Genomic DNA, 72,089 nt, shown 5'->3' with positions numbered 1-72,089 from the left:
AACATCTTTGTTTTCAGATGGAACCCACGAGGCAGGTCGTGCGCCACACGACGGCCATTGGTGCCTCAGGATCACCTGCTGTGTTAGTTGAGATGATGACCTATCTGAGTTATCGCTGGCACCCTGAGTACACCGTCTATGAGGAGTATCAGGACTTCAACCAGGAGCAGTACCGTGCCATCGTCCACCTCTACTCTCGGGAGTATGACTCCACTATCGTGCTGCACATTGCTCATGGTGTTGGAGTGACCATCGACATGGCGGTCCATGATGCTGCTTATGCTGCTCTGACACGTCTTCGCGGAGAGTATCAGGAGTTGGATACCTCCCCCTTCAGGCACAATGCTATCGCATCCGATGTTGGTGCGGAGGGATACTACACTGCTGCCTACTCCACTGTCACCCGAGAGCCATTCTACCATCAGAACCTAGTTCTGCATGCTGATGGGCTGGATAGAGCTAACCGAGCTCTTCGCCACGAGTTGTACACCACCCGTCAGCACCTGTATCATGCCCTGACGCTGTTGCACCCCTCTGTCCGCTCTGGTGATCTGTCACGTTCTGCGATCTACCCTGCCCGGACCGTGATGCCCCAGGGCGTCGGCTGGCCAGATGTGGGAGGCTACTCTCCTGCATTGGGCCCTCTCCTACCACCTGCGCATCGGGTTCCGCACCAGAGTATCCGCGGACCCCAGGCTGCTCGCGTGGAGATCTTCCCTTCGCGACACTACCAGCTGTCAGGCTACACCTACCTCCACAGTTCCACCTGGGACTGATGAAGGCTTGCTTATTAGGGTTAGATGCATTCATCGCGAGCCTGCGTGCCGCCTATGATGTCTTAGCCTGTGTACCGAACTTTGTGTAACGAACCCTATGCATGATCTCTTTTATAAGATATGCCGACTACTATGTAGTATCTATCGTGTTGCTTTCGTTGTGCATGTTTCATCATGAATGATTCTCGTCTTTGCAAATTTCTCAATGCTGAACTGCCCCTGTTATATATTAGCAGGATGGTTAGACCAGGTGGTCGTGGTCGTGGTGGCAACGCCCCACCACCGCCTGAGTACATGACTGGTATGATCCAACAGCTTGAGATGAATCGCCAGTTCATGGAGAATATGATGGCTCAGTTTCCTCGCCCCAATATGAACCAGCAGCCAACCCCAGTAACTCTGCAGGATTTCATGCGCCTGAATCCAACTGTGTACCGCAGCTCAACTCAGCCTCTGGATGCTGATGACTGGCTCCGTGACATCACCTATGAGATGGAGTCTGCTGATGTAGCCCCTGCCAGCTATGTCACCTTTGCTTCCTTCTTCCTGAAGGGACCCGCGGCTCAATGGTGGGACAGCCACAGGCGTACTCTACCAGCTGGAACAATCATCACCTAGCCAGACTTCCAAGCTGCCTTTCGAGGTCGCTTCATTCCTCAGGGAGTCATGGACCGGAAGAAGCGTGAGTTCCGCAACCTCACCCAAGGCAACAAGACTGTTGAAGCTTATCAGCGGGAGTTCTGGACTTGTCCCGCTATGCTGAAGAAGACATTGCAACTGATGCACGCAGACAGGAGAAGTTCCGTGATGGCCTTCAAGCTGACATCAAGCTCGCACTTCTAGTGCATGACTTTGCTGATTTCGCCACTCTGGTGAACAAGGCCATCAATGTCGAAACTGGTCTGCAGGAATACCAGAGCTCTCACAGGCGCAACCGTGACATGGGCTCATCTTCGGGCCCGTCTTCGCAAAAGCGCAAGATATGGATTCCCAACAGCATGTACCAGCCGAATGCACCTGCCCCAAGGCAGACCTATGCTGCACCTCGTCTGCCTGCTCCTCCAACTAGGCAGCCAAGACTTCCAGCTCCACCACTACAAGCTCCTGTTCCCACTCCTAATAATGGTTTGTGCTACAAGTGTGGTCAACCAGGTCACCTTGCCAGGAACTGCTATCAGAATCAGAATCAACTGTCCCTTCCCGCAACTGGCCGTGGAAGCAACCAGCCCCGCAACAACAGTGCCAAGTCTTATGGTCGTGTTCATGCCAACCACGTTGACCTCAACGAAGCTCAAGACCAGCCTGCTACTGTGATGGGTACACTCCTCGTAAATTCAGTACCAGCATCCGTTTTATTCGATTCAGGAGCATCGCATTCATTCATGTCAGAAGATTTTGCATACAAGCATGACGTTAAATGTGAGGAGATGAACACTTCGGTATTGGTAAAAAACCCCGTGGGACAATGTCAAACCTCACTGGTTGGCATCGATGTCCTTGTGGAAATTGAAGGGCTGGAATTCTATGCCTCTCCCATTATCCTGAAGTCGTCTAACATCGACCTCATTCTGGGAATGGATTGGTTGAAAGCGCATACTGCTTCTATAGTTTGCACCACTAAGGTCGTCCATCTGCTACACCCTTCTGATGAAATAATAGCTTACCAAGCTCATCTAGTTCAGAACGCCGAGGCACGACTTTATGTCTTGAATGCGTTGAATGCTGCGCCACTCGAGGGCATTGAAAACATTCCCGTCGTTCATGAATTCCAAGACGTCTTCCCAGAAGAACTTCCAGGGATTCCCCCTGCTAGAGCTGTCGAGTTCATCATCGACTTGAAACCCGGCACCACCCCTATAGCTAAACGACCCTATAAGATGCCGCCGCATGAACTGATTGAGCTTAAGGAGGAAATCGACAAACCTCTTGTCAAAGGTTTCATTCGCCCAAGTTGCTCTCCTTGGGGAGCACCTTCTCTTTTTGTTAGGAAGAAGGATGGGACAAACCGATTGGTCCAAGACTACCGTCCTATAAACCAAGCTACCATTCAGAATAAATACCCTCTTCCTCGGATCAGTGATCTTTATGATCAACTGGTTGGCTCATCAGTGTTCTCCAAACTCGACTTGAGGTTGGGTTACCACCAGATCCGTGTTTGTGAGGAGGACATCCCAAAAACCGCCTTCGTGACTCGGTATGGATCATACGAGTACACCGTCATGTCATTCGGCTTAACGAATGCTCCAGCCACCTTCTCTCGTCTGATGAACTATATATTCATGGATTACCTCGACAAGTTCGTCGTGGTTTATTTGGACGATATCCTTGTATTTTCCAAGAACGAAGAAGAACATGCTGCATATCTTCGTCTTGTGCTGGAAAAACTTCGAGAGCATCAACTGTATGCTAAGTATTCCAAGTGTGAATTCTGGCTCCCCGAAGTAACCTATCTTGGGCATGTCATCTCCAAGAATGGTATTGCCGTCAACCCTAAACGAGTTCAGGCTATTCTCGATTGGACTCCTCCGAAGAATGTGAAGCAAGTCCGAAGTTTTCTCGGCCTCGCCAGCTATTGTCGTCGATTCGTCGAGAACTTCTCCAAGATTGCCAGGCCTCTGACTAATTTGTTGCATAAGGGTGTCAAGTTTGACTGGACAGACAAGTGTCAGGAAAGTTTCCAGGCGCTCAAAGACAAGTTGACTTCTGCCCCCGTGCTTGCACCACCTGATACTAAGAAGGACTTCGTCATTTACTGCGACGCTTCCCGCCAAGGATTAGGCTGTGTCCTAATGCAGGAGCGCAGAGTGATTGCTTATGCCTCTTGTCAACTGCGCCCTCACGAAGAAAACTACCCAGTTCACGACCTCGAGCTGGCTGCTGTCATTCATGCACTGAAGCAGTGGCGACATTACCTTCTCGGTAATCATTGTGAGATCTTCACTGACCATCAAAGTCTGAAGTATCTGTTTACTCCGCCAGATCTGAACCTCCGTCAGCAGAGATGGATGGAGACTGTTGTAGACTTTGACGTGGGTATATCCTACACCCCCGGCAAGGCTAATGTAATGGCTGATGCCTTGAGCCGCAAGTCTTACTGTAACCACCTCCAGGTTCATAAAGTTCAGCCCTCGCTTGTCGAAGAATTTAGAAAGCTGAATCTCCATATTGTTCCTCCTGGAGCACTCGCTCCCCCTCCCCCGGAGTTCCGCAAGATGAATCTTCTTGTTGTTACTAAGGGTTCTCTAAATACCCTGGCTGTCGTACCAGATCTCGTAGCTGGTATAAAGACTATTCAAGGTTATGACTCTGAAGTCCATAAGATTAAACGCCATCTAGCAGAAGGAAAGCCCTCATTCTTCACTGTCGCCGATGATGGCGCCTTGTATTTCAAAGGCCGCCTAGTGGTACCATGTTCGAAGAAAAACCTGGATAAGACTAAAAGGGTTATGCAAGAAGCTCATGATACGCCTCTGTCCATCCATCCTGGTAGTACAAAGATGTACCAGGATATTCGTCAAAGATTCTGGTGGTCTAATATGAAGCAGGACATTGCTCGTTATGTTGCTGAGTGTGACGTTTATCGCCGAATCAAAGCAGAGCATCAAAGGCCTGCTGGAACTCTGCAACCTATCTCTATTCCTGAATGGAAATGGGACCATGTTGAAATGGACTTCGTCACTGGATTTCCAAAATCGCAGAAAGGTAATGATGCTATTCTTGTTGTCATTGACCGGCTTTCCAAAGTTGCCCATTTTCTGGCGGTCAAAGAGACAATCACTGCTAGTCAGCTTGCTACTCTCTACATGGCCAGAATTGTTTCACTTCACGGAATTCCACTGGTTATCAGTTCAGACCGTGGCAGCTTATTCACTTCAAGGTTTTGGGCGAGTTTCCAAGAAGCTATGGGAACTCATCTGTCGTTCAGTACTGCGTTTCATCCTCAGTCGCAAGGACAGGTTGAACGTGTCAACCAAGTTCTCGAAGACATGCTTCCAGCTTGTGTAATCTCATTCGGCAAGAAATGGGAGGAATCTCTTCCATATGCCGAGTTCTCTTATAATAATAGCTATCAAGCTAGTCTGAAGATGTACCCCTTCGAAGTGCTATATGGACTAAAGTGTCGAACCCCTCTGAACTGGTCAGAAACTGGGGAACATCCACTCTTTGGCCCGGATATTATCCAACAGGCCGAAGAACAAGTTCGCATTATTCGCGAGAATCTCAAGACTGCTCAGTCACGTCAGAAAAATCAGTATGACCGTCATCACCAAGACATGGTCTATCAACCTGGCGAAAAGGCTTATCTTCGAGTTACACCAATGAAGGGTGCACACCGCTTCGGGATCAAAGTAAAGCTAGCTCCCCGCTATATTGGTCCTTTCAATATTCTCGAAAGGCGTGGAAAGGTGGCATATCAACTGGAGCTTCCGCCGAACCTTTCTCAGGTTCACGATGTGTTCCACGTGTCGCAGCTTCGACGCTGCTTCAAGGACCCAATCCGAGCAGTGGATCATGAAGTGCTTGAATTGCAACAAGACCTCTCCTATAAAGAGCATCCGGTCCGCATTCTCGACCAAGCTGAACGCCGCACACGTCTGAAGGCGATCAAGTTCCTCAAGGTCCAGTGGTCGAATCACTCTGAAGACGAAGCCACCTGGGAACGCGAGGATCGTCTTCATGATGAATACCCCGCACTGTTTCCTTCTACCTCCTAAATCTCGGGACGAGATTTCTTGTGGTGGAGGAGATTTGTAACGCCCGGATAATCTTGCTACAGTAATCCCACGCTAATCATGCCATGTCATCCCGATTACGGTTGCTAAACGCCCGTTAGTTCAAACCGCGTCAAATTCAAATTTAAAATTAAAATTAATGTCGGCAATAAAAGTTTTCAAAAATTGAAACAAAAATGTTCGGTGGTTGCCAAAAACTACAAAGGTAATTATGGTGCAGCAAACACATTTTTTATAAAATGTCTAATTAATTTAAAAGGTTTAAAAACAGAAGTGCAAATAGATAAAAACAAAACAGAAAAAAAAGAGAAACCCAACCGGCCCAGCCGGCCACCCCACCAGGCCGGCCCACCTCCCCTCCTACTAACCCCACCCCGACCGAAACCCTAACTCCCCTCCCGCACGATCCCCACCCCACTCTCTCGTCCCTCTCGCCCCCGATCTGGATCGGGGCTCAACCCCGACCGCGCCTCGCCGAAGTCGCCGTTGCCGCCCGTGGATTCCGCGGCCCGCTGCCCGCTGCCAAGCTTCGTCGCCGGATCCTTGGCCTCCTCGTCTCCTCCTCACGCTGCCTCGACCACGCCTCCTCGCCGGACGCCATCGCCGTTGCCATCTCCAACGACGTCGCCGCCGCCGAAGCTCCTCCCCGGAGCACTCCCTCGTCGGTCTGCCTTGTCTACGTCGACGCCATCGTCTCCGACCACCACCCCGACCCCCGTTGCCACGAACCCTGCTCCCCGCCATGAGACCCCCTCCTCTCCTTGCTACCCCACTCGGCGCGCCTGTCTCCGTCGCCACGCGCACGTCTGCCCGAGCCCTCCCTGCGGTCACCCCGCGCTGGTCGTGCCCAGCTCGCGCGCGCCCGCCCCCACGGCCACTCGCGCCGCCCGGTGCTCGTGCTTGCGGTGAGCACGCGCACACCCGTCGCTGCCCGCACACGCGCTCGCCTTTCCCCTGGCCTCGGCCCGCGCGCCTAACCTCGCCCGTCGCGCCCCTGCATCGCCTCTTCGGGCCGAGGCCGCCCCCGTCCTGCTCCGGTCCGGGCTCGCGCTGACCACCCCTCCCCGCGGGCAAGTCCGGCGCCCTGTCGGCCATCGCTGGTGCGCCAGGGCTCGCCCCGTTGGGCGCTTGGCGCTAGCGCCCGTAACCCGCCCGCGGCACCCTGTGCCTGCTAAGGCCAGGGGCTAATGACATGTGGGGCCCATGGCCCAAAACGTTTAATTTAATAAAAAAATTAATTAAAAATAATTAAAAAGTAATAATTAAATAAATAAGATAATTAATTAATTACTTAACTTAATTAATTAACTTAATTAATTCTGTTTAGCTAACCTAAACCTAATTAGGCTAATTAATTCTGATAAGGAGATAACAGTCAATGACCGACGGGCCCCACCCACCAGTTGACTGGTCAACGGTCAGAGTTGACCGCTGACATCATGCTGACGTCATAATTGTATTTCCTAAATTAATTAATTCTGTTAGTCCTAAAAATGATTTAAATCTTTAATAATTAATATAAAATAAACCGTAGCTCGGATGAAAAAACTTTGTACATGAAAGTTGCTCAGAACGACGAGACGAACCCGGATACGCAGCCCGTTCGTCCGCCACGCATCCCTAACCTATCCAACACGCAACTTTCCCCCTCCGTTTCATCTGTCCGAAAACGCGAAACACCGGGGATACTTTCCCGGATGTCATCCACCTTCACCGGTATCACCTACTACCGCGTTAGGGCACCTCTAACGCCGTTACTTGTCATGTCATGCATCACTATGCATATGCTTGCATTATATTTATTGTTTCTTCCCCCTCTTCTCTTGCTAGAAACCAAGACCGACGCCGCCGCTACCCAGTACGACTACGGTGTTGACGACCCCTCTCTCTTGCCAGAGCAACCAGGCAAGCCCCCCCCCCTTTGATCACCAGATATCGCCTACTCTTCTCTATACTGCTTGCATTAGAATAGTGTAGCATGTTACTGCTTTCCATTAATCCTATTCTGATGCATAGCCTGTCCTTGCTACTACTGTTGTTACCATTACCTGCTATCCTACTGCTTAGTATAGGATGCTAGTGTTCCATCAGTGGCCCTACACTCTAGTCCGTCTGCCATGCTATACTACTGGGCCGTGATCACTTCGGGAGGTGATCACGGGCATATGCTATATACTTTACACAGTTACATTACCTATGATACTGTTCGGAGATGGGGGCTGAAGGGGCAGGTGGCTCCATCCCGGTAGAGGTGGGCCTGGGTTCCCGACGGCCCCCGACTGTTACTTTGTGGCGGAGCGACAGGGCAGGTTAAGACCACCTAGGAGAGAGGTGGGCCTGGCCCTAGTCGGCGTTCGCAGATACTTAACACGTTTAACGAGATCTTGGTATTTGATCTGAGTCTGGCCACTAGCTTATACGCACTAACCATCTACGCGGGGACAGTTATGGGCACTCGACGTCGTGGTATCAGCCGAAGCACTTCGTGACGCCAGCGACTGAGCGGCGCGCGCCGGGTTGGACCGCGTAACGTGACTTCCTTTGTAATGGAGGTTGCTAGGTCTGCTCTCCGGCCGCATACGCAACGTGCACGTGTGCTATGGGCGATGGGCCCAGACCCCTGTGCGCTTAGGTTTAGACCGGCGTGCTGGCCTCTCTGTTGTGCCTAGGTAGGGCTGCGACGTGTTGATCTTTCGAGGCCGGGCATGACCCAGGAAAGTGTGTCCGGCCAAATGGGATCGAGCGTGTTGGGTTATGTGGTGCACCCCTGCAGGGAAGTTAATCTATTTGAATAGCCGTGATCTTCGGTAACAGGACGACTTGGAGTTGTACCTTGACCTTATGACAACTAGAACCGGATACTTAATAAAACACACCCTTCCAAGTGCCAGATACAACCGGTGATCGCTCTCTCACAGGGCGACGAGGGGAGGATCATCGGTTAGGATTATGCTATGCGATGCTACTTGGAGGACTTCAGTCTACTCTCTTCTACATGATGCAAGACGGAGGCTGCCAGAAGCATAGTCTTCGAAAGGACTAGCTATCCCCCTCTTATTCCGGCTTTCTGCAGTTCAGTCCACATATAACAGCCTTATTCCAGTTGATACCAATGCATACATATGTAGTATAGCTCCTTGCTTGCGAGTACTTTGGATGAGTACTCACGGTTGCTTTCTCCCTCTTTTCCCCCTATCCCTTCTACCTGATTGTCGCAACCAGATGTTGGAGTCCAGGAGCCAGACGCCACCTTCGACGACGACTCCTACTACACCGGAGGTGCCTACTACTACGTGATGCCCGCTGACGACGACCAGGAGTAGTTAGGAGGATCCCAGGCAGGAGGCCTGCGCCTCTTTCGATCTGTATCCCTGTTTGTGCTAGCCTTCTTAAGGCAAACTTGTTTAACTTATGTCTGTACTCAGATATTGTTGCTTTCGCTGACTCGTCTATGATCGAGCTCTTGTATTCGAGCCCTCGAGGCCCCTGGCTTGTAATATGATGCTTGTATGACTTATTTTATTTGTAGAGTTGTGTTGTGATATCTTCCCGTGAGTCCCTGATCTTGATCATACACGTTTGCGTGTATGATTAGTGTACGATTGAATCGGGGGCATCACACTACTCCAGCCTGAGCATGCTTAACTTCTGCGTTCTATTCGACTAGTCTAGCAGATGGGAAGCAGCCCCTTGCTAATAGGAATTGCATCCTTGCCTTTAAGGCGTTTCACGCTGGTCACCCTATGGGACCTACTCCCTCCTATCACGCACATTTGTGCTTTTAGAAACTGTGTGCGATATTTACATGGCCGGTGTGTAGCCACCTAGCCTTCAATGAGCACTGACATTGGTAGTGGTAAAATGATGGGAGAAGAGGCGGGAAGCCGATGAGAGGAGTGGTGGGAAACGGTAGCCAGTTTAGAAAACTTAGTAGAGAAGGAAGTGTGAGCTAGCACAACACATGCGCACTGTCTTACCCATGTACTCCATGTGCTATCGAAAGGGCTGAGGATTGCCGTTCGATCTGGGAGCATCCAATGGTGCAGACGTATGATCCGTGGGGTTTGGGTTCTGGCCAATCAGAATGCATGACTAAAATCACGCGTGCACACGGCTTGGTAGGCACACGCCTTTCATGAGTGAATCGTGTTCTATTTGAAAACATTTCATGAGAAGAATCTCGGTTTTTAAATCATCATAAATCTAAAACTCGCCTGAAAATCGTGAAACTTGGCATGGTGTCACGAGATGGCACATATACGTCAAGGAACTTTTTTCGTCCATTTTGGCGCAAGTTTTATTACAAGCCTCTTACAAACTGGAGCTTCTCTCAAAGAAACCTCGTGGTTCCGATAGGGAATGATGACCCACAAGTGTAGGGGATCTATCGTAGCTTTTCGATAAGTAAGAGTGTCGAACCCAACGAGGAGCAGAAGGAAATGATAAGCAGTTTTTAGTAAGGTATTCTCTGCAAGCATTGAAATTATCGTTAAGAGATAGTTTTGTGATAAGGTAATTTGTAACGAGTAGCAAGTAATAAAAGTAAATAAGGTGCAGCAAGATGGCCCAATCCTTTTTGTAGCAAAGGACAAGCCTGGACAAACTCTTATATGATGTAAAGCGCTCCCGAGGACACATGGGAATTTTCGTCAAGCTAGTTTTCATCATGATCATATGATTCGCGTTCGGTACTTTGATAATCTGTTATGTGGGTGGACCGGTGCTTGGGTACTGTCCTTACTTGAAAAAGCATCCCACTTATGATTAACCCCTATTACAAGCATCCGCAACTACAACAGAAGTATTAAGGTAAACCTAACCATAGCATGAAACATATGGATCCAAATAAGCCCCTTACGAAGCAATGCATAAACTAGGGTTTAAGCTTCTGTCACTCTAGCAACCCATCATCTACTTATTACTTCCCAATGCCTCCCTCTAGGCCCAAACAATGGTGAAGTGTCATGTAGTCGACGTTCACATGACACCACTAGAGGGATGACAACATACATCTCATCAAAATATCGAACGAATACCAAATTCACATGACTACTAATAGCAAGACTTCTCCCATGTCCTCAGGTACAAACGTAACACTCACAAAGCATATTCATGTTCATAATCAGAGGGGTGTTAATATGCATAATGGATCTGAACATATGATCTTCCACCAAGTAAACCAACTAGCATCAACGACAAGGAGTAATCAACACTACTAGCAACCCACAGGTATCAATCTGAGGTTTGGATACAAAGATTGGATACAAGAGATGAACTAGGGTTTGAGAGGAGATGGTGTTGGTGAAGATGTTGATGGAGATTGACCCCCTCCCGATGAGAGGATCGTTGGTGACGACGATGGTGATGATTTCCCCCTCCCGAAGGGAAGTTTCATCGGCAGAACAGCTCCGCCAGAGCCCTAAGCTTAGACCCCGCTTGTCCTCAAGCGAAAGCCAAAATCGAAAAATATGTCCACATGTTTAGAGATAGAGGTGTCGATAAAAATAAAATACGTACAGGAGGGCATCATGATCATTCTTAGAACATCAACATATATATATTGTCATAGGATCTCTTATGCTAAAGTAACAATTCAACCACAATTTCAAGTATGAATCATAAACTTCATTGAGAACCAACAAACTCTAATCTCAGTCATTGAGGCAATTCCAATTTATCATAACATAGAAAAGAGTCAATATAAGAGCTTTTCAGCAAGTCCACATACTCAACCATCTTTTAGTCTTTCACAATTGCTAACACTTCACGCAATATTTATGGGTATGAAGTTTTAATCGTACACAGAGAAACATAGGGGCTTATCGTTTTGCCTCCCAACGTTTTACCTCAAGGGTAATGTCAACAATAATAGTTCATGAAGACTCACATCCAATTAGCTATATATATCAGGATCATTCCAACACATTGTGCTTGCCAAAGGATAAAATGTAAAAAGGAAAGGTGAAGATCACCATGACTCTTATATAAGGTAGAAGATAAAAGTAAAAGATAGGCCCTTCGCAGAGGGAAGCAGAGGTTGTCATGTGCTTTTATGGTTGGATGCACGAAATCTTAGTGCAAAATAACGTCACTTTATATTTCCACTTGCGATATGGACCTTTATTATGCAATTTGTCGCTTTTATTTCTTCCATATCACAAGATCGTATAAATCTTATTTTCTCCGCACTAATAATTCATACATATTTAGAGAGCAATTTTTATTGCTTGCACCGATGACAACTTACTTGAAGGATCTTACTCAATCCATAGGTAGATATGGTGGACTCTCATGGAAAAACTGGGTTTAGGGATATTTAGAAGCACAAGTAGTATCTCTACTTGGTGCGAAGAAATTGCCTAGCATGAGAGGGAAAGGCAAGCTCAACATGTTGGATGATCCGTGGCAATATAATTTATCTCAGATGTAAGAAAACATAACCCATTATGTTGTCTTCCTTGTCCAACATCAACTCTTAGCATGTCATACTTTAATGAGTACTCACAATCATAAAAGATGTCCAAGATAGTATATTTATATGTGAACCTCTCTTTCTTTATTACTTCCTATTAATTGCAACGATGACCAAAACTATGTTTGTCAACTCCCAACAACTTTTATTCATCATACTCTTTATATGTGAGCTCATTACTCCCCATAAGATCCATATGATCTCTTTGTTTCTTTTTATTTCTTCTCTTTTATTTTATTTAACTCCCTCAAGATCATAGCAAAATAATCAAGCCCTTGACTCCACACTAATCTTTATTATATAGCTCACGGACTTGATTACATAGAGAGATCATAAAGCAAAACTCACAACTAGATCATACTAAAACTTTATTCTACTAGATCAAGATATTACCAAAAGGATCGAACTAAGGAAAACGACAAAGCTAAAAGTGATGGTGATACGATACCGGGGCACTCCCCCAAGCTTGGCAGTTGCCAAGGGGAGTTCCCATACCAGATACTCAGTTCTTCTTTGTTGGTGAAGAAGGTGATGGTTTTGTTGATGGCGTAGGCTTGTTCCTTAATTTGCGCTTGCGGGCAGAATTTTGGTCCCTTAGGTCATTGATCTCCTGCTCCAGGCTCAGTATCTTTTTGCATAATTCCTGCTTGTTTTCCTGCAAGAGGTGAAAAGGGATAAACTCGATCTTAGGTTTCTTTACTCTATCCGGGAGGCTTGACTTTTTGAACTCCACATGCATGTCCCCAGGTTGAGGTAGTGGGACTTCATCTTCTTCTGAGCTCGTCTCTCCTTTCCCTTGGGTTCATAGTCCTCTTCTTCTTCCGTAGTCCAACCATAATGCTCCACATCCCCAAAGACCTTAGGATCTCCAAGGTAATCAGCCACATAGCTTTCTCCTTCCGAATCCTGGGACAACATGTTGCTCTAATCTGCAGCAGGACAGCTTGAAACAAAGACGGGAGATATTTGTGTGGTACGGTGGTCAAAACCTTCGGGAGATTATATAATGATTTTTTACCGACTAAAAGAAGTATCGTGCAAGAAAACGGAGTACGGAAAGCGCACGAGGTGCCCACGAGGCAAGGGGCGCGCCCAGGGGGTAGGGCGCGCCTCCCACCCTCGTGGAAGCCTCGTGTCCTTCCCGGACTGCTTCTTATTTTCCTATTTTTCTAAATATTCCAAAACGGAGAAAAATTGCCATTAAAACTGTTTTGGACTCGGTTTACTTACCGTACCATGTACCTATTCCTTTTCGGAGTCTGAAACGTTCCGGAAAGTGTCACTTATGTATTCCTCTGGGGTTATGGTTTCAGTAATATTAGTTTCAACATTTATAGGATTACCTGAGATATAATGTTTAATTCTTTGACCGTTCACCACCTTCGGATTTGTGCCTTCGAAGTTGTTGATTTTTATGGCACCGGAACAATAGACCTCCTCGATAACGTAAGGAACTTCCCATTTAGATAGAAGTTTGCCTGCAAAAAAATCTTAAACGAGAGTTGTATAGCAATACATAATCACCTACGTTGAACTCATGCTTTTGTATCCTTTTATCATGCCATATTTTAACTTTTTCTTTAAATAGCTTGGCATTTTCATAAGCTTGGGTTCTCCATTCATCAAGTGAGCTAATGTCAAATAACCTCTTCTCACCGGCAAGTTTGAAGTCATACTTGAGCTCTTTAATGGCCCAATATGCCTTATGTTCTAGTTCAAGAGGTAAGTGACATGCTTTACCATAAACCATTTTATACGGAGACATACCCATAGGATTTTTATATGCAGTTCTATAGGCCCATAATGCATCATCAAGTTTCTTGGACCAATTCTTTCTAGATCTATTAACAGTCTTTTGAAAAATTCATTTGAGCTCTCTGTTACTCAATTCTACTTGACCGCTAGTCTGTGGGTGATAAGGAGATGCAATTCTATGATTAACGTCATACTTAGCAAGCATTTTACGAAAGGCACCATGAATAAAATGTGAACCACCATCGGTCATTAAATATCTATGGACTCCAAACCTTGGGAAAATAACTTCTTTAAGCATCTTAATAGAGGTGTTATGACCAGCACTACTAGTTGGAATAGCTTCTACCCACTTAGTAATGTAATCAACAGCAACTAAAATATGTGTATACCCATTAGAGGAAGGAAAAGGTCCCATATAATCAAAGCCCCAAACATCAAATTGTTCAATAACAAGTGAATAATTCATAGGCATTTCTTGACGTCTACTAATATTACACAATTCTTTGGCATTCATCACAAGACAAGATAAACTTACGGGCATCCTTGAAGAGAGTAGGCCAATAAAAACCGGATTGCAATACCTTATGTGCAGTTCTATCTCCAGCATGGTGTCCTCCATAAGCCTCGGAGTGACATTTGCGTAGGATTTGTTCTTGTTCATGCTCAGGTACACAACGTCTAATAATACCATCTACTCCTTCTTTATAAAGATGTGGGTCATCCCAAAAGTAATGTCTCAAATCATAGAAGAACTTTTTCTTTTGCTGGTATGTGAAACTAGGTGGTATGAATTTAGCAACAATATAATTAGCATAATCAGCATACCATGGAGCAGTTCGAGAAGCATTTATGACATTTAATTGTTCATCAGTAAAGCTATCATCAATAGGTAGTGGGTCATCAAGAACATTCACTAACTAGACAAATTGTCTGCAACGGGGTTCTCAGCTCCCTTTCTATCAATGATATGCAAATCAAATTCTTATAGCAAGAGAACCCATCTAATAAGTCTAGGTTTAGCATCTTTCTTTTCCATAAGGTATTTAATAGCAGCATGATCAGTGTGAATAGTTACTTTAGAATCAACAATATAAGGTCTGAACTTATCACAAGCAAAAACAACTGCTAAAAATTCTTTTTTAGTAGTAGCATAATTTCTCTGGGCATTGTCTAGAGTTTTACTAGCATATTGAATAACATTTAATTTCTTATCAACTCTTTGCCCTAGAACAGCACCTATAGCATAATCACTAGCATCACACATACTTTCAAAGGGTAAATTCCAATCAGGTGGCTGAACAATAGGTGCAGAAATCAATGCTTTCTTAAGTATTTCAAATGATTCTACACAATCATCATCAAAGACAAAAGGAATATCTTTTTGTAACAGATTAGTCAGAGGCCGAGAATTTTTTGAGAAGTCCTTAATGAACCTCCTATAAAAACCAGCGTGACCGAGGAAGCTTCTTATACCTTTGATGTCCTTGGGACACGACATCTTTTCAATAGCATCAACTTTAGCTTTATCAACTTCAATGTCTCTTTCAGAAATTTTATGCCCCAAGACAATACCTTCATTAACCATAAAGTGACATTTCTCCCAATTCAGAACAAGATTAGTTTCTTCACATCTTTGCAAAACTCGCTCAAGGTTGCTTAAGCAATCATCAAAAGAGGATCCATAAATGGAGAAATCATCCATGAAAACCTCAGATATCTTTTCACAAAAGTCAGAGAATATAGCCATCATGCATCTTTGAAAGGTAGCAGGTGCATTACATAAACCAAAAGGCATACGTCTATAAGCAAAAGTACCGAAAGGGCAAGTAAAAGTGGTCTTTGATTGATCATCAGCTGAGACAGGTATTTGAGAGAAACCAGAGTAACCATCTAGAAAACAAAAATGTGTATGTTTGGATAATCTTTCTAGCATTTGATCAATAAAAGGTAAGGGGTAATGATCTTTTTAGTAGCCTTATTTAATTTGCGGAAATCAATTACCATCCTATAACCTGTAATAATTCTTTGCGGAATCAATTCATCTTTGTCATTAGGAACAACAGTAATACCTCCCTTCTTAGGGACACAATGGACAGGACTTACCCACTTACTATCAGCAACGGGAAAAAGTATACCTGCCTCAAGGAGCTTTAATATTTCCTTTCTTACCACTTCTTTCATCTTAGGATTCACCCATCGTTGATGATCAATAACTGGTTTGGCGTCTTCCTCCAAATTTATTTTGTGTTGACATAGAGTGGGACTAATGCCCTTAAGATCATCAAGAGTATATCTAATAGCAGCACGGTGCTTCTTCAGAGTTTTCAATAATTTCTCTTCCTCCTTCTCTGAAAGGTTAGCACTAATAATAACAGGATATATTTTCTTTTCATCAAGATAAGCATATTTAAGAGTATCAGGTAATAGTTTAAGCTCAAACACGGGATCACCCTTGGGTGGAGAAGGATCCCCTAGGATTTAAACAGGAAAGTTGTGTTTCAGAATAGGTCCCTGTTTAAAGAATACTTCATCTAGTTCCCTTCTTTCATTCATGAACATATAATTTTCATGGTCTAGCAAATATTGTTCTAATGGATCAGTAGGAGGCATGGCAATAGAAGCAAGACCAATAATTTCATCTTTACTAGGCAATTCTTTATCATGGGGTTGTCTACGAAATTTAGAAAAATAAACTCATGATACATATCCCCTAAACCAACAGAAATAATATCCTTATTGCAGTCTATCTTAGAATTAACAGTGTTCAAGAAGGGTCTACCAAATATAATGGGACAAAAGCTATCGTGTGGGGAACCCAGAACAAGAAAATCAGCAGGATATTTAACCTTCCCACACAAGACTTCAACGTCTCTAACAATCCCAATTGGTGAAATAGTATCTCTATTAGCAAGCTTAATGGTAACATCAATACCTTCTATTTCAGCTGGTGCAATATCATGCATAATCTCTTTGTATAAGGAAATAGGTATTGCACTAGCACTAGCACCCATATCACATAAGCCATGATAACAATGATCTCCTATTTTAATAGAAATAACAGGCATGCCTACGACAGGTGTATGTTTATCTTTAGCACCAGGTTTAGCAATTCTACCAGTCTCATCACAAAAGTAAATAACCTGCCCATCAATATTATTGGCCAAGAGATATTTAACCATATTAACATTAGGTTCAAATTTAACTTGCTCAGGGGTTTAGGTGTCTTAATATTGCTTTTGTTGACCACATTTGAAGCTTTAGCATGATTCTTTATTCTAACAGGGAAAGGTGGTTCCTCAACATAAGCAGAAGGAACAATAGGATCATTATAAGTGATAGTCTTTTCTTCAACTTTAATAGGTGCAACTACTTTTACTTCAATGGGAGGATTATATTTAAACAACTTCTCCTTGGGGAGATCAACATGAGTAGCAAAGGATTCACAGAAAGAAGCTACTATCTCAGAGTCAATTCCATATTTAGTGATAAATTTACGGAAAACATCGGTTTCAATAAAAGATTTAACACAATCAAACTTAGGTGTTATACCTGACTCTTTACCTTCGTCGAGATCCCAATCTTCAGAGTTGTGTTTAATTCTCTCCAATAAATTCCATTTGTATTCAATAGTCTTCATCATAAAGGAACCAGTACAAGAAGTATCGAGCATGGAGCGATTGTTGTCAGAAAGCCGAGCATAAAATTTTTGAATAATTATTTCTCTTAAGAGCTCATTATTGGGGCATGAATATAACATTGACTTAAGCCTCCCCCAAGCTTGAGCAATGCTTTCTCCTTCGCCAGTTCAAAAATTATATATATAATTACGATCATGATGAACAAGATGCATAGGATAAAACTTCTGATGGAATTCCAATTTCAACCGTTTGTAGTCCCATGATCCCATATCATCACATAACCTATACCATGTCAATGCATCTCCCTTCAAAGATAAAGGGAAGACCTTATTCTTGATAACATCATCGGGCACACCTGCAAGCTTAAATAATCCACAAACTTCATCCACATAGATTAAGTGTAAGTTGGGATGCAATGTTCCATCTCCTGCAAAAGGATTAGCTAGCAGTTTCTCTATCATACCCTAAGGAATTTCAAAGTAAACATTTTCATTTTCAGTAGGTTGAGTAGGTTGAGGAGCAACTATTTTCTCTACCGGTCGAGGTGAAGATACCCCGAACAAGCCCCTCAAAGGATTACTTTCCATAGTAACAAGTGACAGTAAATTTCAACACACTATATAATTTTTTCCTTCCCAAATTCCACCTACCAAAGGCGCTTCACTCCCCGGAAACGGCACTAGAAAAGAGTCTTGATGACCCACAAGTGTAGGGGATCTATCGTAGCTTTTCGATAAGTAAGAGTGTTGAACCCAACGAGGAGCAGAAGGAAATGATAAGCAGTTTTCAGTAAGGTATTCTCTGCAAGCACTGAAATTATCGGTAACAGATAGTTTTGTGATAAGGTAATTTGTAATGAGTAGCAAGTAATAAAAGTAAATAAGGTGCAGCAAGATGGCCCAATCCTTTTCATAGCAAAGGACAAGCCTGGAAAAACTCTTATATGATGTAAAGCGCTCCCGAGGACACATGGGAATTATCGTCAAGCTAGTTTTCATCACGATCATATGATTCACGTTCGGTACTTTGATAATCTGATATGTGGGTGGACCGGTGCTTGGGTACTATCCTTACTTGGACAAGCATCCCACTTATGATTAACCCCTATTGCAAGCATCCTCAACTACAAGAGAAGTATTAAGGTAAACCTAACCATAGCATGAAACATATGGATCCAAATCAGCCCCTTACGAAGCAATGCATAAACTAGGGTTTAAGCTTCTGTCACTCTAGCAACCCATCATCTACTTATTACTTCCCAATGCCTCCCTCTAGGCCCAAACAATGGTGAAGTGTCATGTATTCGCCGTTCACATGACACCACTAGAGGTATGAGAACATACATCTCATCAAAATATCAAACGAATACCAAATTCACATGACTACTAATAGCAAGACTTCTCCCATGTCCTCAGGAACAAACGTAACTACTCACAAAGCATATTCATGTTCATAATCAGAGGGGTATTAATATGCATAATGGATCTGAACATATGATGTTCCACCAAGTAAACCAACTAGCATCAACTACAAGGAGTAATCAACACTGCTATCAACCCACAGGTACCAATCTGAGGTTTGGATACAAAGATTGGATACAAGAGATGAACTAGGGTTTGAGAGGAGATGGTGCTAGTGAAGATGTTGATGGAGATTTACCCCCTCCCAATGAGAGGATCGTTGGTGACGATGATGGTGATGATTTCCCCCTCACGGAGGGAAGATTCCCCGGCAGAACAGCTCTGCCAGAGCCCTAGATTGGTTCCGCCAAGGTTCTGCCTCGTGGCGGCGGAGTCTCGTCCTGAAAGCTTGCTTATGATTTTTTTTCCTCGACGAAAGACTCCATATAGCAGAAGATGGGCATCGGAGGGCCACCAGTGGGCCCACAAGGCAGGGGGCGCGCCCAGGGGGGTAGGGCGCGCCCCCCACCCTCGTGGATGGTGGGTGGACCCCCTCTGGTACTTCTTGCGCTCAGTATTTTTTATATATTCTGGAAATAACTTCTGTGAAGTTTCAGGACTTTTAGAGTTGTGCAGAATAGGTCGCTAATATTTGCTCCTTTTCCAGCCCAAAATCCCAGCTGCCGGCATTCTCCCTCTTCATGTAAACCTTGTAAGATAAGAGAGAATAGGCATAAGTATTGTGACATAATGTGTAATAACAGCCCATAATGCAATAAATATTGATATAAAAGCATGATGCAAAATGGACGTATCAGGGAAACGTGTCCCCCTTGTGGGTGAAACGATAATTACTGCCTATTTTCGCCTTGTATTTTCTTCTACGGGCAACATGGAATGACAGGATATCCGTGCTGAAATTTAAACTTATTCAGGGTTCGTTTGGACTTTTTATACACTAATTGAGTTTCCTAGGCATTTAATGTTCATAATTCAAATCTGAACTTCAAATACATGCTCCAGTTCACCAAAATGGCTAGAACAATTATACATGTGTCTTTGGGTGCATGTTTAGGTCCCATGCCAGGAATGGGAATGAATTACAACCGCACCGGCGTCCTGGCTCGTCCTCAAACATTTGGAATCCCGGTTTTTATATCCCCGTTAATCCTAAACTCACTAGAAAGTCATGAAAGTTGGCATTGTGTCACGTCATGGCACATATATGTCGTGGTAAAAACATTGTCGAATCTGGGCCAAGCTTTATTACAAACCTCTTACGAATCAGAGCTTCTCTTAAAGAAGCCTCGTGGTTCCGATAGGGAAACATTTTCCCCTTGTGGGCGATACGTAATCACTGCCTCTTTTCGCCTTGTATTTTCTTCTATGGGCAACATGAAACGACATGATATATGTGCTGAAATTTAAACTTATTCAGAGTTCGTTTGGCGTTTTTATACACTAATTGAGTTTCCTAGGCATTTAATGTCCATAATTCAAATCTGAACTTCAAATACATGCTCTAGATCACCAGAATGGCTAGAAAAATTATGCATGTGTCCTTGGGTGCATGTTTAGGTCCCATGCCAGGAATGGGAATGAATTACAACCATATCGGCGTCCTGCCTCGTCCTCAAACATTTGGAATCTCGGTTTTTAAATCCCCGTAAATCCTAAACTCACCAGAAATTCATGAAAGTTGGCATGGTGTCACGTCATGGCACAAATATGTCGTGGTAAAAACATTATCCAATTTGGACCAAGATTTATTACAAACCTCTTACAAACCGGAGCTTCTCTCAAAGAAGCCTCATGGTTCTGATAGGGAAACGTGTTCCCCTTGTGGTGAAACATAATCACTGCCTCTTTCGCCTTGTATTTTCTTCTATATGTAACATGGAACAACAAGATATCAATGCTGAAATTTAAACTTATTCAGGGTTCATTTGGCCTTTTTATACACCAACTGAGTTTCCTAGGCATTTAATGTCCATAATTCAAATCTGAACTACAAATACATGCCCCAGTTCACCAAAATGGCTAGAAAAATTATACATGTGTCCTTGGGTGCATGTTTAGGACCCATGCTAGGAATCGGAATGAATTACAACTATACCGGCATCCTGGCTCATCCTCAAACATTTGGAATCTCAGTTTTTAAATCCCCATAAATCCCAAACTCACCAAAAAGTCATCAAAGGTGGCATGGTGTCACATCATGGCACATATATGTCGTGGTAAAAACATTGCCAATTTGGGCCAAGCTTTATTACAAACCTCTTACAAACCGGAGCCTGTCGCAAGAACCCTCGAGGTTTTGACAGGGAAACGTGTCCCCTTGTGGCGAAACGATAATCGCTCCCTCTTCTAGCCTTCAATTTTCTTCTCCACGCAACACAGAAAAATGGGAGATTCATGCTGAACTTTGAAATTATTTAGGGTTTGTTTGACCTTTTTTATTTATTAATTGAGTTTTCTAGGCATTTAATGTCCATAATTCAAATCCGAATTACAAATACATGCTCAAGTGCACCAAAATGGCTAGAAAAAATGTCCATGTGTCCTTGGGGTGCATGTTTAGGTCCCATGGAACGAATGGGAATGAGTTCAACCGTCTCGCCGTCCTGGCTTGGCCACAAACATTGTGAATCTTAGTTTTTAAATCTCTATAAATCCAAAACTCACCAGGAAATCATGAAACTTGGCATGGTGTCACTACGTGGTACATATAATTGTCCAATTTGAGCGAAGCTATATTACAAGCCTCTTACAAACCCAAACTTCTCACAACCCTCGTGGTTCCGGTAGGGAAACATGCCCCCTCATAGTCCATAATTCAAATTTGAACTACAAGCACATGCTCCAGTGAAGCAAAATGGTTGGGAAATCGTACATGTGTCATTGGGTGCATGTTTAGGTCTCATTTAAGGAATGGGAATGAATTACAAACTTCTTGTCATCTTGGAACATTGAGAATCTTGGTTTTTAAATCCTAGTAAATTGAAACTCACCGAAAAAACATGAAACTTTGCATGGTTTCATGACATGGCACATATATGTCATGGTAAAAAATCGTCCAGTTTGAGACAAGGTGCACACATTAATAGCCAACGAAGTCCTTTTTGAAACAAATAGCTGGCACATTAATATCACAAACGGTTGTATTATATGAACCGTGTCAAAATTTAACCATACTCGATGGCATGCGTGCAGCTGTTTGATTAGACGGGACGAGTGTAAGAAGTTCGTTGTGCAGGCTCGACGAGATGCGTGCGAGCAGTCCACCATGCAGGCTCGACAGGACGCATGCATCCTGTCCACCTCGCAGGCTCGATAGGACTCGTGCGAGTAGCAAGGCCGCCCATGCTCATTGGGAAGCAAGCTCTTTGACTTGCATCCACCAGCCGTCGCCCGCCTTGCTCACAACTTCTCCATTAATGGGTTAACTAAAGCACCTGGATGGAGGGTGTTTGCTTGTGATCCCATGGCAACATTTGCTTTCTTCGTGTTTTCAACTCGTATTCCAGCCTAATTTAAATTGCCACATAGGCAACGGATAATTCGGCGACAAATAAAATGGCAACGGATAATACAACGACAAATTTACAATGGCGCGGATAATAATTCTCTTACATATTTCGGATAATTTAAAATGCCACATGCGGCAAAGCCCGGAAGACACAGGGGCAAGAGAAGAAGGAAATCGCAGACAAAGATTTGGGTCGCTACTGTCTCTACTCGTCGATGGATCCCGGGCGATGACATCCTCCAGCTCCTTCTTCAATTCCTCACGACTTTGCTTGAAAGCAGCCACGGATTCCTCCACCTCCTTCTCGTGCTCGATCCGGAGCTTCCTCAAGTCACCCATCAGTTCCTCGACGACCGCTGTCAGGGTCATCCCGAGGCACTTCTCTGCTCATGCAGCATCTTAAAGCTGGCGGCCTCCTCCTCCTCGGCGAGCGCCTTGAGGAGCTTCGCATTGTCACCCATGAGTTGCTCGACAAGGCTGGTCGCCTTGTCAACCGAGGCATCGCTGATCTCGAGCAGCTTCATCAAGCCGTCGACCAGCTCCTACTGCTTAATGAGGCCATCGAGAATGTCGTCGTCTGTAACATCCCAAATTTTCAATTTGGAATGTTATACAATAGGGCATCATGCATATCATATTTTATTTTGCTTTTGGTTTTGATCCTAGAAAATCCTAAGCAACTCAAGGATCCACGGAGAGAGTTGGGGATTTCGTTATTTACATATTTGAGTTTTCTCAAATTATGTAAACAGGATCATTTGATTTTATTTATTTTATCATCAATTATTTCTATTAAAAAAATATGAGAGCGGGAATAAAATGACTTTCCCAAAATATAGAAATAGTGAGGATTTAATAAAAAAATCAAATAAGATTTATTTCGGAATTTTTCGGTATTTTTATTTGAATTTAGGAAAAATGCGCGTTTTTCAAAGTTGTAGTTTGGGCCCAGATAAATGTTCACTTTTATCGGGCTTGATTTTAGGAACCCGGCAAAATTTATTTCGTGATTTTTGGAGTCCGTTTAGTATTTCTTTTTATTTTTCTTCCGAGCGGAATTTAAAAAAAACGCGAACCGACTACGGGCCGTATTCGGCCTGGACTCCGCCGGCTAAGGCTATAAAAGCCGCCGCCCCGGGGCCCGAAAGCCCCGCCGTCGCCGCCACCTAAACCCTAACCCTAGCCCCAGCCCCGCCACCGCCGCCGCCGCCGCCCGCCGGAGCGCGCGCCTTTCGAGGTTCGCCGCTGCCTCGTTTTCCATGCAGTTTTTTTAAAAAAAAATTCTGTTCGTCGTTTGTCTTTTTCGTCGGATTTTTCCGCGGTTATTCTCTGATCGCGATTTATCCGATTTTCGTTTTAGTATAACTTTTCGCTCGTTTATCGGAATCAGGCGATTCAAGCGCCTGGAGTTTCGTCTCGAAACCCTCTTTCCGAATAATCAACTTAAACATGTTTTTATTACTGTAAAATTTGCCCTAGATCCAGATTACTAGAACGAAGTTGTTTTCTTTCGCCGTTTGATTTCTTTTGCTTCGTTCGATTTGATTTTTTTGCCAACCAGGGTTCTTAAGTTGAACTTTCTGGTTAGATCTTCTATTTGAGTTTTACCTGTGCATTAGATGAGTACTTATTGTATGCTTGTTGTTTGTCTGCGATAGAATACCCGGAGTGTGCCGCCTGTTACGTTGAATCTCTAGGTTACGCGGATCATCAGCAAGGCAAGTAACACTTTGATCATATCTTTTTCTACAACCCAGTTTTATTGCATTAGATCAATCCTCACACATTGCATGATTAGGATCTAATTAAATTGTGGGATGGGATGTAGATGAGGTAGTACCTATTACCTGTTTATTATCAAACCTTTGGGAGTTACTTCTACGTTTGCTTATTATGCCAAGCTATGCTAGTAGACGTGGATTGGGTGAGTGATATCCATGACAGATGTGAGATTGTTAATTAATGGTTTATCTAAGGTGGCAACCTAAGACACATCTGGGTGGATTGAGGCACCTGGGGTTTCCAGGACTTGCCTGTTTTTATTGGACCGCCACCCAGGCTCAAAGGGATCATGAGATTTTTCATACTAGAAACTTCCGTGTGCAGCCACAAGCCATTATGGGCTCTGGCATAGTTGACTAAGTTGTGCGAACTCTTACAGTGGTAGACTAGCAGATGTAGGGGATATAGGTGGTACGGTCTACCCGATCGTAAGGTGCTAGCGCTTCTGAAAGACTATGTCTCGGTCATCCGTCTTCTCAAACACCATGTAGTGCGAGAAACCAAACGGAGGCGATCGAGTCTTGTGGGGAAAAGTGCGCAAACCTCTGCAGAGTGTAATAAACTAATCATGATTAGCCGTGTCCCCGGTTATGGACGTTTTGAGTATCTAGTACCTGGATTTTCATGTGAATCTCAACATGTTACTCTAAATTAATTGTGATGGGTTTTAATGATGTTACTTAATTGGGATTGAGGATGCTGTCAACCATTCTCAATGTTTAACAACCACCATGATAGTAATTAATTTTATTCCTTTGAAGTAGGGAAAATTGGCTTTACGGAAAAACTATAACCATAGAGCTTTCCACCAGCCAAATATGCATATAGTATAGCTGTTGCATTCCATTACTTTCTATGTGTTACCTTGCCAGCATATTCCATGTGCTGACCCGTTTTCGGTCTGCAACGTTAATGTTGCAGACTTTTCAGACGACGATTAAGGAGTTTTTAGGTCGTGGTTCTATACTCAGTGATGCCGTTGGAGTTGATGGACTCACTTATCTTCCAAGCCTTCCGCTGTTAACGTTATTAGATGGCCTTAAGCCATAATTATTGTAATAAGTTCTCTTTTGAGACACTCGATGTAATAAGTGTGTGATTGCTACTCTGCTATAAATCCTCCGAGTACTGTGTGGTGTCAGCATTACTGATCCAGGGATGACACCGGAGCACAGAGATCAGACTGTTTGAGGTCTGGTCGCTACAGAGATGGTATCAGAGCACACGCTGACTGTAGGACACGACCACTAAGCTAAAGACCTAGATCAATCTCTTCTCTTCTGACCTCTCATCTCTTCTACTCTTTAGGATGGCGGATGCAAGGAACAAGTTCACTCAACCAGATGAAGATACACCCTTTGGACGCCACTTGAAGGAAGTCACTAGATACCTGAACATAGGAATACCAAGCTTCACGGGAACCTACAACACCACTTTACCTAAAGAAGAGGGCTGGATGATACAAGTTCAAGTTCCAGGAAGGACGTTCATGCCAGTCACTGAGCCCATAGAGTTTTCTTTTGATGCACCAACTTGGAGTCTAGGAAAGAGCATGGCAGCTCACATCGCCATGGGACGCATTGGAGAGGTCTACCGCAAGGATCTCAAGGATACTATCTACCAGATTTGTGGACGCCGAGATGAACACTGGGAGATGATCAGCACCAGGAAAGATAGATCAATTGCAGCTTTTATTCAGGAGTTAAACCAACACATTCGACGCCAGGAGAATCAGATGTGCGCCGACATGATAGATCTGAAGAAGGCTAGGACTAGAATTAAGGAATTAGAGGAAGAACTTAAGGCTACACGCGAAGATTATGAAGAAGAAATTGAAGTATTGGTGGATAGGAATGCCGACCTAACAAAGAAGATTGGCATATTTATGGGAGGCCCGACACCAGTAGATGAAGACGAGGAACCCAAGGAGATTAGCCCGGAGGACTACATCATCATTGACGGCACTGACTCGGAGCAAGATAGTAGCGATGATGACTATGTGGATGAAGCAGGAGCGGACATCATGGAGTCTACAACCGTAGAATATTTCTAGTAGACCACCTCATCAGTAGTAGTAGTCCACCATGTAAATATAGTAGTCCGAGCACTTTTGCGATAGTTAGATCGATTGTATGCCTTTGTTTGTTTGATTGAAGTGAATTGTGTGCTTTTGCCTCATGTGCATATGGGTAGTGTTTTCCCTTTAGACCCCCTCTATTCTTATATCTCATCTTTTCTAAACCCTCAGATGCCTCCGAGACGTGACCCCGAATTTGCCTTTCCACCGGAGCTCACCCAGTTGATCCAGCAGCAGAACACTTTGATGCAGTTGCTAGTTCAGAATCAGAATCAGGGGAACAACAATAACAACCCACCACCACCACCACCTGTGGACCACTTAGCCCGTTTTCTTAGGCTGAATCCGCCGGTGTTTTCCAGTAGCACCAAGCCGATAGTAGCAGATGATTGGCTCCGCAAGATAGCTAGGGAGTTGACCACAGCAGGATGCACAGATGTGGAGAAGGTTAAGTTTGCCGCACATCAGTTAGAAGGACCCGCGACATCTTGGTGGGAGAATTTCACAGCCACCTTCCCAGTCGACACTGTCACATGGGACCAGTTTCAGCTGGCTTTTCGTACCGCCCATGTTTCAGCAGGAACAATGGCCATGAAGAAGCGTGAGTCTCGTAACTTGCGCCAAGGAGGACGGACAGTTGGCCAGTATGTGGAGGAGTTTAGTAAGCTAGCACGTTATGCCCCAGATGACGTTGCTACAGATGCAGCTAAGCAGGAGAAATTCCTGGAAGGATTGAATGATGAGTTGAGTATGCAGTTGATGGTAGCCACCTTCAACAACTACCAGGAGTTGGTAGATCGTGCTCTTATGATTTAAGGGAAGCAGCAGCAAATTGAGAACCACAAGAGGAAGTATGGACAAGGAAAGTATAATTCAGGAGCTCAGCAGAAGCCACGTTTTACCCCTAGACCGGGAGGACATTTTCAGCATACCCATGGAGTAGGTAGCTCGCACAATCACAATGGCACCAAGAATGGTAATGGGAATGGGGGAAGCAATGGACAGAACCGAAGCACCCCATCAACCCCAGCCAAGAAGGATTTGAGCCACGTCACTTGCTATAAGTGTTCGAAGCCAGGACATTTTGCAAATGAATGTCCTGAAGGCCAAAATGGTAATGGAAGTTCTGGAAAGAAGCCGAACCCTTTCAACAGGGGACAGGTGAACCACGTTAGCGTGGAGGAGGTTGAAGCTCAGCCCGATGCAGTAATAGGTAAGTTTTTGGTTAAGTCATTTACTGCACTCGTTCTTTTTGATACTGGTGCATCGCATTCATACATCTCAAGGGGATTTGTGGATAAGTATAACCTACCAACCCAAGCCCTTAGGTCACCCATGTTAGTAACCTCGCCAGGAGCAGAGTATGTGGCAAGTCTATGGTGTGATCGGTTACCATTAAGGATTGGTAACTATGTTTTTCCCTCAGACCTAATAGTATTGGAATCTCAAGGATTGGATGTGATATTAGGCATGGATTGGTTATCAAAGTATAAAGGGAATATTGAGTGTGCTAGTAAGTCAATTTTTCTTACCACACCAGAAGGGAGAAGGATCAAGTATGTATCCCGGCATGTACCAAAAAGGACACAAGTGAATTGCCTAACAGGAGTTGTGCAGGAGGAAGTACCAGTGGTAAAGGATTTTCCTGATGTATTTCCCGAAGAGTTGCCAGGCATGCCACCGGATAGAGACATTGAGTTTTTGATTGAGCTTTTACCAGGCACTGGGCCAATATCAAAGAGACCATATAGGATGCCAGCAAAAGATTTGGTGGAAATTAAGAAGCAGATTAAGGAGTTACTGGATAAGGGATATATTCGCCCAAGTTCTTCGCCTTGGGGATCACCAGTACTTCTAGTGGAAAAGAAGGATGGATCGTTAAGGATGGTTGTTGATTATCGAGTATTGAACGAAGTAACGATCAAGAACAAGTACCCACTACCAATGATCAACGATCTGTTTGATCGATTGCAAGGAGCTAAAGTACTTTCCAAGATCGATTTGCGATCAGGATACCACCAGTTGAAGATTCGAGAACAGGATATACCTAAGACAGCATTCACCACAAGATATGGACTATATGAGTATACCGCTATGTCATTTGGACTGACTGATGCGTCTGCCTATTTTATGAACATGATGAACAAAGTGTTTATGGAGTTTTTGGATAAGTTCGTCGTAGTGTTCATTGATGATATCCTGGTTTATTCGAAGAATGAAGAGGAGCATAAGGAGCATTTGCATTTGGTACTTGGAAAGCTTAGAAAACACCAATTATACGCCAAGTTCAGCAAATGTGAATTTTGGTTGAAGGAAGTAGGATTCCTCGGACACGTTATATCTGGAGAAGGTATAGCAGTAGATCCCGCTAAAGTTGAAACCGTGACCAAGTGGGAAGCCCCAACTACCGTTGGAGAGATCCGGAGTTTTCTTGGACTCGCAGGATACTACCGGAGATTTATTGAGAATTTCTCAAGGATTGCGAAGCCTATGACAGAGTTGTTGAAGAAGGATACTAAGTTCAAATGGACTGATGAGTGTGAGGCAAGTTTCCAGGAGTTGAAGAAACGTTTGGTGACCTCACCAGTATTGATTTTGCCAGATCAAACCAAGGATTTTGAGGTGTATTGCGACGCTTCACATCGAGGACTTGGAGCAGTGCTTATGCAGGAAGGGAGAGTTGTTTCGTATGCTTCACGACAACTGAAGCCTCACGAATTGAATTATGCTACGCATGATTTGGAGTTAGCAGCCGTAGTGCATGCACTGAAGACATGGAGACATTTCCTCATTGGAAATCATTGTGAGGTGTACACGGATCATAAGAGTTTGAAGTACATTTTCACGCAGAAGGAGTTGAACCTCCGACAAAGGAGATGGTTGGATCTTATCAAGGATTATGATATGAAATTGCATTACCATCCCGGAAAAAGCTAATGTAGTAGCGGATGCATTGAGCCGCAAGAGCCATGTCAATACACTAATGACGGGAGAAATACCCAAGGAGTTAGCAGAAAATTTTCATGAACTATGTTTGGAAATAGTTCCGAGAGGCTATGTAGCAGCACTAGAGATTCAGTCAACTTTGATGGATAGAATCAGAGAAGCTCAGAAAACTAACAAAGAGATTGCCACTATAAAGGAGAAACTGAGCAAAGGAAAAGCTAAAGGATTTCGTGAGGATGAGCACGACACCCTATGGTTTGAAGATCGTATTTATGTGCCCAATAACCCGGAAATCAGGAAGTTGATTCTGCAAGAGGCACATGATTCACCATATTCGATTCTCCCAGGAAATACCAAGATGTATTTGGATTTGAAGGATATTTTCTGGTGGACCAGAACGAAAAAGGATATTGCGGAGTATGTAGCAGTTTGTGATGTATGTCAAAGAGTAAAGGCAGAGCATCAGAAGCCAGCAGGATTGTTGCAACCATTGCCGATACCCGAATGGAAGTGGGATAAGTTAGGCATGGATTTTATCACGGGATTACCAAGGACTCGTTCAGGCTATGACTCGATTTGGGTTGTAGTCGATCGATTGACGAAAGTAGCTCATTTCATCCCAGTAAAGACCACTTACACCAGTGCTAAGTTGGCAAAGATATACATGACCAGGATCGTATGTTTGCGTGGAGTTCCGAGGAGCATCGTATCGGATAGAGGAACCCAGTTTACCTCAAAGTTCTGGAAGCAGTTGCGTGAGACTTTGGGTACTAGGCTAGAATTTAGTACAGCTTTTCATCCACAGACAGATGGACAGACTGAGAGAGTCAATCAGATTTTGGAGGATATGCTGAGAGCTTGTGCGCTAGATTATGGATCTACTTGGGATGATAATTTGCCATATGCAGAGTTTTCTTACAATAATAGCTATCAGACCAGTTTGAAGATGGCCCCTTTCGAAGCTTTGTACGGAAGGAGGTGCAGGACACCGTTGTCATGGGACGAAGTTGGAGATCGCTAGTTGGTTGGACCAGATCTGATCAAAGAGTCTGAACAGAAGGTGAAGTTGATTCGCGATAGGCTCAAGGTAGCCCAGTCCAGGCAGAAGAGCTACGCAGATTCTAAACGCAAGGAAACAGTTTACGAAGTCGGAGATAGAGCTTATCTTCGAGTATCCCCACTTCGAGGGATCAAGCGCTTTGGAGTTAAGGGGAAGTTAGCGCCACGATTTGTAGGACCATATCGAGTTTTGGAGCGTATGGAAGAAGTAGCCTACAAGTTGGATTTGCCAGAAGGATTGGCCGGAGTGCATGATGTGTTCCATATTTCTCAGTTGAAAAAGTGTCACGCGGAGATGGCTGACATACCTTTGAGAGACACAGTGCCATTAGAAGCAATTCAGTTGGATAACAATTTGACCTATGAGGAGAAACCAGTCAAGATCCTCGAGTTTGCCAGCCGAGTTACTCGCAGCAAGGTTATCAAGTTTTGCAAAGTTCAGTGGAGCCACCACACGGAAGATTTGCTCAAAGACCACCCTCACCTATTTTCTAGCCAACCCGAATCTCGAGGGCGAGATTCATCTTAAGGGGGGTAGGTTTGTAACATCCCAAATTTTCAATTTGGAATGTTATACAATAGGGCATCATGCATATCATATTTTATTTTGCTTTTGGTTTTGATCCTAGAAAATCCTAAGCAACTCAAGGACCCACGGAGAGAGTTGGGGATTTCGTTATTTACATATTTGAGTTTTCTCAAATTATGTAAACAGGATCATTTGATTTTATTTATTTTATCATCAATTATTTCTATTACAAAAATATGAGAGAGTGAATAAAATGACTTTCCCAAAATATAGAAATATTGAGGATTTAATAAAAAATCAAATAAGATTTATTTCGGAATTTTTCGGTATTTTTATTTGAATTTAGGAAAAATGCGCGTTTTTCAAAGTTGTAGTTTGGCCCCAGATAAATGTTCACTTTATCGGGCTTGATTTTAGGAACCCGGCAAAATTTATTTCGTGATTTTTGGAGTCCGTTTAGTATTTCTTTTTATTTTTCTTCCGAGCAGAATTTAAAAAAAAACGCGAACCGACTACGGGCCGTATTCGGCCTGGACTCCGCCGGCTAAGGCTATAAAAGCCGCCGCCCCGAGGCCTGAAAGCCCAGCCGCCGCCGCCACCTAAACCCTAACCCTAGCCCCAGCCCCGCCGCCGCCGCCGCCGCCCGCCGCCGCCTATCGTGGTTCCGACTCTGACAGTGATGTAGGGGGGTGAGTATGGAGAGGCTAGATCCTAGCTATGGGGAAGTTGTTACATGCGAGGTTTACGAGTTCAGGCCCTTCTCGGAGGAAGTAATAGCCCTACGTCTCGGAGCCCGGAGGCGGTCGACTGGATTAAGCGTGTATGGATTACAGGGGTGCGAACCCTTCATACTGAGGAGGGGGGTGGCTTATATAGAGTTCGCCGGGCCCCTCCTGCCCTCAGTAATGCAGGATTTAAGGTACATTTAATATTGGGCATTACTGGTAACGCCTCTAATAAAGTGCTATAATGACCATGAAGACTACTTAACAGCTGACCGTTTGCCTACGGAGTGACTGTAGGTCTCCTGGCAGTCGAGTGATTAGCTTCATGGTCGAGTGGCAGCTTCTTGGTCGAGTGGTAGCTTCTTGGTCGAGTGTCTTGAACCTGTCGAGTGGGGTACCTTCAAGTCGATTGATAGACGATTTCTTCTAGGGATGTCCTTGGGTAGGGCTCTTTGGACGGGTCCGTGTCCCTACCCTAGGTACATAGCTTCATCATTAGCCCCCGAATGGATCGAGGTTAGAGTGGGGAAAGAGTTGGGGATCCTTTTCGACTGGTTCTTCGGGGCTGTATGAGTGCCTCGTTTAGGGTCAGTTGTCACGGATGACGTCATCAACCTCTTTCAGTCGCCTTGATCCATTCCAGGCCTTTCGTCGAGTGAATATCTTTGCTTGTGACATGCCGAGTGTTGGTGCGAGCGGGATACTCTGTTTTTGGCAAGCGGTTCTGCGGCCTGCGGATCTCACGGGATTCGAATTTTGGGAAGCGCGCGGGACGGGAGCAGCCGCAGTAATCGGAAGAGATAAAGAGGAAACTCCTCGATCCTCGCGTCACCTTTTTCGCCACGTACTGCGCGCGGGTCTGCTGCGGGATTTGACTGGACTGCCTGGGCCTACCAGTCAGCCGCTCGGGAGCGGCCCCTTATAAGTTGCCGGCTCCGGGTTTCCAAGCCGTGCGCTTCTCTTCTTCTTCCTTCTTCCTCTCTCCTTTCGCCAGCCCTCCCGCGACCTTCGGCCGTACCCTAGCGCCGTTAGCCCGTGTGAGACCTCGCCGGCGACGATGGTGAAGGGCAAGACCATTGCTTTGGAGCGCGCGAAGAAGGTGGCGGCGGCGGGGAAAGGAAAGAGGTCTGCACGAGGCGGATCTTCCTCCCGGACCGCCCTACCCAAGGGTTGGATTCAGGGCGACTGGATGCCATCGGTGCTCCGGCAGGAAGATCTCGACGATATGGTCGAGGGAGGAGCCATTCCCCACGAGGCTGCGCGTCTCCCGGGGGGAGATCGAACCTCAACCCCGCGACGGTGAGTGCGTGCTCCTCGCCACCCACATCGACCGAGGGTTTTCTCTGCCTCCCCATCCATTCTTTCGGAGCTTCTTGAATTTCTTCGGAGCGCACCTCCATCACTTTACCCCCAACTCCATAGTCTATCTTGCCGCGTTCATTTCCATGTGCGAGGCCTTCCTGGGTTGCCGTCCGCATTGGGGGCTTTTCAAGCATATTTTTACTGGCCTCTCTCAGTCGGTTAAAAAGGCCAAGTCGAGTGATGAGAAGACGCAAGTGATCCAGCTGTGCGGGGGCCTGGCGATCCAGACGAGGGGGAAGAGCTGTTTCCCCTCTATCACCTTCCCGGAGTCGGTCCGCGGCTGGCAGTCGACCTGGTTCTACTACCAGGACCAGGCGACCCCCGGACAGTCGACTGGTCTTCCTCCTTTTTCCCTCGACCGAGCCGAGAAGCCTGTCTCTCTGAAAGTCACGCCGGAGGAAAGGGCCCAAGTCAAGGTATTGGCGGGTCGAGTGGTTGAACTCGTCCGTGAGGGGGTGACTGGGATGGACCTGTTAGAGGTCTTTCTCCAGAGGCGCATCCAACCGCTCCAGGCGCGAGACCACCCGATGTGGCTGTATTCTGGCCTTGATGACACCACTCGGATCCACCCGGAGGAGGTCACCGACGAGATGCTGGAGGGGTGGTTGTCAAGCATCACGGGGAACAAAGACAATCCCCGAGGAGCCAGAAGGGTAATTCCACTCGACAACTCATATGAAGTGGATCAGGTATGTCTTTGTGTCGGATATCTGGCCTTCTGTATTGGTCTTCTTTGGGTAAGTCGATTGACTTTGTCCTGTCTGTTGTCTTCCAGGCGACCACTGAGATGTACTCGACGCCCAACGGGGCACAAGGGTCGACTGAGGAAGGTGAGGGGAGTGGAGGCGAGAGCGGGGACGACCAGGGCGAGTGGGAGTCCGACGGTGAGGGAGAGGAAGGCGACGACATCTTCTCCAGCGAAGAGGAGGAGGAGGCTGAACCCTCCCGCCCGGAGGGGCGATCCAAGCTCACCCATGATCCAGCGCAGGAACGTGGCAAGGCGACTGCTCCTGTTGGGCAGTCGTCGAAATGCCCTCGGACTTCTTCTCCTCCGCCGACCGGGAAGGCTCCCAAGCACCCACGAGCGACGCCATCCAAGCCGCCCAAGGCCTTGCCCAAGATGAAGATAGCTGTTCGCACCATTTCCGGGTAACAATAACACTTGCTTTCCTTTGTCGACTGTGGACGGATCCTTGGTCGATTCACTGGGCCAACTGACTAACTTTCGAGATTTGCAGTGGTGCAACTACTGAGGTCTCCGCCAGGAATGAAGGCCAAGAGATGGAGGACGCTGTCACCTCCAACCCTGGTACGATCACTGACGTCCTGCTTTCATGTCGACTGAAACCTTATTGTGACTCCGGTCGATTGAATGTTTTCCTTGCAGCTCCTCCTCGTGTTACTGACCTCCCGGACGACGACGATAACGAACCACTGAGGGTGAAGAGGAAGAAGAAGGTGTTGGCTGGCAAGACTCCGCAATCCACTCCGGTGCCTGACGCCGTAGTTCGGGACGATGGCGAACCCACTCGGGCTTCCGTGACTTTCGCTGTTCCTCTGACGAGTGTGCGGCCTTCAGCGTCGACTGCGGATCCGTCTTCGCTTTTTGCTGCGTACCCCGTCCCTGAGGACCAAGCGGCTGCTGCGAAGGAGGCTGTACGCCAGGCTGGAATCATGATGGAATAGGTGATAGTGGCTCGGGAGGCTTGCCAGGCGGCTTATGACGCAAGCTCGGCTCTTCAGAGCAATGTCCAGGTCAGTCGACTTCAACACTTGGTCTGTTTCAATATGTCTTGGACGAGTGGGGGCACGCTAAGTGCACCCACTGGGTGTAGTCCCCGAGACTACGGTGGACTGCTGGCAGTCGACCGTAGTCTTTAAATTGAGTCGTTGTAGTTGAGTTTCTTCACTCTGTCTGATCGGGTTATGTCGAATGGAACGGTATCCTGTCGACTGCGGGCAGTCGACGTCTTTCTCTCTTCTTTTTTTTACTGTGGGGGCACGCTGAGTGCACCCACTGGGTGTAGTCCCCGAGGCTACTGTCGAATGTTTCGCTTCGGCTGTAGTCTTAGAAACTCCATTATTGTCTCCTAGCTGCTCGGAAGCAACTTGTCTTGGACTCGACTACGGGGGTCGGTCGGGTGGGATAGGAACCGGTGGGGGCACGCTAAGTGCACCCACTGGGTGTAGTCCCCGAGACTATGGTGGACTGCTGGCAGTCGACCATAGTCTTAGTATTTATTGCCTTTGTTGCTTTTTTTACTGAAATTGTAACTCCTCCCCTTTGACTTCGGAAATCTTGTGATCTTGGAACCCGCTTGGCTGACTTGGAGAAGCAGCAAATTCAAATGAACCTTGATCTGGAGCTGGCCAGGACAGAGCTGCAGAAGGTCAGAGACGGCGCCGCAGGTAAGACGCCTTTGTCTACTGGTTAGTTTTTAGGCTTGAGTATCTTTTCGCTTTCTCCGACTCAACCATCATTTTTTTGCAGAAAAATTGAAAGAAGCTCTGGCGAAGAAGGATCAGGACTTGGCTGCTGCCCGTAAGGAGGCTGATGACAAGGCTGCTCTGGCCGCACAGAAGCTGGCTTCGGTCGACCAATTAGAAGGAGAGAATACCAAGTTGAAGACCGCTCTGAATGAAGCCAACAGGGAGTGTTCGCGTTGGAAGAAGGAGAACCTCACCCTGAACGAGAAGATGGAAGGCATCGCTCGCAGGAGGGACGACCTGGAGAGCTACTTGAGGAGCCTTGCCAAGAAGTTGTACATCAAGCTCGAAGGTGCACACTCAGTTCCGACTGGGTTTTTTTTTGTCGACTCAGTTTTACGGAATTTGACTTATCCTTGGGTCGTGTATGCAGAACTTTTGCCAGAATTTTGAAGAGGAGACTGGGCGGATCGAAACAGGTTTGGATCCAATCAACTCTCCGGTGAAAGATGAAGCTGCCATGAACCTGCTCCGACTGGAATCTCGTGTTGACGGCGTCGTGGATTACTTGGCTCGACTAAAGGTTGCCATGACGTGGATCGACCCGACGCTTTGGCCAGAGTCTACGCTCCAGAATGATCTCGAGTCTCTGATGACTCGACTCAACGGAATCCCTGATCGAGTGCAGGAGTGGAAGAAGTCTTCAGCTCGGTGTGGCGCTGACGTGGCTCTGTCTCTGGTCCGCGTCCATTGCAAGGAGGTGCGGGAGGAGAAGCTGGCCGCCATCCAAGTCGCCAACACGAGGAAGCACAACTTCCAGGACTTCATGGAGACATTTATTGCTACTGCTACCCGTATCGCAGATGGGATCGACTTGGATGAGTTTGTCGCCCCTGCCAGTCCTCCTCCTCCTGAGGAATGAAAAAACTTGCCTCGGAATGCCGAGTGTATTTTGTAATCCGTTAAACTCTACCTTAAATTTGCCTCGGAATGCCGAGTGGAAGTGTAACATTTAAACTCTGCCGAGCCGGGGGCTCGAGTACTTCGATCTGAGGTCTCTGGGACCTTTTAGGCTTTATTTGAACTTGATTTGTCGTTGAATCTCTTTGTGGATGACCCGTCGAGTGCAATTTGGTCTTCACTCGAAATAACTTTGTGTCTGTGGTGCAGCTCCGAAGGAGAAGGTGGCAGTCGACCTGCCCCTCGTCGTCCTTAGGAAATGAGATGTGTTTCATACTTGGGCGAGCGCTGGGCTGCAGCTAAGCCTCCGAGCGGGAGGTTTGCTCTCGCTCGGTAGGATTTCAAACTTAGGCGAGTGCTGGACTGCAGCTAAGCCCCCGAGTGGGAGGTCTGCTCTCCACTCGGTAGGATCTTTCAAACTTAGGCGAGTGCTGACTGCAGCTAAGTCTCTTCCTAGGAGAACTTAGGCGAGTGCTGGACTGCAGCTAAGCCCCCGAGTGGGAGGTTTGCTCTCCACTCGGTAGGATTTTTCAAACTTAGGCGAGTGCTGACTGCAGCTAAGTCTCTTCGTAGGAGAACTTAGGCAAGTGCAGGACTGCACTAAGCCCCCGAGTGGGAGGTTTTGCTCTCCACTCGGTAGGATTTTTCAAACTTAGGCGAGTGCTGACTGCAGCTAAGTCTCTTCGTAGGAGAACTTAGGCAAGTGCAGGACTGCAGCTAAGCTCCCGAGTGGGAGGTTTGCTCTCCACTCGGTAGGATTTTTCAAACTTAGGCGAGTGCTGACTCCAGCTAAGTCTCTTCATAGGAGAACTTAGGCGAGTGCAGGACTGCAGCTAAGCCCCCGAGTGGGAGGTTTGCTCTCCACTTGGTAGGATTTTTCAAACTTAGGCGAGTGCTGACTGCAGCTAAGTCTCTTCGTAGGAGAACTTAGGCGAGTGCTGGACTGCAGCTAAGCCCCCGAGTGGGAGGTTTGCTCTCCACTCGGTAGGATTTTTCAAACTTAGGCGAGTGCTGACTGCAGCTAAGTCTCTTCGTAGGAGAACTTAGGCGAGTGCTGGACTGCAGCTAAGCCCCCGAGTGGGAGGTTTGCTCTCCACTCGGTAGGATTTTTCAAACTTAGGCGAGTGCTGACTGCAGCTAAGTCTCTTCGTAGGAGAACTTAGGCAAGTGCAGGACTGCAGCTAAGCCCCCGAGTGGGAGGTTTGCTCTCCACTCGGTAGGATTTTTCAAACTTAGGCGAGTGCTGACTGCAGCTAAGTCTCTTCGTAGGAGAACTTAGGCGAGTGCTGGACTGCAGCTAAGCCCCCGAGTGGGAGATTTGCTCTCCACTCGGTAGGATTTTTCAAACTTAGGCGAGTGCTGACTGCAGCTAAGTCTCTTCGTAGGAGAACTTAGGCGAGTGCTGGACTACAGCTAAGCCCCCGAGTGGGAGGTTTGCTCTCCACTCGGTAGGATTTTTCAAACTTAGGCGAGTGCTGACTGCAGCTAAGTCTCTTCGTAGGAGAACTTAGGCGAGTGCTGGACTGCAGCTAAGCCCCCGAGTGGGAGGTTTGCTCTCCACTCGGTAGGATTTTTCAAACTTAGGCGAGTGCTGACTGCAGCTAAGTCTCTTCGTAGGAGAACTTAGGCGAGTGCTGGACTGCAGCTAAGCCCCCGAGTGGGAGGTTTGCTCTCCACTCGGTAGGATTTTTTTTGAACTTAGGCGAAACGGATTCGCGGCTAAGTCACCCACTGGGGGTTTTCGTATGTAAACAAAAGTGACAGCAATCATTGGAACACTCTTGTCTTTGATAAAAATGAACTGCGGAAGTTTCTCTTATTACATCTTTATAGGAAGGAACTTAAGTGTAAAACTGGCGGAGCAGCTCCGCGTTCCAAGCTCGCGGCTCGTCGATCTGGCGATCAACATTGTAGAGGTGATATGCTCCGTTGTGGAGGACTCTGGTGATGATGAAGGGGCCTTCCCAAGTAGGAGCAAGCTTGTGTGGTTTCTGTTGATCCACTCGGAGGACCAAATCTCCTTCTTGGAAGGCTCGACTCTTCACATGCCGGGCATGGAATCGACGCAAGTCTTTCTGATAAATGGTCGATCTGATCATGGCCATCTCTCTTTCTTCTTCCAGGAGGTCTACTGCATCTTGCCGAGCCTGTTCTGCTTCATCTTCGGTGTAAAGCTCGACTCGGGGAGCGTTGTGAAGGAGATCACTTGGCAGAACGGCTTCGGATCCATAAACAAGAAAGAATGGGGTTCTTCCAGTCGACCGGTTAGGGGTGGTCCTTAATCCCCACAGAACTGACGGAAGCTCGTCGACCCAGGCACCTGCCGCGTGCTTGAGATCACGCATTAGTCGAGGTTTTAGTCCTTTGAGGATCAGACCATTTGCTCTTTCAGCTTGTCCATTCGACTGGGGATGGGCGACTGATGCATAGTCGACTCGAGTGCCTTGAGAGGCGCAAAAGGCTCTGAACTGGTCTGAATCGAAGTTTGACCCATTGTCAGTGATGATGCTGTGAGGGACTCCATATCTGAATGTTAGTCCTCTGACGAAACTAATAGCAGTGCAAGCATCGAGGTTCTTGATGGGTTTAGCTTCAATCCATTTGGTAAACTTGTCGACTGCCACAAGCACATGGGTGAAACCGCTCCTGCCTGTTCTCAGAGGACCGACCATGTCCAGTCCCCAGACAGCGAAGGGCCAGACGAGTGGAATGGTCTTCAGGGCTGATGCGGGCTTGCATGACATGTTGGAGTAGAACTGACACCCCTCACACTTGTCGACTATCTCCTTTGCCATCTCATTTGCTCTCGGCCAGTAAAATCCCGCCCGGTATGCTTTGGCCACAATGGTCCGAGAGGACGCATGGTGACCACAGGTCCCCGAGTGGATCTCATCAAGGATCATCTGACCTTCTTCCGGTGTTATGCATTTCTGACCGATTCCAGTCGCGCTTTCTCTGTACAACTGTCCTTTTATGACTGTGAAGGCCTTGGATCGACGGACGATCTATCGAGCCTCTTCTTCGTCCTCCGGGAGTTCTTTTCTTAGGATATACGCGATATACGGTACCGTCCAGTCGGGAGTGATCGCCAAGACTTCCATGATTAGGTCGACCACGGCAGGAACTTCGACTCTAGTCGGATCTGTGGCACTTTTCGGCTGCGGGATTTCTTCTGTGAAGGGATCTTCTTGGACTGACGGCGAGTGGATGTGTTCCAGGAACACGTTGCTGGGAATGGCTTCCCTCTTGGAGCCTATCTTTGCCAGATCATCAGCTGCCTGATTTTTCAGTCGGGGAATGTGATGAAGCTCCAACCCCTCAAATTTCTTTTCTAGCTTTCTTACTGCGTTGCAGTAACTGGTCATAGCCGGACTTCTGACGTCCCACTCCTTCATCACTTGATTAACCACTAAATCCGAATCGCCATAGACCATGAGGCGACGGATGCCGAGTGAAATGGCCATGCGCAACCCATACAAAAGCGCTTCATACTCTGCTTCATTATTGGAGGAATCAAAGTGAATCTGGAGAACATATCTGAGCTTATCTCCTCGGGGGGAGACTAAGACAACTCCCGCGCCGGAACCATTAAGCATCTTAGATCCATCGAAGAACATGGTCCAGTGCTCCGAGTGAACTTGAGTCGGAAGTTGCTGTTCAATCCACTCGGCGATGAAATCTGCGATTGCTTGGGACTTGATAGCCTTCTTTACCTCGAACTTGATATCTAAGGGAAGGAGATCAATCGCCCACTTGGCCACTCAACCAGTTGCATCTCTGTTGTGCAGAATCTCTGACAGTGGGGCGTCGCTGACGACTGTAATGGAGTGGTCAGAGAAGTAATGTGCAACCTTCTTCGTGGTCATGTAAATCCCATATACAAGCTTCTGGTAATGGGGGTATCTTTGTTTTGAAGGGGTCAAAACTTCAGACATGTAATAGACTGGGCGCTGAACTCTGAAGGCCTTTCCTTCCTCTTCCCGCTCGACCGTAAGTACTGTGCTGACAACTTGTCCTGTGGTTGCAATGTAAAGTAGCAAAGGTTCTTTGCTGATTGGGGCAGCAAGCACCGGCTGGGTGGAGAGCAGAGCTTTGAGATCTGCAAACGCTGCATCAGCTTCTGGAGTCCACTCGAATTTGTTAGACTTCTTCATCAGTCGGTAAAGAGGCAACGCCTTTTCACCGAGACGAGAAATGAATCGACTTAAAGCGGCCAAGCAGCCTGTAAGCTTTTGGACATCGTGCACGCGTACAGGACGCTTCATCCGGAGTATGGTGCCAATTTTCTCAGGATTGGCGTCGATCCCTCGTTCGGAAACGAGAAAACCGAGTAACTTTCCACCTGGAACTCCGAATGTGCACTTTGATGGATTGAGCTTGATATCATACCTCCTGAGATTGGCAAAGGTTTTAGCAAGGTCAGCCCGCAGGTCGGAACCTTTTCGGGACTTGACCACGATATCGTCCATGTATGCCTCCACATTCCGACTGATTTGAGTGAGTAAACACTTCTGAATCATTCTCATGAACGTGGCTCCGGCGTTCTTGAGGCCGAACGGCATGGTGACGTAACAGAAGCACCCGAATGGAGTGATGAAAGCTGTTTTGATCTCGTCGGGGCCATACAGACGGATCTGATGGTACCCGGAATAGGCGTCTAGGAAAGACAGTCTCTCGCACCCCGCAGTCGAGTCGACTATTTGGTCGATGCGAGGGAGGGGAAAATGATCTTTCGGGCAGGCCCGATTGATATGCTTGAAGTCAATGCACATGCAGAGCGACTTGTCCTTTTTGGGGACCATGACGACATTGGCGAGCCACTCAGAGTGGTAAATCTCTCGGATGAACTCTGCTGCTAAGAGCCGAGCCACTTCCTCGCCAATGGCTTGCTTCTTCTAGCAGCGGACCATCGAAGATGTTCCTTCACAGGCTTGAATTTTGGGTCGACTCGTAGATGGTGCTCAGCCAGCTTTCTGGGAACTCCAAGCATGTCAGAGGGTTTCCATGCGAAGATATCCCAGTTCTCACGGAGGAGCTGGATGAGCGCTTCTTCCTATTTGGAGTCGAGCATCGTCGAGATGTGAGTCGGAGCAGTGTCGGGGTCGGTCGGGTGAATGTGGACTGTCTTTGTTTCGCCAGCCGACTGAAAAGCTGATTCTGAGGCGGGCTTCTTGGCTCGCAGCAATTCACTCGGATCGGCAGTCTTTTGGTACTCTTTCAGCTCGACTACTGCCATCTGAGCGTCAGCGATCTTTGAGCCTTTCTGAAAGCATTCTTCTGCTTTCTTTTGGCTGCCAGTAACAGTGATCACACCTTTGGGGCCAGGCATCTTTAGTTTGAGATACACGTAACATGGTCGAGCCATGAAGCGTGCATAAGCTGGCCTACCCAAAATGGCATGATAGGCACTCTGGAAGTCCACAACTTCGAATGTCAACCTTTCCTTGCGGTAATTCTTTGAATCACCGAAAACTACATCGAGAGCAATCTGGCCGAGCGACTCGGCTTTCTTCCCAGGAATGACTCCATGGAAGCTCATGTTGCTGGTACTAAGTCTGGACATCGGAATGCCCATCCCTTTCAAAGTTTCAGAGTACAGTATGTTCAGGCCACTGCCGCCGTCCATCAATACTTTGGTCAGTTGAGTGCCTTCGACAACTGGGTCGACCACCAAAGCTTGCCTCCTAGGGGTGGCAATGTGCGTCGGGTGATCCAGCTGGTCGAATGTGATGGCAGTCTGCGACCACTTCAGGTAATTGGGTGTTGCCGGGGCAACCATGTTCACCTCACGGTTAATGACTTTCAGTCGACTCTTGCTCTCAACATCAGCAAAAATCATCAGGGTGGAATTGATCTAGGGGTATCCATCGTCACTGTCTTCTTTGTCTTCAATCCTGTCCGGCTCTTTTTCCTTATCTTTGGGCTGCTTCCCCTGGAACTGTTGGATCAGGAGCCGGCACTGTCGAGTGGTATGCTTCGGGTAAATAAAATTACCCTCTTCGCCTTTCTTGGTGTGGATGTGACATGGTAAGTCCAAAACATCATTCCCGTCTTGATCTTTGACCTTCTTGGGCTTCCAGGTGCCCTTGGGTTTCCCCTTGAAGTTTCCCTGGGCAACGGCCAGGGCCTCCCCGGGAGTAGCTGGCTCGGCCTTCCGCTTCTGTTTCCGAGTGGAGTTTCCTCCAGTTTCTTGGGTGACTGCTTTGAGCTTGCCGCTTCGGAGTCGGTCTTCGTCTTCACCATTAGCGTACTTGGTGGCGATCTCCATCATCCGATTCAGAGACATTTCTCTAGTTCGACCGAACTTCAGATTCAACTCTCTGTATTTAACGCCCTCTTTGAAAGCGCAAACTGCTTGATGGTCTGGCACGTTCTCAACTGTGTGGTGCAGCGTGATCCACCTCTGGATGAAATCCCTCAGTGTTTCATTTGGCTTCTGCACGCAAGACCGTAACTCTGTGAGGCCTGCAGGTCGTTTGCATGTTCCTTCAAAGGTCGTAACAAACACTCGGGATAGGTCCTCCCAGGTGTAAATGCTGCTAGGTGCCAACTGATTCAACCACGCTCTGGCTGAGCCCTCCAACATAAGAGGCAAATGCTTCATGGCCACTTCATCACTGCCACCGCTAATCTGTACAGCCACTCGGTAATCTTCGAGCCAAGTGTCAGGCTTGGACTCGCCGGTGAACTTGCTGACTCCAGTTGCCAGCCTGAAATTGGGAGGAATCACTACGGCCCTGATGGCCCGACTGAAGCACTCTAGCCCTGAAACACGTACTCTGCTGCTGCTGGCAGGCACATCTCTGTTGTGGCCCTCTCGATGAGCCCTGTTCCTGTCGACCAAACGTTGAACGAGGATAGACCTCGCATCAAAGCCTGGGTCTCTGGGGTCGACTGGAATCCTCTGCCCAACAATGTGAGGGCGTATGTCATCTTGCCGTCGAGGCGCATATGACCCGCTCCTTGGGGGAGGGGTTGGCACTCGATGTCGATCATCTCGACCGAATCGATGATCATACTGCTCGTTCCTCCTGTACTGATCATGCCGGTCATCACGTCCCTCACGCCTCGGGGGCGATCTCGGGCTGTGGGCCGACTGGACTGTGTCGGCTGCGACGGATCGACTGTGGATCCTATCCCGCGACTGAGAAATGGCGGAATTCTGGTTTCCTGCCTCCCGGAGCAATGCTCTGATCTGCAACAAGCCCCTGCCTGCCTCTGACTGGAATGGCTGAATTGATTCTGCTATACGGGCTGCAGCGGCCAAATTCTGAACTGGGGTTCGATATACCTGAGGCGGTGAGAAGAGCCAGCGCCGACTAGACTCGGGAGCTAGCGGATGTCAACTGGACTCGGGAGCCCGCTGACGCGCTTGCTCGTCGAGTATTCGCTGGAGATTCTCCAGTCGAGTGTGCTCGGCCAGGTTAGCAAGGCGCGCGTCCTCCAAGGCCCGGGCCTCGGGGGTTTCTCCGACAATAGGAGTGTGGAGTGCGTCCATGTTCCGGCAGCAAAGCTCCTCTCGCTGTAACGACGTGAGAGGTTCGGGCAGATACTCATTGTGGGGACGCGACGGGTCGCCTCCGCCCGTAGCTCCGTCAGTGCGAGGGAAACCGGGGGGACTGTGAGTTCCATCGACCGCTAGAACCTCAGCCGCTGGGTCGCTGCTATCGCACTCGGATGCGGTCCCCACGGAGCCAGTCGACAGGTTGAACAGGCCATAGAGGGACTCGACGGGCTCGATTGCCGCAACTTGTGGGGCTGCCGACTGGCGGGCCACGGCGTGCCTCACCCACCGCTGAAGTCTTGACCGACCGGAGCGCTTGCGCTGGTGGGAGACAGGGCGGGGAGACGACGCAGGGGTCGACCGATACTGGGTCGACGGCTGCCGCAGGAGGACGCCACGAATGCATGCGCGGAAGTGCGTCGCGCCGCAGACGGGGAGCGCGTCGACGTCGAGTGGCGCCTCCTGAAGCCAGGCGGAGTCATCGGCGATGAAGGTGAGCGCGCCGAGACGGATCTCGCGGCCCTCCACCAAAACTCCGCAAGAAACCATGATCAAAGGGATCGGAAAAGATCGCAACTTCTCCAACTAAGTGCTAAGATTCCTGCCCCACAGTGGGCGCCAACTGTCGTGGTTCCGACTCTGACAGTGATGTAGGGGGGTGAGTATGGAGAGGCTAGATCCTAGCTATGGGGAAGTTGTTACACGGGAGGTTTACGAGTTCAGGCCCTTCTCGGAGGAAGTAATAGCCCTACGTCTCGGAGCCCGGAGGCGGTCGACTGGATTACGCGTGTATGGATTACAGGGGTGCGAACCCTTCATACTGAGGAGGGGGTGGCTTATATAGAGTTCGCCGGCCCCCTCCCGCCCTCAGTAATGCAGGGTTTAAGGTACATTTAAGATTGGGCGTTACTGGTAACGCCTCTAATAAAGTGCTATAATGACCATGAAGACTACTTAACAGCTGACCGTTTGCCTACGGAGTGACTGTAGGTCTCCTAGCAGTCGAGTGATTAGCTTCATGGTCGAGTGGCAGCTTCTTGGTCGAGTGGTAGCTTCTTGGTCGAGTGTCTTGAACCTGTCGAGTGGGGTACCTTCAAGTCGATTAATAGGCGATTTCTTCTAGGGATGTCCTTGGGTAGGGCTCTTTGGACGGGTCCGTGTCCCTACCCTAGGTACATAGCTTCATCACCGCCGCCCGCCGGAGCGCACGCCTTTCGAGGTTCGCTGCCGCCTCGTTTTCCGTGCATTTTTTGACAAAAAAATTAAAAAATTATGTTCGTCGTTTGTCTTTTTCGTCGGATTTTTCCGCGGTTATTCTCTGATCGCGATTTCTGATCCGATTTTTGTTTTAGTATAACTTTTCGCTCGTTTATCGGAATCAGGCGATTCAAGCGCCTGGAGTTTCGTCTCGAAACCCTCTTTCCGAATAATCAACATAAACATGTTTTTATTACTGTAAAATTTACCCTAGATCCAGATTACTAGAACGAAGTTGTTTTCTTTCGCCGTTTGATTTCTTTTGCTTCGTTCGATTTGATTTTTTTTGCCAACCAGGGTTCTTAAGTTGAACTTTCTGGTTAGATCTTCTATTTGAGTTTTACCTGTGCATTAGATGAGTACTTATTGATGCTTGTTGTTTGTCTGCGATAGAATACCCGGAGTGCGCAGCCTGTTATGTTGAATCTCTAGGTTACGCGGATCATCAGCAAGGCAAGTAACACTTTGATCATATCTTTTTCTACAACCCAGTTTTATTGCATTAGATCAATCCTCACGCATTGCATGATTAGGATCTAATTAAATTGTGGGATGGGATGTAGATGAGGTAGTACCTATTACCTGTTTATTATCAAACCTTTGGGAGTTACTTCTACGTTTGCTTATTATGCCAAGCTATGCTAGTAGACGTGGATTGGGTGAGTGATATCCATGACAGATATGAGATTGTTAATTAATGGTTTATCTAAGGTGGCAACCTAACACACATCTGGGTTGATTGAGGCACCTGGGGTTGCCAGGACTTGCCTGTTTTTATTGGACCGCCACCCAGGCTCAAAGGGATCATGAGATTTTTCATACTAGAAACTTCCGTGTGTAGCCACAAGCCATTATGGGCTCTGGCATAGTTGACTAAGTTGTGCGAACTCTTACAGTGGTAGACTAGCAGATGTAGGGGATATAGGTGGTACGGTCTACCCGATCGTAAGGTGCTAGCGCTTCTGAAAGACTATGTCTCGGTCATCCGTCTTCTCAAACACCATGTAGTGCGAGAAACCAAACGAAGGCGATCGGGTCTTGTGGGGAAAAGTGCGCAAACCTCTGCAGAGTGTAATAAACTAATCATGATTAGCCGTGTCCCCGGTTATGGACGTTTTGAGTATCTAGTACCTGGATTTTCATGTGAATCTCAACATGTTACTCTAAATTAATTGTGATGGGTTTTAATGATGTTACTTAATTGGGATTGAGGATGCTGTCAACCATTCTCAATGTTTAACAACCACCATGATAGTAATTAATTTTATTCCTTTGAAGTAGGGAAAAATTGGCTTTACGCAAAAACTATAACCATAGAGCTTTCCACCAGCCAAATATGCATATAGTATAGCTGTTGCATTCCATTACTTTCTATGTGTTACCTTGCCAGCATATTCCATGTGCTGACCCGTTTTCGGTCTGCAACGTTAATGTTGCAGACTTTTCAGACGACGATTAAGGAGTTTTTAGGTCGTGGTTCTATACTCAGTGATGCCGTTGGAGTTGATGGACTCACTTATCTTCCAAGCCTTCCGCTGTTAACGTTATTAGATGGCCTTAAGCCATAATTATTGTAATAAGTTCTCTTTTGAGACACTCGATGTAATAAGTGTGTGATTGCTACTCTGCTATAAATCCTCTGAGTACTGTGTGGTGTCAGCATTACTGATCCAGGGATGACACCGGAGCACAGAGATCAGACTGTTTGAGGTCTGGTCGCTACATCGTCACCGGCCAAGGACTTCAGCAATGCTAGCTTGTCGAGATCGCTGACGCGGCGAGTGCACTTGTGAGAGCCGTCATCTGCCCGTGAGAGCTCGTTCGAGGGCTCTGCGGCGCGCCGGGACATCTCTGATGCGGCTGCCGCTTCACGGCGGGACCTCTCTAGTGCACCCGCGGCCTTGGTCTTTGCTGCCTGGTTATATGTCCACCCAAAACTCCTCCTACCGTTCATGGCGGAACGACTTGACAGGAAAGACCAATTTTGTGGGTGATGAGGAGATGAACTGTGAAGTAATTTTCGAGTGGGTAGTTTTTATAGCCCGGTGCTAACTGTGAACACATATTAGTTTGATCAGTGTGAACACATATTAGTTTGTTCGGTGTGAACACATATTAGTTTGATATGTGTGAACAGATTTGCAATTACTTATTGCATTGTAATCTGCAATGTGACGAGAAACAAAGTCAAAATTTATTGATGGTTCTGGGCCTACAATGGAAATGGTTAATAATTGACTTACAAATTCAGGATAATTTAAAATGCCACATGCGGCAAGGCAAAAATCACTCACGACCTACTTATGCATACAATTATAATAAAATATAGGCTAAAAGGCTGAGCCGGCAGCCTTCCGACGACGGTCTTCTTGGACTCCATGAACGCATATCACCCTTGCGGTCGTTCATTATGTGTAACTTACTAATCATCACACATGATTACTAGCAGACGCATCGTGTGTGATACTACTAGCCACCGCAAGCAACTAGTTTGCATTTTTCAAAGTTTTTTGTACAAACAGAATCGCACACAAACTTACTATAGTAACCATCTGTGTTATAATTTCTCATCGCAAACAGTTCATCCGAGTGGGTTGTTTGCTCCGTATCACACACATCTTGTTGACATGAATCGTTTGTGTTCTTTTGGCTCATCTCAAATGCTGCATATCACACACGTCTTGTTAAATTGAACCATTTATGTTCTCTTCCCTAATCGAAAATAGTTTGTCCGAGTGAACTGTATGCCGTATATCACACACGCCTTGATCTGGCTAACCATTTCTGTTGCATTCCCTAATAGCACACAGTTCATCAGAGCGAATTGTATGTCGTATATCACACACACATTGATATGGCTGCCCGTTTCTGTTGTTCTGCCTCATCGCAAACAGTTCTGCTGGATCAACCATATGCCCAACATCGCACACGTAACTAAAATCTGTACCGTGTTTGATGTCTCCACCATCGCAAACGTCTTGCATATTTTTTGATGGTTTTTTACATCCTAGTTTGCGATTAGTGCATCACACATAGTTTTGTTAAAGGGTCTCTGATCGTAGTGTCGCGGTAGCAGCATCCTACAGTAGTGCATGCATATAAGAATTCAGAAAAGACTCAAATAATATTCATAGATAATCTGATCATAAATCCACAATTCATCGGCTCTCGACAAACACACCGCAAAGGAATATTACATCGGATAGAACTCGGAGAACATCGAGGAGAACATGGTATTGAAGATCATAGAGAGAGAAGAAACCATCTAGCCACTAGCTATGGACCCATAGGTCTGTGGTAAACTACTCACACTTCACTGGAAGGGCAATAGAGTTGATGTAGATGCCCTCTGTGATCGAATACCCCTCTAGCAGGGTGCCGGAAAAAGGCCCCAAGATGGGATCTCACGGGAACAGAGGCTTGCGGCGGCTGAAAAGTATTTTTGTGGATGCTTCTGGTGGTTTGGGAATATTTTAGGATTTATAGAGCTGAGATTGTGGTCGGTGGACTCCTGAGGGGCCCACAAGCATGCCCCCCTAGGGTGTGCCCTGAGGGCTTGTGGTGCCTCGGGACTCTTCTGGACCCACTGGTACAGCGACGTGCTATACAAACGGTTTTAACCCCTTTTCACGACAGCATTTGGAACCGTCGCCAAGTGAGTGTGGGTGATAGGGGGGTCCTTCCCACACGACCCAGAAATAATCGGGGATAGGCCCTCGTGGGACACAGGCTGGGGTCGTGTGTGATCGGGCGAGGCTTCGAAACCCAATCATTTCCGTAAGTATGTACATCCCACATGGTAATCCAAGAAAAACATTTCCGTAGGTATGTACATCCCACACGGTGAATCCCAGAAAATCATTTCCATAGGTATGTACATCCCACAGGGCGAATCCCAGACAATCATTTCCGTAGGTATGTACATCCCACACGGTGAATCCTAGAAAAACATTTCCGTAGGTATGTACATCACACACAGTTCTTTGTGTGGAAACGTTTGTGCAAGGTGGCCTAACGCAAACAGTTCACTGTCGGAAGCCGTGTGTGATTGTTAGTTGATCGAACACGCCTACTTTCTAGAAACCGTGCGGGTTGTTTAACTTCATCGCCCATGGTGTTGTCTGAGTAACCGTCTGCAATAGAAAACCCCAATAAGCAGGGTAATTAGCATATTATTGATAATCCATGTACTAATAAAACTGATCTTTCTTATAAAACACGCCAGATATTTCATATCCGTATAAAAGCAACCAGGATTTCATAATCGAATTACATCAGATAGCTATGGCACTCAGTTACGCCATTACACAACAGCACCAAGTTTCACATGTAGCATCAAAAACCTTTGGAAAGTAGCATCATACACGTTAAATAGACAGATGAATCTCATCTGGGAAACTGCAGAAGCGGAAGGCAAATATTGAGCCTTCAGTGATGTTGAATGTCTTTGCAACTTTAGGCCAGTGGCTATGGATAATTGCCCGCCCAACCTTCGTCCTCTTCAGAAAGTCTTCAATATTGTACCGTGGGTGTTGAATGAATACCTTCCTCACCTCTTGACCATGCAGGTGGTTTGAGAGGCAATCATTGGTGAACTGCTTTGAAAAGTACTGAAAACAAAGCTATGCATAAATCGTTGTTGTAGATTTTGAACTGGCTCAAGGGGTAAAAACAAGGTAAAGGAGTCGGTACCATCCTATAGTTGACTGATGTCTTCTTCATTGTGTGAACAAAGATCTTGCTCTTATTCGTTGCAAGTTTCTTCATCCTAACAATCTTTCTGAGTTTCTTGACTTGACTGATATTCATGGACATTCATTTCCCCATATGCAAAATGGGTCGAACAGTGGGTCTAAGCCTCTGACAGCAGGACCTACATGTGCAAGAACAAATTGTAAGAAACCTAAATATTAGAGTGATTCCTGCAATTGCACAATAATGTGCTAGTAGCCAAAGGACCCTGCTTGAACAAACCTCGATGGTAAACCGCAGTGTCTCCCATTGTTTCCCCGCAACACACATAAGGAAGATCTTGATCAGGTTAACTGAGAGTTGCCATACTATCAGTAGAATATGTATTGAGGACAGCGAAATTTGATTGGTGTCACATGCATAACAATACAAAATTATACCCAGAGCAAATGAAAATCAAATTGCAGAACTGAACCAAACAGTTAAATGGACAGTAGACCAAATGAACCAAAATAGTTAACTGAGCACGACATTGCAGAACAGAAACATGTACTAGAAGATAAGACAGTTAACAAAACAAAGAATGCTTGAGAACAGTACTACGAAATGTAGCAATTGTTGGACTTAAGTGTTAACTAAACACTACATTTCAAAGGACCAAACTGTTAACTGAACATCAGATTGCATATTAACATTACAGAGGACAAATCACTAGAAGGCACTGGTGGTGGCCTCGAGAAAACAACACGAACTGTATTTTAAAGTAGACAACCGCGTGGCTATGTCGACGGTGGCCTCGAAGACGAGGTGCTCCTCCAAGATCTGGCGGTCGACAGGCATGGCAGCCATAGCGACCTCGTGCGCGCGTGCGGCCGCATGCTATTGAGCTCCATGTTATACTGCATGTAAAATGGCTGTGGGCGACACTCAATTGGAGGAGGGGGGCAGTGATTTCGGTGGAAGGTGTTGCGCCGTCAGTCGGGGCATGCGGGACGGGAAAGGAGGAGGATGGTGTGGGTGGGATGTGGATTACCTGACCATATCGACGAGGCCGCGCAGCAAGAAGAACTGTCGGCGGCGAGGAGGCCGCGCAGTAAGAAGAAGGGTCGCCGGCGAAGAGGCAGCGCTGCAAGAAGAAGGGTCATCGGCGAATAGGCGGCGCTGCAAGAAGAAGGGTCGCCGGCGAGGAGGCTGCGCTGCAAGAAGAAGGGTAGCCGGCGAGGAGGCGGCGCTGCAAGAAGAAGGATCGCCGGCGAGGAGGCTGAGCTGCCAGTAAGCAGCAATGAAGGATTGAACTTGGAAAGCAAAGAGGAATAGTGGAAATGTGGCTTTTGGTAGGAGGGAGGGGTCGGGGAGATAGATATTTCTACGGTGGCAAAAAAATTCACTCGGTGCCACGGGAAACTGGCGCACAAGTGTGGTTCAAGCGGGGGCGGTGGACTGTAGATGACAAAGCTTCCTGCGTAAGCCAGACAAGACGGTGCGCCAAGATATTTTATATCGCATCCCACATGAATCTTTCAAGTAAACAATTTGTGGTATACCTAATTTTTTTCATTATGTTTTGAAAGAAAAAAATGGCGTTATGGAGGGAAAGGATGGTGTTTTAATTGCTAGAACATTCACGTATAGTGAACATGCAACTAGTACATGAGTGTCGTGTTTAAATTTGGAATTATTCTGGGTTTGTTTGGCATTTTTATGCATTAATTGAGTTTCTGCGCATTTAATGTGCATAATTCAAATTTGAGCTGCAAGCACATGCTCCAATGCACCAAAGTTTGTTGAAAAATCACATCTGTGTCTTTGGGTGAATTTATAGGTCCCATGGAAGAAATGGGAATGAAATTCAAACATCTGGGCCTGTGGCTCAGCCGGAAAGATTGAGAAACTTGGTTTTTTAATTCCTATAAATCCAAAACATGCCTGAAAATCATGAAACTTGGCATGGTGTCATGACATGGCACCAACATGTTGCAGTAAATTTTTTGGCCGAATTGGGACAAGCTTTGGTGTAAACTTCTTGCAAACCGGAGCTTCCCTCAAGAAGGCTCGTGCTTCCGAGAGGGAACATGTCACCTCCGTGTGCGAAACGAGATACGTACACTGCCTTCTCCCGCCTTAATTTTTTTACGCAGACAGATTAGACCACTAGAAGTATCGTGCTAAATTTTGGAATTATTCCGGGTTCGTTTGGCCTTTTTTATACATTAATTGAGTTTATGCGCATTTAATGTGCATAATTCAAATTTGAACTACGAGCACATTCACCAGTGCACCAAAGTTGGTTGAAAAATCACATGTGTGTCTCTGGGTGAATTTACAGGTCCCATGCAAGAAATGGGAATGAAATTCAAACTCTGGGCCTTGTGGCTTGGACGAAAAGATTGAGAAACTTGGGTTTCTATTTCCTGTAAATTCAAAACACGCCTGAAAATCATGAAACTTGGCATGGTGTCATGACATGGCACCAACATGTTGCGGTAATTTTTTTGGCCGAATTGGGACAAGCTTTGGTGTAAGCTTCTTGCAAACCGGAGCTTCCCTCAAGAAGGCTCGTGGTTCCGAGAGGAAACGTATCACCTCCGTGTGCGAAATGAGATACGTACACTACCTTCTCCCGCCTTAATTTTTTTACACAAGCAGATTAGACCAAATAGAAGTATCATGCTAAATTTTGGAATTATTCCGGGTTCTTTGGCCTTTTTATACATTAATTGAGTTTATGTGCATTTAATGTGCATAATTCAAATTTGAACTACAAGCACAGTCTCCAGTGCACCAAAGTTGGTTGAAAAATCACATGTGTGTCCTTGGGTGAATTTCTAGGTCCCATGGAAGAAATGAGAATGAAATTCAAACATGTAGGCGTCGTGGCTCGGCCGGAAAGATTGAGAAACTTGGTTTTCTAATTCCTGTAAATCCAGAACACGCCTGAAAATCATGAAACTTGGCATGGTGTCATGACATAGAACCAACATGCTGCGTTAATTTTTTTGGCCAAATTGGGACAAGCTTTCGTGTAAGATTCTTGCGGAGCTTCCCTCAAGAAGGCTCATGGTTCCGAGAGGGAACGTGTCACCTCCGTGTGCGAAACGAGATACATACACTGCCTTCTCCCGCCTTAATTTTTTTACACAGGCAGATTAGACCAAATAGAAGTATCGTGCTAAATTTTGGAATTATTCCGGGTTCGTTTGGCCTTTTTTATACATTAATTGAGTTTCTACGTATTTAATGTGCATAATTCAAATTTAAACTACAAGCACAGGCTCTAGTGCACCAAAGTTGGTTGAAAATTCACATGTGTGTCCTTGGGTGAATTTCTAGGTCCCATGCAAGAAATGGGAATGAAATTCAAACATCTGGGCGTCGTGGCTCGGCCGAAAAGATTGAGAAACTCGGTTTTTTTAATTCTTGTAAATCCAAAACACGCCTGAAAATCATGAAACTTGGCATGGTGTCATGACATGGCACCAACATGCTACGGTAAATTTTTTGGCCGAATTGGGACAAGCTTTGATGTAAGCTTCTTGCAAACCGGAGCTTCCCTCGAGAAGGCTCGTGGTTCCGAGAGGGAACATGTCACCTCCGTGTGCGAAACGAGATACATACACTACCTTCTGCCGCCTTAATTTTTTTACACAGGAAGATTAGACCAAATAGAAGTATCGTGCTAAATTTTGGAATTATTCTGGGTTTGTTTGGCCTTTTTTATACATTAATTGAGTTTTTGCGCATTTAATGTGCATAATTCAAATTTGAACTACAAGCACAGGCTTCGGTGCACCAAAGTTGCTTGAAAAATCACATGTGTGTCCTTGGGTGAATTTCTAGGTCCCATGCAAGAAATGGGAATGAAATTCAAACATCTGGGCGTCGTGGCTCGGCCGGAAAGATTGAGAAACTTGTTTTTTTAATTCCTATAAATCCAAAACACGTCTAAAAATCATGAAACTTGGCATGGTGTCAGGACATGGCACCAACATGATGTGGTAATTTTTCTGTCCGATTTGCGAAGGCGCACACATTAACAATCAACAAAGTCATTTTGGAACAAGTGTTGTCACATTACTAATCGGAAACACAAGTATTATTGAAACCGTGGGTGTTCTACATACCAATTACGTGCCGCCACACGTCCCCTTTTTTATTGTCTAGGAGGTGCTGTGCGGGGTAGCTATTTGAGTACGGGAGGTGTGCGATCAGACCCCTGCGCGTGCTCATCGGGAGGAGAGCCCTTTGAATGCTACCCGCCGCGCACCTCCCTCCCGACGTCTCCATTAATGGTGCTCGAGCCCCTGTTCTACGGTGTGCCTATATGTCTCACTTGACTGAGATTTAAGAGAGAAAAATGAAAATCTGAAAAGAAAGTTTCGCACGGATGTTGATGTAAGATCTGACGGACCTATATAGCATCGACTGCGACTTATAGCAAGCATGATGAATATAAGGACGATGATAGTGGATAATAATTGTCTTACATATTTAGGAACATAATTAAAAAAAGCCACAAGCGGCAATGCCCGAAATACACAAGGGAAAAACAAGAAGGAAGACAACGATCTGGCTCGCTGATCTCTACGTTGCTGCAGGCCACGGGAACTAGTCTCTACAGCGAGTGGCGATGAGCTCTCTCTTGTCCTCAAGATGCTCCTTGAGAGCATCCACAAATTCCTCCACCAGACTTCTGCGCTCGATGCGCAGCATGGCATTCTCGTCCAAAAGTTTCTCGACAATGACGCCGGTCCTCTTCAACAAGGCAGCGGTCTCCTCCTGCTGCTCCGCACTTCCGACGATCTTCGCCCTCAGCAGGTCACGCTCGGCACGGAGCTTCGCATTACTCTCATTTAGTTGTCAGATGACGCCGGCAAAAGAGGCTTTCATGTCATCCTGCAACCTCGCCCAGCCGGAGATCTGATCCATCTGGCTATGGACGATCGCATGCATGCACCTGTAAGAGTCCTCGCCTGCCCGCGAGACATTTTCCCAGGCTACCGCAGTGCGGGAGGACATCTCTGTTGCATTCGCGGCGCGGCGGGACATCTCTTCTGGTTCCGCGGCGCGGCCGGCCCAGTCTGCTGCCTCGACGGCGCGGCAGGACCTACATGCTGCTTTAGCGGCGCGGCAGGACCTCTGTGCTGCTATGGCCGCGCGGCGGGACATGCCGGCTGCGTTCGCGGCGAGGCGGGACATCTCTCGTGCTTCCGCTTCCATGCTCGCATCTCCCTGGTGGCAATCTCTCGACCCAGAACTCAAGCTGCCCATGGCAGACGCAAAGGGAACGATGATGAATGACTTTGTTTTGTGGATGAGGAGCTGAGGAGGAATGTGCAGTCATCTTAGAGTAGTAGTATTTATAACCAAGTAGTAATACGCTCCTAAGTGGGAAATCGTTTAGGTTTTGATTGGTGTGAACAGGTTTGCAATTTGGAATGTGACGGGACGCATGCTCAAAATTTACTGACGGTTATAAGTGTGGCACTACTCCCGGAGGGCGTAACATGGGCACGCATGCCTTCTCGGCCGCGTACGTGGCGTTTGCACCATAGGGTGCACCGCAATAGGCAATGTCAGCACACGTCTTGTTCCAACAACCGTGTGCGCTCGTTATTACCATCGCGCATGCTTCTTTTAATTAGAATGTGTGTGCCCGTCTAGCGCACACACGTTGATCTATATAACTGTTTCAGTTTGTTGTGGCTAATCGCAAACAGTTCATCCATGTGAAGTGTATGCCATCAATCACAGACACTTTGATCTGGCTGACTCGTTTATGTTATGTTGCCTAATCATAGACAGTTAATCCTTTTGAAGTGTATACCGTCAATCACACACACCTTGATCTGACTGACCATTTCTTTTGTGTTGCCTAATCACAAACAGTTCATCCGAGGGAACCGTATGCTGTATATCGCACACGCCTTCATCAAGCTGCCCATTTATTTTGTTCCGCCTCATCGCAAACAGTTCATTGGATTGAACCATATGCCCTGCATCGCACACGCAACTAAAATCTGAACCGTGTTTGATGGCTCCGCCATCGCTAATGTTTTGCACCTTTTTTGACGGTTCTTTTACACCACCGTTTGCGATTATTGCATCGCACACAGTTTTGTTGAAGGGTCTCTGGTCGTAGTGTCGCGTTAGCAGCATCCTGTAGTAGTGCCTCCTCCCCAAGTCTGTTGGGTGTTTCTGGTCCAAGAAACATCATTGCGGAAGTTTTATTTCGTTTGGACTCAGTTTGATACTCCTTTTCTGTAAAACTCAAAACAAGGAAAAAAACAGAAACTAGCACTAGGCTCTAGGCTCTAGGTTAATAGGTTAGTCCCAAAAATAATATAAAATAGCATATTAATGCATATTGAACATCCAAAACAGATAATATAATAGCATGGAACAATAAAAAATTATAGATACGTTGGAGACGTATCAAGCGTCTCAATCTATCTCTATAGATCTTGATGCCTAATATGAAAGCAGCTTCTCCTAGGTCCTTCATTGAAAAACTCTTGTTCAAATATTCCTTCATATTTTCCAAAAGTTCTATATTGTTTCCAATCAGCAATATGTCATCCACATATAATATTAGAAACGCTATAGAGCTCCCACTCACTTTCTTGTAAATACAAGATTCTCCAAAAACTTGTATAAACCCAAACGCTTTGATCACCTCATCAAAGCAAAGATTCCAACTCCGAGATGCTTGCACCAGTCCATAAATGGATCATTTTGGGTTCAAGCTTTTCTGGCCGAAGCCTTTTGACATAACCATCGCAACCCCAAACCTTAAGAAACGACAACTTAGGTTTCTTGCCAAACCTCAGTTCATACGGTGTTGTCTCCACAGACTTAGATGGTTCCCTATTTAAAGTGACTGCAGTTGTCTCTAACGCATAACCCCAAAATGATAGTCGCAAATCGGCAAGAGACATCATAGAACGCACCATATCCAATAGGGTACGATTACGACATTCGGACACACCATTGCGTTGTGGTTTTCCAGGTGGTGTCAACTATGAAAAAATTTCACGTTGTTTTAATTGATTGCCAAACTCATAACTCATATACTCTCCCCCTCGATCAGATTGTAGGAATTTAATCTTCTTGTTACGATGATCCTCAACTTCACTCTGAAATTGCTTGAACTTTCCAAACGTCTCAGACTTGTGCTTCATTAAGTAAATATACCCATATCTACTCAAATCATCGGTGAAGGTGAGAAAGTAACGATATCCACTACACGCGTCAATTCTCATTGGACCGCACACATCACTATGTATGATTTCCAACAAGTCACTTTCCCGTTCCATTGTTCCGAAAAATAGGGTCATAGTCATCTTGCCCAGGAGGCATGGTTCGCATGTGTCAAGTGATTCAAAATCAAGTGACTCCAAAAGTCCATCAGCATGGAGTTTCTTCATGCGCTTTAGACCAATATGACCTAAGCGGCAGTTCCACAAGAAAGTGGTATTATCATTATCAACTCTACATCTTTTTTCATCAATGTTATGAACATGTGTATCATCACTATCGAGATTCAATAAGAATAAGCCCCTCACAATGGGTGCATGACTATAAAAGATGTTACCCATATAAATAGAACAACCATTATTCTCTTATTTAAATGAGTAACCATCTTGCACTAAACAAGATCCAAATATAATGTTCATGCTCAACACAGGCACTAAATAACAATTATTCAGGTTCATCACTAATCCCGATGGTAATCGAAGAGCGAGCGTGCCGATAGCGATCACATCAACCTTGGAACCATTTCGCACATGCATCATCACTTCGTCCTTCGCCAGCCTCCATCTATTCCATAGTTCCTACTTTGAGTTGCAAATGTGAGCAACTGAACCAGTATCAAATACCCAGGCACTACAACGAGAGTTGGTAAGGTACACATCAATAACATGTATATCATATATACCTTTGTTGACGTTGGCCCCCTTCTTGTCAGCCAGATACTTGGGGCAGTTTCGCTTCCAGTGGCCAGTTCCCTTGCAATAGAAGCACCCAGTCTCTAGCTTGGGTCTAGCCTTGGGTTTCTGCACGGGAGGAGCAACTGCTTTGTCACCTTTCTTGAAGTTTCCCTTCTTTCCCTTGCCTTTATTGAAACTAGTGGTTTTATTCACCATCAACACTTGATGCTCCTTCTGGATGTCTAACTCAGAGACTTTCAGCATCGTGAATAGTTAGGAGATTAACTTGTTCATCCCTTGCATGTTATAGTTCAACACAAAGCTCTTGTAGCTAGGTGATAGCGATTGAATAACTCTGTCAGTGACAGCCTCTGGCGGGAGCTCAACTCCCAACTCAGCCAGACGGTTGTAGTACCCAGACATTCTGAGTATGTTCTCACTGATAGACCCGTTCTCCTCCATCTTGCAGGCATAGAATTTATCAGAGGTCTCATACCTCTCGATCCGGGCATTCTTCTAAAAGATAAACTTCAACTCCTGGAACATCTCATATGCTCCATGACGTTCAAAACGCCTTTGTAGTCCCAGTTCTAAGCCATATAGAATGGCACACTAAACTGTTGAGTAGTCATCAATACATAACTGCCACGCGTTCACAATGTACACAGTCGCTGGAGGGGGTGGCATACCAAGCGGTGCATCAAGGGCATTAGACTTTTGGCCAGCCATGAGGATAATCCTCAGATTACAGGCCCACTCTACAAAGTTGCTTCAATCATCTTTCAGCTTAACTTTATCTAGGAACGCATTGAAATTCAAGGGAGCTACTGCGCGAGCCATTGATCTACAACATAATTTGCAAATATAGTTTAGACTATTGTTCAGGATAAATGAGTTCAGTTAATCATATTACTTAAGAACTCCGACTCAAATCAACATCCCTCCGGTTGTCTGAGTGTAACACGATCCAAATTCACCAACCCAAGTCCGATCATCACATGAGATGAGGTGGTTTCAATGGTGAACATCTCCATGTTGATCATATCTACTATATGACTCATGTTTGACCTTTCGGTCTCTTGTGTTCCGAACCATGTCTATACGTGCTAGGCTCATCAAGTTTAACCCAAGTGTTCCGCATGTGCAAAACTAGCTTGCACCCGTTGTATGCGAACGTAGAGTCTATTACATCCGATCATCACGTGGTGCTTCGAAACGATGAACTTTTGCAACAGTGCACACTTGGGGAGAACACAATTTTTATCTTGAAATTTTAGTGAGGGGTCACCTTATAATGCTACCATCATCCTAAGCAAAATAAGATTCATAAAAGGATTAACATCACATGAAAATCGTAAGTGACATGATATGTCCATCATCTTGTGCTTTTGATCTCCATCTCCAAAGTACCGGTATGATCTCCATCGTCACCGGCAAGAGACCATGATCTCCATCATCGTGTCATCATCGGGGTTGTCACGCCAACCATGCTTCTACAACCATTGCTACCATTTAGCGATAAAGTAAAGCATTACATAGCGCTTAATGATTGACACACATGTCATATAATAAACAACCATACGGCTCCTGCCGGTTGCCATATTCATCGACATGCAAGTCGTGATAAACTATACAAAACATGATCATCTCATACGTCAAATATATCTCATCATGTCTTTGGCCATATCATATCAAAACATACCCTCAAAAACAAGTTAGACGTCCTCTAATTTGTTGTTGCATGTTTTACGTGGCTGCTATGGGTATCTAGCAAGAACGATTCTTACCTACACAAAGCCACAATGGTGATATGCAAGTTGCTATCTATTTAACCTTCTATAAGGACCGCCTTTGTCGAATCCGATTCAACTAAGGTGGGAGAGACAGACACCCGACAGCCATCTTTATGCAACAAGTTGCATGTCAGTCGATGGAACCGGTCTCATGTACGTGGACATGTAAAGTTGGTCTCGGCCGCTTCATCCCACAATACCGCTGAATCAAGAAAATACCAAGGAAGGAAGCAATGTGAATATCAACACCCACAAACTCCTTCGTGTTCTACTCGTGATGTCATCTACGCAAGACCTAGCTCATGATGCCACTGTAGGGGAACGTTGCATGGGAAACAAAAAATTTCCTACGCTCACCAAGATCAATCTAGGGGATGAACATCTAAGAGATGAGATATTGCATCTACATACCCTTGTAGATCGCTAAGCAGAAGCGTTAAGAAGTGTGGTTGATGCAGTAGAACATCTTCACGATCCAATCATGATCCGTACCGCGAATTCCCGATCCAAGTGCCAAACGGATGGCACCTCCGTGTTCAATAGACGTACGACTTGGTGACGCCTTCACCTCCTCGATCTAGCGAGTGATGGTGAAGTAGTAGCTTGAGTCCTCCGGTAGCACGACAGCGTGATGCAGTGGTGGTGGAAAATCTCGCCAGAGCTTCGCTAAGTTGTGTGGAGAGAAGATGGACTACGAGGGAGAGGGAGGGCAGCGCCGTGGCATATCTGGGGTGTGGCTGCCCTCCCTCTACCCCTGTATATATAGGGGGGAGGGAGGAGGAGGGGCGCCATAGGGTTTCCCCTATGGGGGAGGAGGCGGCCACCATAGATGGGGGTGCCCCTAGGGAAACCCTAGAGTGGCTTGCCCCCGAAGCCAGGTGGAGGCAGCCCTAGGGGGCACCCCACCTCCCCTGGTGATCCTAGAAAGGGGTGAGGGGGCGCACACCCCTTAGTGGGCTAGTGTGCTCCCTCCCCTTGGCCCATGAGGCCCCCAACACTTGCCGGGGCCCCCGAAACCCTCGGTTTTCCAGGTCATTACCCGGTACCCCCGGAACACTTCTGGACTCCGATTCCCTTCGTCCTATATATCGATCTTCACCTCCAAACCATTCCGGAGTTCCTCTTCATGTCCGAGATCTCATCCGGGACTCCGAAAAACCTTCGGTTACCACCATAACAAGTCAATTAGACTTATATCGTCACCAAACGTTAAGTGTGTATACCCTGCGGGTTCGAGAACTATGCAGACATGACCGAGACACCTCTATGGCCAATAACCAATAGCGGGACCTGGATATCTGATATGTCTCCAACGTATCTATAATTTTTTTATTGTTCCATCTTGTTATACTATCATTCTTGGATGTTTTATAATTATTTTATAGCAACTTTATATCATTTTTTGGGACTAACCTATGGACATAGTGCCCAGTGCCAGTTGTTGTATTTTGCTTGTTTTTTACTTCACCAAAAATCAATGCCAAACGGAGTCCAAACACAGCGAAACATTTTGGAGAATTTTTCTGGGCCAAAAGACACATGATGGGACAAAGAAGTACCAGAGGGATGCCCTAAGAGGGGCACAACCCACCTGGGCGCGCCTGGGGGCCCAGGCACGCCCTAGTGGGTTGTGCCCACCTCAGCGGCCTCCCACACCGCCTCTTTGCTCTATAAATACCCCAATATTCCAAACACCCTAGGGGAGTCAACGAAACACAATTCCAGCCACCGCAAGTTCCAGAAACCACAGATCCAATCTAGACACCATCTCGGAGGTGTTCATCATCCTCATTGGTGCCTCTCCAATGATGTGTGAGTAGTTCATTGTAGACCTACGGGTCCGTACTTAGTAGCTAGATGGCTTCCTATCTCTCTTTCGATTCTCAATACAATGATATCTTGGAGATCTATTTGATGTAACTCTTTTTGCGGTGTGTTTGTTGGGATCCGATGAACTTTGAGTTTATGGTCAGATCTATGTTTTTATCCATGAAAGTTATTTGAGTCTTTTGATCTCTTGTGTGCATGATTACTTATAGCCTCGTATTTCTTCTTCGAATCTTTGGTTTAGTTAGGCCGACTATATTGATTTTTCTTGCCATGGGAAGAGGTGCTTTTTGATGGGTTCGATCTTACGGTGCTCAATCCCTGTGACAGAAGGGGAAATGACAAATATGTATCGTTGCTATTAAGGATAAAAAGATGGGGTCTATTCCTACAAGAATAGATTTAGTCTACATTATGTCATTGTTCTTATTGCATTACTCCATTTCTCCATGAACTTAATACACTAGATGCATGCTGGATACCGGTCGATGTGTGGAGTAATAGTAGTAGATGCAGGCAGGAGTCGGTCTACTAATCTTGGACGTGATGCCTATATAATGATCATTGCCTCGATATCATCATAATTATTTGAAGTTCTATCAATTGCCCAACAGTAATTTTTATACCCACAGTATGCTATTTTTCTTGAGAGAAGCCACTAGTGAAATCTACGGCCCCCGGGTCTCTTCTTTATCATATTTGCCTTCGAGATCTATTTTTATTTGCTTTTATTTTCAGATCTATTAATCCAAACAACCAAAAATACCTTGCTGCAATTTATTAGTATTTATTTTATCTCGCGTTCCCATGAGATCTATTTATCCAATCTACTATGATTTTACCTATCTTTTACCCAGGAGGGATTGAAAACCCCTCTTTTACGTTGGGTTGCAAGTATTTGTTCTTTTTGTGTAGGTGTCGTTTACATAGTGTTGCGTGGTTCTCGTACTGGTTCGAAAACCTTGGTCTCGTCACTGAGGGAAATACCTATCGTGGTTGTGTTGCATCATCCCTTACTCTTTGGGGAAATATCGACGTAGTTCAAGCCGCATGAAAAGGAATTTCTGGCGCCATTGCCAAAGAGACATCATCAGCATCTATCAGGTTCCTAATCACAAACCTCATCTCCTTGCAATTTACATTATTTGCCATTTGCATCTCATTTTCATCTCCCCCACTTCACAAAAAATGCCGTTTTATTTGCCCTCTTTTTCATTTGCCTTTTTCTCGTTAGATCTCTTGTTTGCTACTTTGCTTGTGTTGCCATGTGTCTTCTATTTGCTTGCATCTTTTATTGCTAAAAATCTATTGATATGGATCCTCATCCACTTGCTAATATTTTCAAAATATCCAATTATGATGAATCAATTGATAGTGAATTGTGTTCACTAGATTATCTTTATGAAGTTTTGCTTGAGATTCATGAATCTGAAAATTGTGATGAAGTGTTAAATGAAGAAATTTATAAAGTGATTCATGATAGCTCCTTGAATGAAAACATGATTGCAATGATGTTATTATGAATTCTATTAATGTCAATTGTGTTAGTGATATGGAAAACCCCAATCTTGGGGATGCTAATTTTGATATGTCCACTACTTATTGCAATGATCATGATTGAGGTGATTCTTCTTATGATCTTGAAAATTTATTTAAGCCTCACGATGAATATGAAATTGATAATAATGTTTTCAATATTATTGAAAGTGGGTTTGGAAGAGTGTCAACCCTAGGGAAAAAGAATCCCGCATATTTGGAGAGTGTTCAATCTTATGATTTTTTAATAAAAGTGGGTTTGGAGAGGTCATGAATTTATTTGATGATAATCCCACTATTTTGAAAGAGTGTCAACTTTGCATGCATGTGGATCATGACGAGAAAAATTTATATGATAGCTACATTATTGAATTTGATTATGATCCTACCTATAATTATTATGATAGAGGGAAATATGGTTGTAGAAATTTTCATGTTACTAAATTACCTCTCATTGTGTTGAGATTTTCAATGTCGTATTCTTCTTCTTTGCATATGTTAGATGTTTCTTGTCTTGATAATTTGTTTTCTTATAAAATTCCTATGCAAAGGAAGTATGTTAGACTAAAATTTGTTTGTCATATATTTCATGATGATCTTTTTGTGTTTCAGTTCTCAGCTTTCGTGTGAGCATCATTGAAATCTTATGCCTAGCTAGGGGCGTAAAATGATAACGCTTGTTGGGAGGCAACCCAATGAATAAAATTTATTTTTGTCTTTTATTTCCGTTCTTGAGTGTTTTCACAATTATTCTACTATTATGGTTGTGTTTTTCATGTTTTAATTAGTGTTTGTGCCAAGCAAAGCCTTTGGGATCATGTTGGGTGATGGTTGATTTAATCTTGTAGAAAAACAGAAATTTTTGCGTCCAGTAAAACAATTTTAATTTTTAACAGAAGCACGATAAAATCCTGATTTTTTATAAAATATTGTTGTACAAATTTCCTATGTTTTCCTAATTTTTCAGAATTTTTGGAGTTACAGAAGTATATGAAGTTTTCAGATTACTACAGACTATTCTGTTTTTGACAGATTCTGTTTTCTTTGCGTTGTGTGCTTATTTTGATGAATGTATGGTTTGTATTGGAGGGTATAAGCTATAGAAAAGTTGGAATACAGTAGATATAATGCAAAAATAAAATATGAATGGGTTTGCAAAAGTACTTAGAGTAGTGATTTGCTTTGTTATACTAACGGATCTCACGAAGGTTTTGTTGAGTTTTGTGTGATTGAAGTTTTCAAGTTTTGGGTGAGATCACAATGGATGAAGGAATAAGGAGTAAGAAGAGCCTAAGCTTGGGGATGCCCATGTCATCCCAAGCTATTATTTAAAAGAGAAGCAAGCAACTAAGCTTGGGGATGCCCGAGTGGAATCCCCTCTTTCTTCTAACGACCATCGGTATTTTACTTGGACCTATATTTTTATTCGTCACATATCATGAGTTTTGCTTGGAGCGTCTTGTATTATATGAGTCTTTGCTTGTTTTGCTTTATGTTTTCATCTATACTTGCTGGACACACCTATTTGATAGAGCCAAAACTATGCTATGATTTGTTAAGAATTGCTCTCTATGCTTCACTTAAATCTTTTTGAGCTATGGAATTGCTCTAGTGCTTCACCTTATATCTTTTTGAGCACTTTGTGCTTTAGTATTTTTGAAGAAAATGCTCTCATGCTTCACTCAGATTTATTTGAGAGTTAGTAAAAAATTTAGAACTTCTCTCATGCCTCACTTAAATTATTTTGAGAGAACAAAAAATTTATGGTCATGTTCTTTACTTAGATTTGTTTGAGCTATCAAAAGCAACATATGAAACTAGTCCCTAAGTGATAGATATTAAAAAGGGATATAATAAAAACTTTCATGAAGATCATTGGACAAAATAAACTTGATTCTTTGTAATATTTTTGTGATATGATGATATAATATGTGGGCCATGTTAATGAGTAATTATGCTTTAGTAAGAATATTGATGTTAAGGTTTGTGATTCCCTATGCGAGCATGAAAGTCAATAGTTATGCAATGAAATTATATCCTGTTTATGGTGAATTATTTGGTGTTAGTTATGCTTAATGCTCGCTTATGAGATTTTTCGTTTCTTGGTTGGATGCTTCTCAATCTTTTGCTAGCCTTCACTTGCACTAAGTATGGTCACTGCTTGTGCATCCAAAATCCTTAAACCAGTTTTGCCATATGAGTCCACTATACCTACCTATATGTGGTATTCTTTTGCCGTTTCTAAGCAAATTTGTATGTGCCATCTCTAATCTTCAAAATAAATTTCCTTTTTGCGTGCTCGTACCGCTCATGAAACGGTAGGGGGTGGCTGATTTTTTTTCCATGCTAGATATGTTATTCTCAAGATGAGTATTTATTCACTTGTCATTGCACGAGAGTACGCCAAAGATATTAGGGATGCCTAGTCCCGAAATGAAAAATGAATTTACTTTATGTTGTCAAAAAATAAATTCCTTGGAAAGTGTTGGTATGGATGGCACCCGTGGATTCGGTTAGCCGTGGAATATGAAAGTATGGTAGAAAAAGGAATAAAGTTTATTTCTATCTCGGAACCACCTATGATATATCTAGCGTGGAAAGTATTGGGAACTACTCGATCATTTTGTTGACAGGAAAAGCATGCAATCCAAAATGTTTTATATCTATATTTTTCGCTTTGAGGTCTCGCACCTCTACACCTACTTCCCTCTGCGAAGGGCCTTTCTATTACTTTATGAAATTTTTATTTTTATTTGAGTCTCCATCTTCCCTTATAAAGCACCAACTAAGGGGCACTATGATCGTACATGAGATTGGGTGTAGCTAATATGCGAGTGTGCTTCAAGAATGGATCAATGATTGAGCATAATGGACTAGGGATAACTTGCTTTAGTGTTGATATTTTGGAAGACATGGTTGCTTGTTGATATGCTTGAGTATTGGAGTTTTCATGTCAAAACTAGAATATTGCTTTGAATCATATAAAAGTCCAAATGTCCATGCTACAAAGAAATAAATATGTGATGAACATGTTAGGCAGCATTCCACATCAAAAAATCTGTTTTTATCATTTACCTACTCGAGGGCGAGCTGAAATTACGCTTGGGGATGCTGCTACGTCTCCAACATATCTATAATTTTTGATTGCTCCATGCTGTTATACTATCATTCTTGGATGTTTTACAATCATTTTATAGCAACTTTATATCATTTTTTGGGACTAACCTATTGACATAGTGCCTAGTGCCAGTTGTTGTTTTTTGCTTGTTTTTTACTTCGCAGAAAATCAATACCAAACGGAGTCCAAACGCGGCGAAACTTTTTGGAGAATTTATCTGGGCCAAAAGACACAAGATGGGCCAAAGAAGTACTAGAGGGGTACGCTGAGGGGGGCACAACCCACCCGGGCGGCCGTGGGCCCCCAGACGCGCCCAGGTGGGTTGTGCCCACCTCGGTGGACTCCCTCGCCGCCTCTTTGCTCTATAAATACCCCAATATTCCGAAAACCCTAGGGGAGTCGACAAAACACAATTCCAGCCACCGCAAGTTCCAGAAACCAAAGATCCAATCTAGACACCATCACGAAGGGGTTCATCATCCTCATTGGTGCCTCTCCGATGATGCGTGAGTAGTTCATTATAGACCTACGGGTCCATAGTTAGTAGCTAGATGGCTTCCTATCTCTCTTTCGATTCTCAATACAATGATATCTTGGAGATCTATTTGATGTAACTCTTTTTGTGGTGTGTTTGTTGGGATGCGATGAACTTTGAGTTTATGGTCAGATCTTTGTTATTATCCATGAAAGTTATTTGAGTCTTTTGATCTCTTATATGCATGATTACTTATAGCCTGGTATTTCTTCTTTCGAATCTTTGGTTTAGATAAGTCGACTAGATCGATTTTTCTTGCCATGGGAAGAGGTGCTTTGTGATGGGTTCGATCTTACATTGCCCAATCCCAATGACAGAAGGGGAAATGACACGTATGTATTGTTGCTATTAAGGAAAACAAGATGGGATCTATTCCTACATGAATAGATCTTGTCAACATCATGTCATCATTCTTATTGCATTACTCCGTTTCTCCATGAACTTAATAAACTAGATCCGTGCTGGATAGCGGTCGATGTGTGGAGTAATAGTAGTAGATGCAGGCAGGAGTCGGTGTACTAATATTGGACATGATGCCTATATAATGATCATTGCATGTATAACGTCATAATTATTTCAAGTTCTATCAATTTCCCAAGAGTAATTTGTTTACCCACCGTATGCTATTTTTCTCGAGAGAAGCCACTAGTGAAATCTACAGCCCCCTGGTCTCTTCTTTGTCATATTTGCGTTCGAGATCTATTTTCATTCGCTTTTATTTTCAGATCTATTAATGCAAAAACCCAAAAATACCTTGCTGCAATTTATTATTATTTATTTTATCTCACATTCTCGTGATATATATTTATCCAATCTACTACAATTTTACCTATCTTCTACCCGGGAGGGATTGACAACCCCTCTTTTACGTCGGGTTGCAAGTAGTTGTTCTTTGTGTGCAGGTGCCGTTCACGTAGTGCTGCGTGGTTCTCCTACTGGTTCGATAACCTTGGTCTCATCACTAAGGGAAATACCTACCATAGTTGTGCTGCATCATCCCTTACTCTTTGGGGAAATACCGACATAGTTCAGGCCGCATCAATGTCCATATTGGTTCCTACATATTCTACGAAGATCTTTATCGGTTGAACCTTGATGTTAAGGATTCAGATAATCCCGTATGCAGTTCCCTTTGTCTATCGATATGTTACTTGCCCGAGATTCGATCGTCGGTATCACCATACCTAGTTCAATCTCGTTGTCGGCAAGTCTCTTTACTCGTTCTGTAATACAATATCCCGTGGCTAACCCATTAGTCACATTGCTTGCAAACTCATTGTGATGATGTATTACCGAGTGGGCCCTGAGATACCTCTCCGTCACACAGAGTGATAAATCCCAGTCTTTATCCATGCCAACTCAACAGACACCCTCAGAGATACATGTAGAGCACCTTTATAGTCACCCAGTTACGTTGCGATGTTTGGTACACATAAGGTACTCCTCCGGTGCCAGTGAGTTGCATGAGCTCATGGTCATAGAAACATATACTTGACATGCAGAAAATGATAGCAATAAACTTGACACGATCATATGCTACGTTCATGGTTTGGGTCTTGTCCATCACATCATTCTCCTAATGATGTAGTCCCGTTATCAAATGACAACTCATGTCTATGACTAGGAAACCATAGCCATCTTTGATCGACGGGCAAGTCCAGTAGAGGCTCACTAGGGACATGTTGTTGTCTATGTATCCACACATGCATTTGAGTTTCCGAACAATACAATTATAGCATGGATAATAAAGATTATCATGAACAAGGAAATATATAACAATAACCACTTTATTCTTGGCTCTAGGGCATATTTCCAACAACTATCGATTGTATCAGTGGTATAAGCCATGGAAAAGTTATAATACAGTAGCTACAATGCAAAAACAAAATATGAATGGTTTTGTAGCGATACTTAAAGTAGTTATTTGCATTAGTATACAATCGGGTCTTATCGAGCTTTCTATTGAGTTTTATGTGGATGAAGTGTTCAAAGATCGAGGAGGTCTCCATATGGGGAGAAGGAGGAGAGGCAAGAGTTCAAGCTTGGGGATGCCCAATGCACTCCAAGTAAATATTCAACGAGACTCAAGCGTCTAATCTTGGGGATGCCCCGGAAGGCATCTGTCGGTGTACTAGAGTAGGGGTACCCTAGTATCCGGAACTTGTGCACGGGCAGTCGCAGCATCCCGCGGCAAGGCTTGCCGGGTGACCGCCAAGGTCCTCCGTGGTTCCTTTGGAGCCATTCAAGGACGAAGTATCCAAGCCAAGGAGACAAGACCCCGGCAAGAGGAGCTTGCCGGGAAGGCCAACCAAGGCATCTCAAGGAACTTGCCGCGACGCGCCACGCGTCCCGGCAAGGCCCGGTGAGCGACAAGCTCCCGGACGCGACAAGACAACGACCGCGGCAAGGCGCTTGCCGCGGCAAGCCACCACTCTGTGTCCGCGCTCCAGCACATCCACCAACGTGTCGCTCTGGGACCCTTCCAGGCGTACGTGGCGGGAGGCTGTGCAGCCAGCGGTGCGCGGTGGCAAGCGGCGCTGACAAGATTGCCATCGTGGCGAGCGGTGGCGTCCCTGACGGTCCCTTTTGCACTATTTAGGCGACGCAGACGGGCATTTAATGCCCTGGTCCCCTGCCGTCAGGGTTAGGTATGATACACTGTAGCAGGTAGCTGTACCAACCGCAACACCTTTCCATTTTTACCCTTGTCTACGTTGCCACCTGTCGGTGACCCCTTGAGCATATAAAAGGAGGCCCATGCGCAACGTAGAGGGGGGGAGGAAGAGAACACTTACGCTCGATCTCGTTAGCTACTGGGGTGTACTGTAGTACTCCGCGCTCCCGAGCAAGAACTCAATACAAACCACAAAGCAGGAGTAGGGTTTTACGCATCCGTGCAGCCCGAACCTGGGTAAACTGCTCGTGTGCTTCGCCTCGATCCGCTCTTCGTGCGACCCTCGCCCCCGCCGAACCGAAAGGGACTCGGTCCGCCGGTCCCATAGGTGCTCGTGGATTAGTCCCCTGACATCTTTGGCGCGCCAGGTCTGGGGGTGTCGAGGTTGTGTGAACCAGATCCGGCGTTCACACGAGCTAGATCTTCATCATCTTCATCGACATGCCACCGAAGAAGAAGGCTTCGGAGGCGGCTGCTCCGTCCGCGCCGAACCCACCACCGCCGGAGCAAACGGCTGATGGGGCAGACGCCGGCGGAAGAACGGGCGTCGACGAGGGAGCTCACGGTGCTGCCAGGTCCAAGGACAAGGCTGCGCTGCCCATCGGCGGCGTAGCCGGCTCCCACAACGATCGGGCGCACTCCAAGACCTCGGCGTCCGTACATGCACCGCGCCCATCTCAGGAGGCACGGGACCGGCAGCGTCATGGTACTCACGGTACCATGCGTTTGCTGGACCAAGATCAAGCTGGTGGATCTCGGAGTGCTCAAGACTAGCATGAACGCCAACATGCTGGCACGAGCGAGGCACGGTCGCCTGGACGGGATACTGCTCCTTCTAACATAGTTAGAATTCCGAGCATATCCCGCTCCTCGCACCGTTCGCCACCGCCACCCGCCACTACAGCAGAAGCTTTGGCGCGAGCTCAACTGCTCCTGGACTACCCTCCAATGGCAGACAAGATCGACGACTGGAGGGCCACCATTCAGAGTCTCATCGGCTTCGCCAACGGCGACACTCAACAGCAGCCGAGCACGTCGCAGCCGCTGAAGAGGATACTACAGAATCCAGAAGCGACAGGCAGGATTGTTGAGTGAGCACTGGAACTGTCAAGCTTTGGCCTCAAGTTTGAGAGTACTTCAACTATCCAAAGCAGAGCATTGGCAGAATTCATAGCAGAATGGACGCCAACACTAGATGAAGAAATTCCAGAAACGAGCATCCCCGTCGAGGAAGCAAGCAAAGAGTGGCTGATGTACTTTGATGGTGCCTTTTCGCTGCAAGGCGCCGGCGCTGGCGTGCTGCTTGTCGCACCCACCGGAGAGCACCTCAAGTACGTAGTCCAGATGCACTTTCCCAAGGAGCAAGCAACAAACAATACTACAGAGTATGAAGGCTTGCTTGCCGGTCTCAGGATCGCGGCAGATCTTGGGATCAAGAAGCTCATTGTCAGGGGTGACTCGCAGCTTGTCGTCCGCCAAGTGAACAAGAGCTATCAGAGTCCGTTGATGGAAGCCTACGTCGACAAAGTGAGAAAGCTAGAAGAGCACTTTGACGGCCTACAGATGGAGCATGTTCCAAGAGCTCAGAACGCCATTGCCGATGGCCTATCAAAGTGCGCCGCACTTAAGTTACCTGTGGAACCAGGGATCTTTGTGCTCAAGCTGACTCAACCGTCTGTAACGCCATCAACTGGACAGAGCAAGAAGAGGAAGTTGATTTCTGGTGACTATTTTTCGGCAGAGCTTCCCGAAGCCGCCGCCAAGAAGGTCCCCAAGATCAACGCCAAGAGCGCTGAGGAGCAGTCTGCTCCGGCAAGCCCTAGGGTTTGTTCCGTTGAAGCAGAAACTCCCGACAAGTTTTGCTCCGGCAAGCTTGCCGGGGAACGTCAAGCTCCGGCAGAGCCGCAGGTTCTCGCCGTAGAAGCGGATGTTCCCGCAGCAGCAGATTTGCCTTTAGTCCTTGTTGTCGAACCACAAGCTCCAGCATGGACACAGTAGATTGTCCGTTTCCTTCAGACAGGAGAACTTCCCGAAGAGCAAGAAGAAGCGGAAAGAGTAGCCCGGCAGTCAAGTATGTACCAGTTTGTCGACAACACACTGTACAGAAGAAGACTCAACAGTGTGAAATTGAAGTGTATTCACCGGGAAGACGGACAAAAGCTGTTGGCAGAGATACATGGAGGCATATGTGGTCACCACATTGGCGCAAGAGCACTTGCCGGCAAAGCATTCCGGCAAGGTTTCTTTTGGCCGACAGCCCTCCAGGATGCAACTGCACAAGTAACCAAGTGTGAAGCGTGCCAGTTCCATTCCAAGCAGATACACCAACCAGCTCAAGCTCTCCAGACGATCCCTTTATCCTGGCCATTTTCGGTCTGGGGGCTCGACATCCTCGGCCCCTTTCCCCGAGCAGTCGGGGGCTTTGAGTACTTGTACGTTGCAATCGACAAGTTCACAAAGTGGCCGGAAGTGGAAGCAGTGAGGAAGGTGACAGCACAGTCAGCAGTCAAGTTCTTCAGGTTGATTGTTTGCCGCTTCGGGATCCCTAACAGGATAATCACCGACAACGGTACGCAATTCACGAGCCGCACCTTCATGCAGTACGTCCAAGATCTTGGCACCAAGGTCTGCTTCGCTTCTGTTGCTCACCCGAGAAGAAACAGTCAAGCAGAGAGGGCAAATGCTGAAGTGCTGCATGGGCTCAAGACCAGGACTTTCGACAGGCTGCACAAGTGCGGAAGAAACTGGATCGAGGAGCTGCCGGTGGTTCTTTGGTCGATCAGGATGACGCCAAATCGAGCCATTGGCCAGACACCTTTCGCTCTAGTCTATGGAGCAGAGGCAGTTCTCCCCATGGAACTCGTATACGGGTCACCTCGAGTGCTCGCTTATGATGAGCTTGAGCAAGAGCAGCTGCGACAAGATGACGCGCTACTCCTTGAGGAAGACCATCTTCAGGCTGCTGTACGAGCTGCTCGCTACCAGCAAGCTTTGCGCCGCTACCATAGCCGCAAAGTTAACGCCAGAAGTCTCGAGGAAGGCGACCTTGTTCTTC

Source organism: Triticum urartu, chromosome 2A (genome assembly GCF_056163025.1).
Source record: "Triticum urartu cultivar PI428250 chromosome 2A, HENAU_Tu73, whole genome shotgun sequence".
Lineage (NCBI taxonomy): Eukaryota > Viridiplantae > Streptophyta > Magnoliopsida > Poales > Poaceae > Triticum > Triticum urartu.
This window is presented reverse-complemented; position numbering follows the sequence as displayed.